The 72,089-nt window shown below is 33.2% G+C and overlaps 2 protein-coding genes across 2 annotated transcripts; one reads left to right on the top strand and one right to left on the bottom strand.

The window, feature by feature from the left end:
• The first annotated feature begins 24,928 nt into the window (after nucleotides 1–24,928).
• LOC139901632 (uncharacterized mitochondrial protein AtMg00820-like) lies at nucleotides 24,929–25,312 on the top strand. The gene has a single exon (XM_071884323.1). The coding sequence runs from the start codon at nucleotides 24,929–24,931 to the stop codon at nucleotides 25,310–25,312; it is 384 nt and encodes a 127-aa protein (XP_071740424.1).
• A 26,403-nt stretch (nucleotides 25,313–51,715) lies between these two features.
• LOC139898080 (uncharacterized) lies at nucleotides 51,716–65,440 on the bottom strand. The gene is made up of 2 exons (XM_071880789.1): nucleotides 64,826–65,440; nucleotides 51,716–51,877 (listed from the first exon to the last, which is right to left on the bottom strand). The coding sequence occupies exons 1-2, from the start codon at nucleotides 65,405–65,407 to the stop codon at nucleotides 51,791–51,793; spliced, it is 669 nt and encodes a 222-aa protein (XP_071736890.1). The 5' UTR covers nucleotides 65,408–65,440; the 3' UTR covers nucleotides 51,716–51,790.
• Between the last annotated feature and the right edge of the window lie 6,649 nt (nucleotides 65,441–72,089).

Here is a 72,089-nt window from a genome sequence, read left to right as displayed (position 1 = left end):
TCTCTTGCTTGCTGATGTTTTTATGTTAGAATACATCTACAAATCAAGCATAAGAGTCAAAAATTACCGTATTTGGTAATTTGACCATTTGGGATCAGAAAGTTCATTTCATCCTTTCTCCGTTTTGAACATGTCACAAGATCACAACTAGCTGCCAAGTTAACGGTTCCAACACAGCTTTTCATTTCCATAAATGTTAAAGGGGGTTCCAAAGTGTATTGGAGCCTTACCCTAATATAGAAATAGTTGTTACATGTTTTGTGTATAAAATACTCAGCAAATGTAAACTGCAAATATAATTGTAACAATTAAAGCTTATGAAATAGAAACTGATCATTACAATTACACTTTACATTCTTTAATTCTCTTAGTTAACATGGTATCAGAGCTAACGGTGGAGATCTAGGGATCAATTCAACCGTATTTAGCTTAAATCATGTACCAGAATCAAAATCAAGCTGCCATGTGAATCATTGACGGTAGCTCAATCTTGAAGAAGCAAAAAATTAACTTCATGAATCAAATTGAAGATGCTAATCAAGCTGCCATATCAAATAAAGATGGTAGCAGAGTAACTTACCTGGATGCTTTATGTCAAATACCTGCTCGTATCGAATCAAAGGCTGTCACCACAAACCACCATCGACCATCACAACCACTGAGTTGTGTTTATTGTGGGATACCAGGACGTATAATAATCAACCGTTTTAAGCTCCTTGGGTACCCAATTGGTGGCACAAACAGAAACATGGCAGAGGTATGATGGCAGAGGCAATCAGCAACAACCATGAAGCAACCGGCGGCAACCATACGGTCACCGACAACGACAGCATAAGATCCAACCCTCAAACAGGACGATCAACAAGAGGTACTATAAATTTATTACATGAATTGTACAAATCGACCAAGTGGGTGAAGGTTAAACCTTCAAACCCTAATAAATCTCCACAACCGATCAAAGTAATTAGGGTAAACCCTAATCACTGTAAAGTGACCGGAGTAAAAGTGATGACTCATAATCGGTTTAATTGCTTGCAAGAACTGACGATGTATGAAAGGATGAACCCTAATCTGTCGATTGAAATAGAAAGGGTTGGGATGAATTGCTAAAAGAAACACGCTATCCAAAAAGGTCGGTCAACTGACCTTTCAAGAAAAGAGGGGTCAGAATGTTTTTTAAATAAGAAAAAATGGATAATTAAGAGGGGTCATCAGATTTTTAAGCCCAATTTAAATGGGCTTAATAAGACTAAACAAGATGGGCTTATGAATAAGAATGATTCAGCCCAAAATTCGCATTGTTGTTCTTTTCAGGTCCAGACCCAAAATTATACTATTAGACTGGCCCCAAACTCTAATTTTATAAATAATAAACGTTCGAATAATTACCCGTGTTCTACCGAAAAAGCTAATATTATTTCGAATAACGAAAAGAGTAACGAATGGATTTTTGATTGTGGAGCTACTCACACCATGACCTTTGAAGAATCCGATTTTTGTTCTGAATCTAAACCACGGGTTAAGAAAATTTAAACGGCCAATGGAGGCATTGTACAAGTAGAAGGAGGCGTGGGAATTGAAATTACTCCGACTATGAAATTATCTAATTGCTTATATATTCCAACCCTGTCTCATAAGCTGTTGTCCGTTAGCCACGTTACAAAAGAACTGAATTGTTCTGTTTTATTGCACCCTACCTTTTGTATCCTTCAAGATATTAGGACTGGGGTGATTATTGGGCTTGGTACCGAACGGGGTGGGTTGTACTATGTGAACGAAGTAACCCAACAAGGTACCGTGATGCTTGCTCACGGAACACCTACGAGGGAAGCTTGGTTATGGCATAGGAGGTTAGGTCACCCATCTGCCGGATACTTACACTCTTTATTTCGAAGTCTTTTTCCATCCAATGTTACTTTAAATTGTGAAACTTGTATTTTGGCTAAAAGTCATCGAAATACGTTTAAACCTAGTAACACTAGGAAAGAAGTTCCTTTTGCTTTAATCCATTCTGATGTGTGGGGTCCTGCACCGGTTGTTGGAGGGAAAAATTTCCTGTACTTTGTCTTATTTATTGATGACTATTCACGCATGACCTAGATTTATTTTTTAACTCACAAGTCAGAAGTTTTTGAAAATTTTTCTCTTTTTTTAAAATGATACAAACTCAATTTAACAAAAATATACAAATTTTAAGATCCGATAATGGGGTGAGTTTGTCAATACGTTGTAACATCCCGCATTTTTCCGTTAAATTATTTTAACTCCCGTCTTTTTATTTTAAAAATATCCTTCGTAACTAAATTCGTATCCTCCGTTAGCTAACATTCTTAATATTTTTCCGTTATTGGATTTTAACATCCTCCGTTAATACGCGTTTTAAAATATTCCGTTTAGGTAATTCCCGCACCCGACTACAAACTCGAGGGACTAAAATTGACACGGGGCAAACTAGTTGACTAGGTCAACTAGTCCACCCCAATCACCACCATTCAACCATCCCCCTCTTTCTCTCTTTCTCTCTAGCAAGAACACACACACATTTACCAAATTCATTCAATCATCATCTAAATTCGATCTAGGAGGCTTACAACAAAATAAATTACATATTTGGAATCCTCTCTTCATCCTCTTCGACTTGATACCAATTTCATCTCATTTGGGTAACTTTCTAAAATTACTAAATTTTGTGTTCTTGATGTTTTTGAATTATAAAAGTGTTAATTAGTGTCTATGGCTCGTGTATAACATGAATATATGTTTTGTTTGTTCGATTTGTTGTTTTGAGTAACTAGTTTGAACACTTGAAAATGGGTTTGCTTAATCTTTGATTTTGGAAGATTAAATGTTGTTAAATTGTTAAAGTTCATGTTTTAATTGTGTTACTAGTATCACTAGCTTCATTTTGATGTGTAGGTTGATTTGTAAAACTTCAAAAACATGATTAATGATTTTGTGATTCTTGATTAGGGTTTGATCGTTCTTGAGATGAACTTTTTGATGCTTGAACACCATGAAATGTTAATTGTTAGTGTTTAGTTGTAATGCATGTTTCATTACCTTCAAAACGGCATATCATATGTGTGAATTGGATTCCTGAAACTTAAAATGCATTTTGTGAACTTGAAACTTGAAAATGGACTTTAAATGATCACATGACGAGAAATCGGTCATTGGAAATGATGTTTTTGTTTGATGAAACATGTTTAGTTATGTTCTTTGTCAAAAGAGCTTTCCAACGATATAAGGTGCGAGTTCTAAATGTTTACGGTTTGCATTTTGTGCTAAAACAAATTTTGGATCAAGACTTGAACATTTGAAACTGGCCAGGTACCAGCTCCCGTGTATTGTCGCGGCGCGACAATTATGGGCCGCGGCGCTGCATAAGCCGTGTCCAGGCTCTGACCTCCATGTCCAAAATACGAAAAATGTTTGGCATACTACGGACCTCCGATTCACATGAAACTTGTTCTAACATGCTCATATATGATTAAAAACCTCAGAAAAATAGTTCGGGACCCGACCCGAACATGTTGACTTTTTCGTTGACTTTGACCCGACCAAGTTGACTTTTAATCAAACTTAACCAAATATTTGTGCAATCGTTCTAACATGTTTTTATACTTGTACCTTGCATGAAACATGACAATTTGATTCACATGCTATTATGATCGAGTCTTAACGAGCCATAGGACTAATTGAACATCTTTGACCTATCGTGTTTACCGTTATTGATACAACCTATTGTTTAGGTCAAGATTAGCATTGTTCTTTGCACACGTTTACTTGTTGAAGTACTTTACTACTCGTGCACTCAAGGTGAGATCATAGTCCCACTTTTACTCTTTTTGAACTTACATTTGGGATGAGAAAACATAAACATTTCTTTACTAAGTGAACACAAGTACAAGAAAACAAACATTCTACATACGAGTTTAGAACAAAATCCTCAATTCGATTATCATTAGTTACACTTGCCGGGTGTAAGCGAGAACTTATGTTGTATGGATCCATATGGGTTTGACAAACCCTCATTCAAACGGTTCGCTACCATTTACGAATGAAATATATTTTCGAGAAACAGTGTATGTTCTAGCACTAAGTGATGGGGTTCAATGGAAGGAAATGTTAAGCATTGATAATTGGGTGCTCGTGAAACAAACTTTTGGAATGTATTACTATTAATTCATTGATGCAAATCTTGTGGTTCACTTGTACTTACTTACTTAAACCTATGATTTCACCAACGTTTTCGTTGACAGATTTCTATGTTTTTTCTCAGGTCTTTGAACGCTATGTGAAACATGCTTCCGCTCATTATTTGATACTTGCATTGGATGTCGAGTATACATGCATTTCATGGAGCGTCTTTTGACTTTCTTTAAAACTGTGTCGCATAGGTTTCACATGTAACTATAACTTTGTAACGTAACTTTTGGATGTACAATTCTTGTAAACTTTGAAACAATCTTTATTTTTGAAAGGAATGCGACATATCTTTGGTCAAACGTCACGTTAAAGACCTATGACCACGCAACGGGACCCTAGTAGATGGCGCCGTCAAACATGATTTGGTCGTGTCGCTACAAGTGGTATCAGAGCATTGGTTGTAGGGATTTAGAGTTCATTGGTGTCAACCCCGAGTCATAGGGTACATTAGTGAATCTAGACTACAACCGGCATATAGACATGAAGTAGGAATTACTTGACTATTTGTGCATTTATACTCGAACGTTTCTACTCATAACTAACTCTCGCTTCATCTAAATCTTTCGTTGTTTAATTTGATTGACGCGCCACCTTGACTTTATAGAATAATGTCGAATGCACATATGAATCAGGGTAATATAATTGCCGGGATTATATTACGGTGACTCATATGAACGTTCCGACATTACGACATAAAGAATTTAAGGCGAATCAAGGAAAATTTTCTCTTCATCATTATTCCATATCACGATTAGTATTGTTAAGAATACTAATCAACGATATTCTTGTGTCATGAAGGAACAATGGCTCACCAAGGTCAACACAATACCCTTCCCGAAACTTTAGAACAAGCCCTTCAACGAATAATAGCCACCGCCGTGGGTGAGGCCGTGGCCGATCACTTCTCCAACCACAACAACAATCATGGAGCCGATAATTCAAACGAGGGGTGCTCCTACAAAAACTTCATGGGGTACAAACCTCCCACTTTCGATGGAACCGGGGGACCGATTGCTCTCACCCGATGGTTCGAACAAACGGAAGCCGTTTTTAACATAAGCGGTTGTCAGGACCAAGATAAGGTCAAGTTTTCCACCCTCACTTTCACCGGTGTTGCTCTCTCATGGTGGAACACGTATGTACAATCAGTGGGTATCGATGAGGCCCTTACACTCTCTTGGACCGAATTAAGAGAAAGAATGATCACCGAATACTTCCCGCGCGACGAGACTCGAAGGCTCGAACAGGGTCTAAGGAATTTAAAAACGGTCGGGAATGACCTCGAAGCTTATAATCAACGGTTTAACGAACTAGTCTTAATGTGTCTAAATCTCATGACTCCCGAATCCCTAAGAGTCGAACTTTACATGGATGGCCTCCCGAAGAGCGTTCAACACGGGTTAATGTCATCCAAACCCGCCAACCTGAAATGTCCCGTTCTTATTGATTAAAAACGTTCCATATTAATTGATTTCGTTGCGAGGTTTTGACCTCTATATGAGACGTTTTTCAAAGACTGCATTCATTTTTAAAACAAACCATAACCTTTATTTCATAGATAAAGGTTTTAAAAAGCTTTACGTAGATTATCAAATAATGATAATCTAAAATATCCTGTTTACACACGACCATTACATAATGGTTTACAATACAAATATGTTACAACAAAATAAGTTTCTTGAATGCAGTTTTTACACAACATCATACAAGTATGGACTCCAAATCTCGTCCTTATTTAAGTATGCGACAGCGGAAGCTCTTAGTATTCACCTGAGAATAAACATGCTTTAAACGTCAACAAAAATGTTGGTGAGTTATAGGTTTAACCTATATATATCAAATCGTAACAATAGACCACAAGATTTCATATTTCAATACACATCCCATACATAGAGATAAAAATCATTCATATGGTGAACACCTGGTAACCGACAATAACAAGATGCATATATAAGAATATCCCCATCATTCCGGGACACCCTTCGGATATGATATAAATTTCGAAGTACTAAAGCATCCGGTACTTTGGATGGGGTTTGTTAGGCCCAATAGATCTATCTTTAGGATTCGCGTCAATTAGGGTGTCTGTTCCCTAATTCTTAGATTACCAGACTTAATTAAAAAGGGGCATATTCGATTTCGATAATTCAACCATAGAATGTAGTTTCACGTACTTGTGTCTATTTTGTAAATCATTTATAAAACCTGCATGTATTCTCATCCCAAAAATATTAGATTTTAAAAGTGGGACTATAACTCACTTTCACAGATTTTTACTTCGCCGGGAAGTAAGACTTGGCCACTGGTTGATTCACGAACCTATAACAATATATACATATATATCAAAGTATGTTCAAAATATATTTACAATACTTTTAATATATTTTGATGTTTTAAGTTTATTAAGTCAGCTGTCCTCGTTAGTAACCTACAACTAGTTGTCCACAGTTAGATGTACAGAAAAATAAATTGATAAATATTATCTTGAATCAATCCACGACCCAGTGTATACGTATCTCAGTATTGATCACAACTCAAACTATATATATTTTGGAATCAACCTCAACCCTGTATAGCTAACTCCAACATTCACATATAGAGTGTCTATGGTTGTTCCGAAATATATATAGATGTGTCGACATGATAGGTCGAAACATTGTATACGTGTCTATGGTATCTCAAGATTACATAATATACAATACAAGTTGATTAAGTTATGGTTGGAATAGATTTGTTACCAATTTTCACGTAGCTAAAATGAGAAAAATTATCCAATCTTGTTTTACCCATAACTTCTTCATTTTAAATCCGTTTTGAGTGAATAAAATTGCTATGGTTTCATATTGAACCCTATTTTATTAATATAAATATAAAAAGTATAGGTTTATAGTCGGAAAAATAAGTTACAAGTCGTTTTTGTAAAGGTAGTCATTTCAGTCGAAAGAACGACGTCTAGATGACCATTTTAGAAAACATACTTCCACTTTGAGTTTAACCATAATTTTTGGATATAGTTTCATGTTCATAATAAAAATCATTTTCTCAGAATAACAACTTTTAAATCAAAGTTTATCATAGTTTTTAATTAACTAACCCAAAACAGCCCGCGGTGTTACTACGACGGCGTAAATCCGGTTTTACGGTGTTTTTCGTGTTTCCAGGTTTTAAATCATTAAGTTAGCATATCATATAGATATAGAACATGTGTTTAGTTGATTTTAAAAGTCAAGTTAGAAGGATTAACTTTTGTTTGCGAACAAGTTTAGAATTAACTAAACTATGTTCTAGTGATTACAAGTTTAAACCTTCGAATAAGATAGCTTTATATGTATGAATCGAATGATGTTATGAACATCATTACTACCTTAATTTCCTTGGATAAACCTACTGGAAAAGAGAAAAATGGATCTAGCTTCAATGGATCCTTGGATGGCTCGAAGTTATTGAAGCAGAATCATGACACGAAAACAAGTTCAAGTAAGATCATCACTTGAAATAAGATTGTTATAGTTATAGAAATTGAACCAAAGTTTGAATATGATTATTACCTTGTATTAGAATGATAACCTACTGTAACAAATAAAGATTTCTTGAGGTTGGATGATCACCTTACAAGATTGGAAGTGAGCTAGCAAACTTGAAAGTATTCTTGATTTTATGAAACTAGAACTTTTGGAATTTATGAAGAACACTTAGAACTTGAAGATAGAACTTGAGAGAGTTCAATTAGATGAAGAAAATTGAAGAATGAAAGTGTTTGTAGGTGTTTTTGGTCGTTGGTGTATGGATTAGATATAAAGGATATGTAATTTTGTTTTCATGTAAATAAGTCATGAATGATTACTCATATTTTTGTAATCTTATGAGATATTTCATGCTAGTTGCCAAATGATGGTTCCCACATGTGTTAGGTGACTCACATGGGCTGCTAAGAGCTGATCATTGGAGTGTATATACCAATAGTACATACATCTAAAAGCTGTGTATTGTACGAGTACGAATACGGGTGCATACGAGTAGAATTGTTGATGAAACTGAACGAGAATGTAATTGTAAGCATTTTTGTTAAGTAGAAGTATTTTGATAAGTGTATTGAAGTCTTTCAAAAGTGTATAAATACATATTAAAACACTACATGTATATACATTTTAACTGAGTCGTTAAGTCATCGTTAGTCGTTACATGTAAGTGTTGTTTTGAAACCTTTAGGTTAACGATCTTGTTAAATGTTGTTAACCTAATGTTTATAATATCAAAAGAGATTTTAAATTATTATATTATCATGATATTATGATGTACGAATATCTCTTAATATGATATATATACATTAAATGTCGTTACAACGATAAACGTTACATATATGTCTCGTTTCAAAATCATTAAGTTAGTAGTCTTGTTTTTACATATGTAGTTCATTGTTAATATAATTAATGATATGTTTACTTATCATAATATCATGTTAACTATACATATAACCATATATATGTCATCATATAGTTTTTTTACAAGTTTTAACGTTCGTGAATCACCGGTCAACTTGGGTGGTCAATTGTCTATATGAAACCTATTTCAATTAATCAAGTCTTAACAAGTTTGATTGCTTAACATGTTGGAAATATTTAATCATGTAAATATCAACCTCAATTAATATATATAAACATGGAAAAGTTCGGGTCACTACAGTACCTACCCGTTAAATAAATTTCGTCCCGAAATTTTAAGCTGTTGAAGGTGTTGACGAATCTTCTGGAAATAGATGCGGGTATTTCTTCTTCATCTGATCTTCATGCTCCCAGGTGAACTCGGGTCCTCTACGTGCATTCCATCGAACCTTAACAATTGGTATCTTGTTTTGCTTAAGTCTTTTAACCTCACGATCCATTATTTCGACGGGTTCTTCGATGAATTGGAGTTTTTCGTTGATTTGGATTTCATCTAACGGAATAGTGAGATCTTCTTTAGCAAAACATTTCTTCAAATTCGAGACGTGGAAAGTGTTATGTACAGCCGCGAGTTGTTGAGGTAACTCAAGTCGGTAAGCTACTGGTCCGACACGATCAATAATCTTGAATGGTCCAATATACCTTGGATTTAATTTCCCTCGTTTACCAAATCGAACAACGCCTTTCCAAGGTGAAACTTTAAGCATGACCATCTCTCCAATTTCAAATTCTATATCTTTTCTTTTAATGTCAGCGTAGCTCTTTTGTCGACTTTGGGCGGTTTTCAACCGTTGTTGAATTTGGATGATCTTCTCGGTAGTTTCTTGTATAATCTCCGGACCCGTAATCTGTCTATCCCCCACCTCACTCCAACAAATCGGAGACCTGCACTTTCTACCATAAAGTGCTTCAAACGGCGCCATCTCAATGCTTGAATGGTAGCTGTTGTTGTAGGAAAATTCTACTAACGGTAGATGTCGATCCCAACTGTTTCCGAAATCAATAACACATGCTCGTAGCATGTCTTCAAGCGTTTGTATCGTCCTTTCGCTCTGCCCATCAGTTTGTGGGTGATAGGCAGTACTCATGTCTAGACGAGTTCCTAATGCTTGCTGTAATGTCTGCCAGAATCTTGAAATAAATCTGCCATCCCTATCAGAGATAATAGAGATTGGTATTCCATGTCTGGAGACGACTTCCTTCAAATACAGTCGTGCTAACTTCTCCATCTTGTCATCTTCTCTTATTGGCAGGAAGTGTGCTGATTTGGTGAGACGATCAACTATTACCCAAATAGTATCAAAACCACTTGCAGTCCTTGGCAATTTAGTGATGAAATCCATGGTAATGTTTTCCCATTTCCATTCCGGGATTTCGGGTTGTTGAAGTAGACCTGATGGTTTCTGATGCTCAGCTTTGACCTTAGAACACGTCAAACATTCTCCTACGTATTTAGCAACATCGGCTTTCATACCCGGCCACCAAAAATGTTTCTTGAGATCCTTGTACATCTTCCCCGTTCCAGGATGTATTGAGTATCTGGTTTTATGAGCTTCTCTAAGTACCATTTCTCTCATATCTCCAAATTTTGGTACCCAAATCCTTTCAGCCCTATACCGGGTTCCGTCTTCCCGAATATTAAGATGCTTCTCCGATCCTTTGGGTATTTCATCCTTTAAATTTCCCTCTTTTAAAACTCCTTGTTGCGCCTCCTTTATTTGAGTAGTAATGTTATTATGAATCATTATATTCATAGATTTTACTCGAATGGGTTCTCTATCCTTCCTGCTCAAGGCATCGGCTACCACATTTGCCTTCCCCGGGTGGTAACGAATCTCAAAATCGTAATCATTCAATAATTCAATCCACCTACGCTGCCTCATATTCAGTTGTTTCTGATTAAATATGTGTTGAAGACTTTTATGGTCGGTATATATAATACTTTTGACCCCATATAAGTAGTGCCTCCAAGTCTTTAATACAAAAACAACCGCGCCTAATTCCAAATCATGCGTCGTATAATTTTGTTCGTGAATCTTCAATTGTCTAGACGCATAAGCAATCACCTTCGTTCGTTGCATTAATACACAACCGAGACCTTGCTTTGATGCGTCACAATAAATCACAAAATCATCATTCCCTTCAGGCAATGACAATATAGGTGCCGTAGTTAGCTTTTTCTTCAATAACTGAAACGCTTTCTCTTGTTCATCATTCCATTCAAATTTCTTCCCTTTATGCGTTAATGCAGTCAAGGGTTTTGCTATTCTGGAAAAGTCTTGGATGAACCTTCTGTAGTAACCAGCTAGTCCTAAAAACTGGCGTATGTGTTTCGGAGTTTTCGGGGTTTCCCACTTTTCAACAGTTTCTATCTTTGCCGGATCCACCTTAATACCTTCTTTGTTCACTATGTGACCGAGGAATTGAACTTCTTCCAACCAAAATGCACACTTTGAAAACTTAGCGTACAATTCTTCCTTCCTCAATACTTCTAACACCTTTCTCAAATGTTCACCGTGTTCTTGGTCATTCTTTGAGTAAATAAGTATGTCATCAATGAAAACAATGACAAACTTGTCAAGGTATGGTCCACACACTCGGTTCATAAGGTCCATGAACACAGCTGGTGCATTAGTTAAACCAAACGGCATGACCATAAACTCGTAATGACCGTAACGTGTTCTGAAAGCAGTCTTTGGAATATCATCTTCTTTCACCCGCATTTGATGATACCCGAAACGTAAGTCAATCTTTGAATAAACAGACGAGCCTTGTAGTTGATCAAATAAGTCGTCGATTCTCGGTAGTGGGTAGCGGTTCTTGATGGTAAGTTTGTTCAACTCTCGGTAGTCGATACACAACCTGAATGTACCATCTTTCTTCTTGACAAACAAAACAGGAGCTCCCCACGGTGATGTGCTTGGTCGAATGAAACCACGCTCTAAAAGTTCTTGTAATTGGCTTTGTAGTTCTTTCATCTCGCTGGGTGCGAGTCTGTAAGGAGTACGAGCTATTGGTGCAGCTCCTGGTACAAGATCTATTTGAAATTCAACGGATCGATGTGGGGGTAATCCCGGTAATTCTTTCGGAAATACATCGGGAAATTCTTTTGCAATGGGAACATCATTGATGCTCTTTTCTTCAGTTTGTACTTTCTCGACGTGTGCTAGAACAGCATAGCAACCTTTTCTTATTAGTTTTTGTGCCTTCAAATTACTAATAAGATGTAGCTTCGTGTTGCCCTTTTCTCCGTACACCATTAAGGGTTTTCCTTTTTCTCGTATAATGCGAATTGCATTTTTGTAACAAACGATCTCTGCTTTCACTTCTTTCAACCAGTCCATACCGATTATCACATCAAAACTCCCTAACTCTACTGGTATCAAATCAATCTTAAATGTTTCGCTAACCAGTTTAATTTCTCGATTCCGACATATATTATCTGCTGAAATTAATTTACCATTTGCTAATTCGAGTAAAAATTTACTATCCAAAGGCGTCAATGGACAACTTAATTTAGCACAAAAATCTCTACTCATATAGCTTCTATCCGCACCCGAATCAAATAAAACGTAAGCAGATTTATTGTCAATAAGAAACGTACCCGTAACAAGCTCCGGGTCTTCCTGTGCCTCTACCGCATTAATATTGAAAACTCTTCCACGGCCTTGTCCATTCGTGTTCTCCTGGTTCGGGCAATTTCTAATAATGTGGCCTGGTTTTCCACATTTATAACAAACTACATTGGCATAACTTGCTCCGACACTACTTGCTCCGCCATTACTCGTTCCGACACCATTTGTTCCTTTCGTTCTATTAACCCCTGGTCCGTAGACCTCACACTTCGCCGCGCTATGACCATTTCTTTTACACTTGTTGCAAAATTTGGTGCAGAACCCCGAGTGATTCTTTTCACACCTTTGGCATAGTTGCTTCTGATTGTTGTTGTTGTTGTTGCGGTTATTATTGTTGTTGGGATGATTGTTGTAGTTGCTGTTGTTGTTGTTGTTGTTGTTGTTGTTGGGCCGTTTGTTGTAGTTGCGATTGATGTTGCGATTGTTGGGATAATTGTTGCGATTATTGTTGTAATTGCTGTTGTTGTTGTATTGGTGATTCTTATCACCGTTTTCCTCCCACTTTCTTTTGACTTGCTTCACATTGGCCTCTTCAGCAGTCTGTTCTTTAATTCTTTCTTCAATCTGGTTCACTAGTTTGTGAGCCATTCTACATGCCTGTTGTATGGAGGCGGGCTCGTGTGAACTTATATCTTCTTGGATTCTTTCCGGTAATCCTTTCACAAACGCGTCGATCTTCTCTTCCTCATCTTCGAATGCTCCCGGACACAATAGGCACAATTCTGTGAATCGTCTTTCGTACGTGGTAATATCAAATCCTTGGGTTCGTAACCCTCTAAGTTCTGTCTTGAGCTTATTGACCTCGGTTCTGGGACGGTACTTCTCGTTCATCAAGTGCTTGAATGCTGACCACGGTAGTGCGTACGCATCATCTTGTCCCACTTGCTCTAGATAGGTATTCCACCATGTTAACGCAGAACCTGTGAAGGTATGTGTAGCGTACTTCACTTTGTCCTCTTCAGTACACTTACTTATTGCAAACACCGATTCAACCTTCTCGGTCCACCGTTTCAATCCGATCGGTCCTTCGGTTCCATCAAATTCTAAAGGTTTGCAGGCAGTGAATTCTTTGTAGGTGCATCCTACACGATTTCCTGTACTGCTAGATCCAAGGTTATTGTTGGTATGTAGCGCAGCCTGTACTGCGGCTATGTTTGAAGCTAGAAAAGTACGGAATTCCTCTTCATTCATATTCACGGTGTGTCGAGTAGTCGGTGCCATTTCCTTCAAAATAGTTGAATGGAACAAGTTAATCATACAGAATATTAAGAGTAGTTAATAGTATTTCGTAGCATAATATGAACTCATTTATAAAAGCTTTTTCTTCATATTAGCGTTTTATAAGTTTAAATTCGGGTAGTACCTACCCGTTAAGTTCATACTTAGTAGCTAATATACAATTCAACTACTACAATTCTATATGAAAAACTGATTATAATAATATTTCGCGTTCAAACTTTTATACAATATTTTACAAACTTACAATACCGTTTATTTTACATAAAGCTTGAAATATAGCACACAATAACTTTGATACAAGATAGTTGTGAAGATAATTCTAGCTAGTACACAAGTCGTTCAGCAAAGGCAATAAAGACACGTAATTCATACGTCCAGAAACAAGTCATGCATTCTGGTTTTACTAGGACTACTTCCCATCCTTGGTCTTGTGCAACATAACCGTTATGGCCGTTTATAAGACAGCGTGTTGTAACGTCGTCAAAGGGACGAGGGTTACGTAATGTCCAACAGTCCCGTAATAATCTAAAAACCTCATTTCTTACCCCAATTACCGACTCCGTCACTTGTGGAAACGTTTTGTTTAATAGTTGTAGCCCGATGTTCTTGTTCTCACTTTGGTGAGAAGCGAACATTACTAATCCGTAAGCATAACATGCTTCTTTATGTTGCATGTTAGCCGCTTTTTCTAAATCACGAAGTCCAATATTCGGATATATTGAGTCAAAATAATTTCTTAACCCGTTGCGTAAAATAGCATTTGGGTTCCCCGCAATATATGCGTCAAAGTAAACACATCGTAACTTATGGGTTTCCCAATGTGATATCCCCCATCTTTCAAACGAAAGTCTCTTATAAACCAAGACATTCTTGGAACGTTCTTCGAATATCTTACAAACTGATCTCGCCTTAAATAGTTGTGCCGAAGAATTCTGGCCGACTCTAGACAAGATTTCATCAATCATGTCTCCGGGTAGGTCTCTTAAAATATTGGGTTGTCTATCCATTTTGTGTTTTTAAACTGTAAAATAGACAAGAGTTAGATTCATAAAAAAAATACTTATTAATACAAGCAATTTTTACATATATCATAAAGCATAAGAACACTATATTACATATATTACACCACACGAATACAACTATCTTATTCCGACTCGCTCGTTTCTTCTTCTTCGGTTTTGGTTCGTTTTGCCAAGTTTCTAGGGATATATGATGTTCCCCTAATACGAGCCGTCGTTGTCCACATTGGTTTAGAAAAACCTGGTGGTTTAGAGGTTCCCGGGTCATTGTTACAACTTAAGGACTTCGGGGGTTGACGATACATATAAAGTTCATCGGGGTTGGAATTAGATTTCTCTATTTTTATGCCCTTTCCCTTATTATTTTCTTTTGCCTTTTTAAATTCAGTTGGGGTAATTTCTATAACATCATCGGAATTATCGTCGGAATCCGATTCATCGGAGAATTGGTAATCCTCCCAATATTTTGCTTCCTTGGCGGAAACACCATTGACCATAATTAACTTTGGTCGGTTGGTTGAGGATTTTCTTTTACTTAACCGTTTTATTATTTCCCCCACCGGTTCTATTTCTTCATCCGGTTCCGATTCTTCTTCTGGTTCCGATTCTTCTTCCGGTTCCGACTCTTCTTCCGGTTCCTCTTCGGGAACTTGTGAATCAGTCCACAAATCATTCCAATTTACATTTGACTCTTCATTATTATTAGGTGAGTCAATGGGACTTGTTCTAGAGGTAGACATCTATCACATAATATCAAACACGTTAAGAGATTAATATATCACATAATATTCATATGTTAAAAATATATAGTTTCCAACAAAAATGTTAAGCAATCATTTTTAAAGAAAACACGGTCGAAGTCCAGACTCACTAATGCATCCTAACAAACTCGATAAGACACACTAATGCAAATTTTCTGGTTCTCTAAGACCAACGCTCGGATACCAACTGAAATGTCCCGTTCTTATTGATTAAAAACGTTCCATATTAATGGATTTCGTTGCGAGGTTTTGACCTCTATATGAGACGTTTTTCAAAGACTGCATTCATTTTTAAAACAAACCATAACCTTTATTTCATAGATAAAGGTTTTAAAAAGCTTTACGTAGATTATCAAATAATGATAATCTAAAATATCCTGTTTACACACGACCATTACATAATGGTTTACAATACAAATATGTTACAACAAAATAAGTTTCTTGAATGCAGTTTTTACACAACATCATACAAGTATGGACTCCAAATCTCGTCCTTATTTAAGTATGCGACAGCGGAAGCTCTTAGTATTCACCTGAGAATAAACATGCTTTAAACGTCAACAAAAATGTTGGTGAGTTATAGGTTTAACCTATATATATCAAATCGTAACAATAGACCACAAGATTTCATATTTCAATACACATCCCATACATAGAGATAAAAATCATTCATATGGTGAACACCTGGTAACCGACAATAACAAGATGCATATATAAGAATATCCCCATCATTCCGGGACACCCTTCGGATATGATATAAATTTCGAAGTACTAAAGCATCCGGTACTTTGGATGGGGTTTGTTAGGCCCAATAGATCTATCTTTAGGATTCGCGTCAATTAGGGTGTATGTTCCCTAATTCTTAGATTACCAGACTTAATTAAAAAGGGGCATATTCGATTTCGATAATTCAACCATAGAATGTAGTTTCACGTACTTGTGTCTATTTTGTAAATCATTTATAAAACCTGTATGTATTCTCATCCCAAAAATATTAGATTTTAAAAGTGGGACTATAACTCACTTTCACAGATTTTTACTTTGCCGGGAAGTAAGACTTGGCCACTGGTTGATTCACGAACCTATAACAATATATACATATATATCAAAGTATGTTCAAAATATATTTACAACACTTTTAATATATTTTGATGTTTTAAGTTTATTAAGTCAGCTGTCCTCGTTAGTAACCTACAACTAGTTGTCCACAGTTAGATGTACAGAAAAATAAATTGATAAATATTATCTTGAATCAATCCACGACCCAGTGTATACGTATCTCAGTATTGATCACAACTCAAACTATATATATTTTGGAATCAACCTCAACCCTGTATAGCTAACTCCAACATTCACATATAGAGTGTCTATGGTTGTTCCGAAATATATATAGATGTGTCGACATGATAGGTCGAATCATTGTATACGTGTCTATGGTATCTCAAGATTACATAATATACAATACAAGTTGATTAAGTTATGGTTGGAATAGATTTGTTACCAATTTTCACGTAGCTAAAATGAGAAAAATTATCCAATCTTGTTTTACCCATAACTTCTTCATTTTAAATCCGTTTTGAGTGAATAAAATTGCTATGGTTTCATATTGAACCCTATTTTATTAATATAAATATAAAAAGTATAGGTTTATAGTCGGAAAAATAAGTTACAAGTCGTTTTTGTAAAGGTAGTCATTTCAGTCGAAAGAACGACGTCTAGATGACCATTTTAGAAAACATACTTCCACTTTGAGTTTAACCATAATTTTTGGATATAGTTTCATGTTCATAATAAAAATCATTTTCTCAGAATAACAACTTTTAAATCAAAGTTTATCATAGTTTTTAATTAACTAACCCAAAACAGCCCGCGGTGTTACTACGACGGCGTAAATCCGGTTTTACGGTGTTTTTCGTGTTTCCAGGTTTTAAATCATTAAGTTAGCATATCATATAGATATAGAACATGTGTTTAGTTGATTTTAAAAGTCAAGTTAGAAGGATTAACTTTTGTTTGCGAACAAGTTTAGAATTAACTAAACTATGTTCTAGTGATTACAAGTTTAAACCTTCGAATAAGATAGCTTTATATGTATGAATCGAATGATGTTATGAACATCATTACTACCTTAATTTCCTTGGATAAACCTACTGGAAAAGAGAAAAATGGATCTAGCTTCAATGGATCCTTGGATGGCTCGAAGTTCTTGAAGCAGAATCATGACACGAAAACAAGTTCAAGTAAGATCATCACTTGAAATAAGATTGTTATAGTTATAGAAATTGAACCAAAGTTTGAATATGATTATTACCTTGTATTAGAATGATAACCTACTGTAACAAATAAAGATTTCTTGAGGTTGGATGATCACCTTACAAGATTGGAAGTGAGCTAGCAAACTTGAAAGTATTCTTGATTTTATGAAACTAGAACTTTTGGAATTTATGAAGAACACTTAGAACTTGAAGATAGAACTTGAGAGAGTTCAATTAGATGAAGAAAATTGAAGAATGAAAGTGTTTGTAGGTGTTTTTGGTCGTTGGTGTATGGATTAGATATAAAGGATATGTAATTTTGTTTTCATGTAAATAAGTCATGAATGATTACTCATATTTTTGTAATCTTATGAGATATTTCATGCTAGTTGCCAAATGATGGTTCCTACATGTGTTAGGTGACTCACATGGGCTGCTAAGAGCTGATCATTGGAGTGTATATACCAATAGTACATACATCTAAAAGCTGTGTATTGTACGAGTACGAATACGGGTGCATACGAGTAGAATTGTTGATGAAACTGAACGAGAATGTAATTGTAAGCATTTTTGTTAAGTAGAAGTATTTTGATAAGTGTATTGAAGTCTTTCAAAAGTGTATAAATACATATTAAAACACTACATGCATATACATTTTAACTGAGTCGTTAAGTCATCGTTAGTCGTTACATGTAAGTGTTGTTTTGAAACCTTTAGGTTAACGATCTTGTTAAATGTTGTTAACCTAATGTTTATAATATCAAAAGAGATTTTAAATTATTATATTATCATGATATTATGATGTACGAATATCTCTTAATATGATATATATACATTAAATGTCGTTACAACGATAAACGTTACATATATGTCTCGTTTCAAAATCATTAAGTTAGTAGTCTTGTTTTTACATATGTAGTTCATTGTTAATATAATTAATGATATGTTTACTTATCATAATATCATGTTAACTATACATATAACCATATATATGTCATCATATAGTTTTTTTACAAGTTTTAACGTTCGTGAATCACCGGTCAACTTGGGTGGTCAATTGTCTATATGAAACCTATTTCAATTAATCAAGTCTTAACAAGTTTGATTGCTTAACATGTTGGAAACATTTAATCATGTAAATATCAATCTCAATTAATATATATAAACATGGAAAAGTTCGGGTCACTACACAACCTACAAGAGGCTTTAACGATGGCCCGCCAATCTATAAAAACGGTGAATGAAATTGAAGCGTCGACACCTATGGCCGAGGACCAACCGGGTAAAAACAAAAGAAAATGGGAAGCCTCTCCATCGAGCAACTACAACAACAACTTCACCAAGAAGTCTTTCACCTCCGACGGCAAGAAAGGGTATGCCGGAAACCTGCCCTACTGTAACGAATGTCGCAAACATCATTTGGGTGAATGTGGCAAACCATTTTGCATCAGGTGTCAAAGAAGTGGCCATGTGGCCCATATTTGTAAAAGTACCATTGCCGTCGCTCAAAAGACGCCCAATGCGCCAAGGGCGGTTGTTTGCTTCGAATGTGGCCAACCGGGTCATTATAGGAAGGCGTGCCCAAAGAAGAAAGCCAACCCCAACGCCCGCCGTTGAACTTTCAACATCGACACCTAGGATGCCCGAGACGACGATGGACTAGTCACGGGTACGTTCCTTCACAACAACCCGCATATTTCATACTTATTCGATTCGGTTATCATTAGACGTTTTATAACCAAGACTTTGACTCGTACTCCTTGCACTCCACCACTCCCCCTAGATATTTCTTAGGCCATTCAAGTGACCCACGAAAAACTATTGTGTGCCACCAAATTTATATCGGAGGATGTACGTTAAACTTATTGGGTGAATAATTTGAATTTTGACTTAACACCTATAGAGTTGAGGAGCTCAAAACCTATTCGTTAAGAAGAAATGTTTCCCTATCATCTTGTATAGATTATTGTGAACTAAATAATTTCCGGTTAAGAACCGATATTCTTTTTCCCCGTATCAATGACCTCTTGATCAAGTACGAGGATCTCGTGTGTATACCAAATCGATCTCCATCCTTGTTATCATCAATTGAGGGTTGAGGGAGACGATGTCTCCTAAACCATTTTCTGAACTCGCTACGATAGTTGTAAATCTCTCTTAGTACCGTTCAGTTAATCTAAGGCTCCGTCTGTATTCATAAACCTCCAGAGCCGCGTGTGCAAACTTATTTAGACAAATCGTTACCGTACTTATAATTGATGTTCTAAACCTATTCAAGCGAAGAAGAAAATGAACAATGTCTCCGACTTACGCTCGAACACTTGAGAAAAGAGCAACTCTATACCGAATTCTCCAAGTGAGAATTTTGGTTAAACGAAGTTCAATTTTTAGACCATGTTGTTAGTGGTCACAGTATCTCAATACATCTCGCAATCGGAACCACACGTAATCGGGAAACCCTCACGACTCAGACTTGTATTCGTAAAATCTTAGATCTCGCCGGTTATCACTGAAGATTCATTTCCGACTTTTCTCGTGTTGCACGACCTTTAAACTCGTTAACTCACTGAGGGAAAAATTTAAACCTCTCCGTGTCTGAACTTTGAGCATGATCTTTCACACAAACCTTACTAGCTAAATTCGTTTAGCACACTGGAACTCAAATATGGAAATATTTCTACTTGAACGCCCGAAAGACATACTCTCTCGACCCGAAATCAAGGAAACTGAAATTCGTTAATTTGCTCGATAAATTTGAATACTTAATCATGGACCCAACCTTCTCATCAACACGTGTCACGTTACATAGCCCTGTTATTTCACCATTTTCCGCCTGATATTACTGGAACTTAAGATAACACCCAATCCAAGGATGCTTCACTCTTCTTTGACTTATCATACAACTACGTGTACTATCTCGTTATCCCACCAAGCCTCAACATTCGACCACTAAGTGCGCGACATGGTTACCTCAAGGTGTGAACTCATCCTATTCTAAGTTCTCATTTCACTCCTGTCTTATTGCTCGCATTTCCGTGTAAGGAAACTTTTTATAAAACTTCTCAATGGAGAGAGAAACTCTTCACATTATATTAGTATTCTCCACGATGGTGAATAGTCCTAACAACCACTTTCGGGAACCGATGGATCTTCCGCGGTGCGGACCTCTTGAGAAACGAAACCTGTTCAAACGTGTATTAAAGAAAATTCTAGCTCGGCACGGCGTACCATCTCCATTAAAATTTCAGATCGGGATACTCGTCTCACTTCTAAATTCGGGATGCCTTACAAGGAACTGTAGGGACACGTTTAAACATGAATTCCGTGTATCATCCACAATCAATGGACCAAACAAACGTACGTTTCACATCTTGGAAAGACATGTTACAAACTTGTATTGTTGCCTTTAGTTGTCTCCTCTCACACAGCAGTTACCATTCGTGTATTAACGCCGCACTTCCGAAACCCTATATGACCGCAAATGTCATACCCCTATTCGTTGGATCAAAGCATGTGGCAAGCAAATCACCGAATCCGAACTCATTCAAGAAATAACAGTTGAGATCGTCCAAGTCTGAGAAGGACTCAAGATGACCCGTAGTCGCCCAAAGGACTATACCGATATTCGACGTAAACCTCTCGAATCCCAAGTCAGTAACCGTGTAATATTGAGACCTCGCACCTTGGAAAGGTGAAATCCGTTTCGGGAATCAGGGAAATTTAAACCGCGAAATATTAATCCTTTTGAAACCTTGGGGCGTATTGGAACCGCTCCTACCGTTTAGAACTTCCGACTCAATTAAGTTTCCGTTTACCCTACGTTCCATGCAACAAACTTAGAGACGTGTCCTACGGAACAGGAACGTGCTACTCTCATAGATAAACTTACTATTGATGACAACTCCTCTTCGTAGAAAGACCGGTTGAAATTGTGGATCGTAAAACCAAGCCTTAATACAACATAAAACCCCGACTGTCCAAATTCGTGGGAATGCCCAAGGACGTATCTTCACTTATTCATAGCATTGACAATGCAAGGTCTCAAGGAAGAGACATCGACTATTACTTCCAACTAAATTTCGGGACGAAATTTCTTTTAAGGTGTGGGTAATGTAACATCCCGCATTTTTCCGTTAAATTATTTTAATGCCCGTCTTTTTATTTTAAAAATATCCTTCGTAACTAAATTCGTATCCTCCGTTAGCTAACATTCTTAATATTTTTCTGTTATTGGATTTTAACATCCTCCGTTAATACGCGTTTTAAAATATTCCGTTTAGGTAATTCCCGCACCCGACTACAAACTCGAGGGACTAAAATTGACACGGGGCAAACTAGTTGACTAGGTCAACTAGTCCACCCCAATCACCACCATTCAACCATCCCCCTCTTTCTCTCTTTCTCTCTAGCAAGAATACACACACATTTACCAAATTCATTCAATCATCATCTAAATTCAATCTAGGAGGCTTACAACAAAATAAATTACATATTTGGAATCCTCTCTTCATCCTCTTCGACTTGATACCAATTTCATCTCATTTGGGTAACTTTCTAAAATTACTAGATTTTGTGTTCTTGATGTTTTTGAATTATAAAAGTGTTAATTAGTGTCTATGGCTCGTGTATAACATGAATATATGTTTTGTTTGTTCGATTTGTTATTTTGAGTAACTAGTTTGAACACTTGAAAATGGGTTTGCTTAATCTTTGATTTTGGAAGATTAAATGTTGTTAAATTGTTAAAGTTCATGTTTTAATTGTGTTACTAGTATCACTAGCTTCATTTTGATGTGTAGGTTGATTTGTAAAACTTCAAAAACATGATTAATGATTTTGTGATTCTTGATTAGGGTTTGATCGTTCTTGAGATGAACTTTTTGATGCTTGAACACCATGAAATGTTAATTGTTAGTGTTTAGTTGTAATGCATGTTTCATTACCTTCAAAACGGCATATCATATGTGTGAATTGGATTCCTGAAACTTAAAATGCATTTTGTGAACTTGAAACTTGAAAATGGACTTTAAATGATCACATGACGAGAAATCGGTCATTGGAAATGATATTTTTGTTTGATGAAACATGTTTAGTTATGTTCTTTGTCAAAAGAGCTTTCCAACGATATAAGGTGCGAGTTCTAAATGTTTACGATTTGCATTTTGTGCTAAAACAAATTTTGGATCAAGACTTGAACATTTGAAACTGGCCAGGTACCAGCTCCCGTGTATTGTCGCGGCGCGACAATTATGGGCCGCGGCGCTGCATAAGCCGTGTCCAGGCTCTGACCTCCATGTCCAAAATACGAAAAATGTTTGGCATACTACGGACCTCCGATTCACATGAAACTTGTTCTAACATGCTCATATATGATTAAAAACCTCAGAAAAATAGTTCGGGACCCGACCCGAACATGTTGACTTTTTCGTTGACTTTGACCCGACCAAGTTGACTTTTAATCAAACTTAACCAAATATTTGTGCAATCGTTCTAACATGTTTTTATACTTGTACCTTGCATGAAACATGACAATTTGATTCACATGCTATTATGATCGAGTCTTAACGAGCCATAGGACTAATTGAACATCTTTGACCTATCGTGTTTACCGTTATTGATACAACCTATTGTTTAGGTCAAGATTAGCATTGTTCTTTGCACACGTTTACTTGTTGAAGTACTTTACTACTCGTGCACTCAAGGTGAGATCATAGTCCCACTTTTACTCTTTTTGAACTTACATTTGGGATGAGAAAACATAAACATTTCTTTACTAAGTGAACACAAGTACAAGAAAACAAACATTCTACATACGAGTTTAGAACAAAATCCTCAATTCGATTATCATTAGTTACACTTGCCGGGTGTAAGCGAGAACTTATGTTGTATGGATCCATATGGGTTTGACAAACCCTCATTCAAACGGTTCGCTACCGTTTACGAATGAAATATATTTTCGAGAAACAGTGTATGTTCTAGCACTAAGTGATGGGGTTCAATGGAAGGAAATGTTAAGCATTGATAATTGGGTGCTCGTGAAACAAACTTTTGGAATGTATTACTATTAATTCATTGATGCAAATCTTGTGGTTCACTTGTACTTACTTACTTAAACCTATGATTTCACCAACGTTTTCGTTGACAGATTTCTATGTTTTTCTCAGGTCTTTGAACGCTATGTGAAACATGCTTCCGCTCATTATTTGATACTTGCATTGGATGTCGAGTATACATGCATTTCATGGAGCGTCTTTTGACTTTCTTTAAAACTGTGTCGCATAGGTTTCACATGTAACTATAACTTTGTAACGTAACTTTTGGATGAACAATTCTTGTAAACTTTGAAACAATCTTTATTTTTGAAAGGAATGCGACATATCTTTGGTCAAACGTCACATTAAAGACCTATGACCACGCAACGGGACCCTAGTAGATGGCGCCGTCAAACATGATTTGGTCGGGTCGCTACATACGTCAATGAAACAATTTTGTGAAGATAAAGGGATTATTCGCCAAACATCTTGTGCTCATACTCCCGAAAAAAACGGAGTAGCCGAACGGAAAAATCGACTACTCTTAAAAATGACAAGAGCATTATTAATTGAATCGAAAGTTCCAAAAACCTTTTGGCACGAAGCTCTTGCTTCCGCTACCTACCTTATTATCTGACTACCTAATAAAGTTTTGGGCACGAAAATCCCGAAAGATACTCTCTCTCTCAATTTCATACCCTTCCGACTTCATTTAGCATTGAACCTCGAATATTTGGGTGCACGGTCTTTGTCCACATTCCAAAAAATGAATGTACCAAACTAGATCCATGTGCGGAAAAATGTATCATGGTGGGCTATGGAATTAGCCAAAAGGGGTATCGGTGTTATAGTCCCAAAAGACGTCATGTTTTTACTACAATGAACTATGACTTTGTCGAAATCGAGTATTTTTATGATACCCAACTCACGAGTGAGGGGGAGAAAAAGGATAATGACACTCTCAGTTGGATAACCTGGATACCTCAAACTGGTAACATTCAAACACCAACACCCAATTCCGATAATATTCAAATATCCACACCAAATCCTGATCCCGAATCCTCGAATCTTGATCCCGAATCACCAAACCCTGGTCCCGAATCACCAAAATCCTAATCCTGAATCCTCGAATCTTGATCCTAAATCACCAAACCCTGGTCCCGAAACACCCAACATTGAACCAAATGAAATCTCCTCAAGTAATGAACAAGGAGAACAAAACAGTTCAACTTTCGATGAAACCACACAAAGATATGTTCTATCATAAAGAGTCAACAGAGGAATACTACCAAAAAGATACTCTCCGAATAAAGAAGCTCAAAGGTCAAGGTATCCTATGGCTAATATTGCACAAGGAAACCTATCCAGTGAAGCACAAAAATTCAATTCTGCTTTATATTCTGAAGAAATCCCAGCAAGTGTTGATCAAGCCATGAAATCTGAAAAATGGAAGAAGGCCATGGAAGAAGAAATGGAAGCACTCCAGAAAAGTGACACATGGGAAAAATGTGTTATTCCTCAAGGAAAAAAACCAGTAGGAAATCGATGGGTGTTTACAATAAAATACAAACCAGATGGTACCATTGAAAGATACAAAGCCCGGCTAGTTACCAAGGGATATACTCAAACATATGGAATAGATTATTCCGAGACTTTCTCTCCAGTTGCGAAGATTGATACCATCAGGGTTCTTTTCTCAGTTGCTGCAAATGAAGAATGACCACTTCACCAATTTGATGTGAAGAATGCCTTTCTACATGGCGAACTAAAAGAAGAAGTCGATATGGAAGCTCCTCCAGGATTCTCCGGAAACTTCAAAAATGGGAAAGCTTGTCGACTTAAGAAATCTTTATATGGGTTAAAACAATCCCCACGGGCTTGGTTTGGGAAAAGAAAATTAATTACATGCTTACTCATTTATGTTGATGATATGATAATAACAGGAAATGATAAAGAGGAAATTTCTAACTTAAAAATGAACTTATTTAAAGAATTTGAAATGAAAGACTTGGGCAGACTTAAATATTTTTTGGGGATTGAGGTATTATGTGACGACCCGGAAATTTCCAACCAAATTTAAACTTAACCTTTATATGTTTCTGAAACGATAAGCAGAATTTGTAATGTTGAATCTCAAAAACTTTGGAACTACATTCATGTAATCAATTACCCTTTGACCGTGTTCGACGATTCACGAATAATTATGTGTATATAGATATGTATATATAATATATAATATTAATTGAAAACATTAACAAAGTATTAGATATATGATACTTTACATGAACGTATTTGTTTCGATATATTTATCAACAGAATTAAGAGATAATATCAAATGACTGAATTATCAGATACATTATGATATGATTACGGGTCTATGTTATGAGGTCCACTGTGATTTAAGAAATCTATTCTTTTTGACAACATTCGAAAAATAGTAAAGTGATTTATAAGTAAGAACAAATGTGTCAATTAACGGGAACTAGACAAGGTTTAGTGGAAATTCCTGTTTAATTTCCAAGTCATGTTTTATAATATTTTCTTCGTGACCTTGATAAGATAACTATGTTAACTTTCATTTTATTTAATATGAAAGTAACAACGTGGAGTGTAAATAACTTAGATGTTGGATATCGACAAGTTAAGTAACTCGACATTTTTCATTAAGATGATTTCATACGTTTATTTAACCTTTGGACTTTATCTCATGCTTCACCAACAGACTGTAATTTAAAAACTTGAAACCTATTATGAATATATATAATTCTACTTTTCTAAAACGTTTTATGATATAACGATTTCCATTATTTTAACCTTTTAACAAAATGATTCTTAAATATATTTATTTTTGGAAAACAAAATCATCATATTTATTTGATTTAGTTTCAAACGTACAAAAACGTTTTCAGTTTAAAAAGAACTTTATTATTAAAACGTATATAACTTTTATAAATATCTAGAACCACTTTTGACAACTCATTACTTAACCAGTATGATAAAGATAACGATATTTATATTTTATTTTATTAAATAAATATATCGATTTAAATTAATATTATATATATTTATACGCGTAGTATACGTACATAGTTTTATACTTTTACTATACTTTAACTTTATCTTTACTTTACTTTTACTTTACTTTAACTTTAATAATTCATACTTTAATAATTCACTTTAATAATTCATACTTTAATAATTCACTTTAATAATTCATACTTTAATAATTCACTTTAATAATTTATACTTTAATAATTCACTTTAATAATTCAAAATTCTATTATAAATAGAATTCAATAGGTTTCATTATTTCATAGAAACTTGAAAATTTATTTCTCTAAACTCTCTCAATCGAATTACATATATATATTTACTTAGTATTATTTTAAAATATTATTAGTATACATAAAATACGACGACGGAGATATGTTCAGGCGATTTCAAAATAAGTTTTCAAACGGGATAGAGCTAAGAAAATTATGGGTTATAGCTATGGAGGTTATGGGTATTGTTCGAGGGTATTGCTCGTGAGGTCAACCTAACGTTTATCATTTTCGTTGCGTCTACGTACTTTCCTGCAATATTGAATCACAATATTGATATGTGAGCATTCATACCTTATCTTTTATATATTAATAGTGTATCCCTTACTAGTGCTCGAGTATTTATGATTATGCATGTTTGTATGCTTAGTTTCGTCGTTAAATAGTTTATGATAAATCACAAATTTGATACATATGCTACTGAGATAAGGTATATGATATGCAAGTCGTTGAAAAGCTGACGAAAAATTAATAATTTTCATTTACAAATCGTGTGGTTTCGATGAACGGATTAAAAGATATGGTCAACTGAATTATCATTAATTTTAATATTATTATTAAAACGATTATTATAATTGTTATCAGTTGATGTTATTACTAAAATTATCTTTATTACTAAAAATTAATATTTTTATTGAAACTATCATTTTATTTTTTTTATCATTATTATTATTATCAATATTATTTTATCAAATAAATATGCGTACAAAGATATTTTTACCATACGTAATATAATTACATTAATAATACATACCACTATATATTTATGATATTAAGTTAATTTTATAAATTTTATTACTTGAGATATATAAAAGTATATTTTTATCATATATGAATTTTAATATAAATTTTTATTTATTAATAAATGACTTGTATTATTTAGTATAATAAGATCTGATAAATATATTTAAATATATAAAACGACTATATATAAGTTATATAATAAACATGTATAGATTTTGGAAGCAATTTTGGGTCAAGTTGACTTTTGCATGTCGGTCTCGAGCATTAGGATTGTGATACACTACGACTTGACCTAAATTGTTAGACAGATATTGACCAACATATAAATGTATATACTTAATATAGGTTCGTGAATCCGAGACAAACCCTGCACTTGTTCAGTGCCGTCATATACATAATTGCTACGAAATACAGTATTGTGAGTTTCATTACTCTCTTTTTATATATATTTTTGGGCTGAGAATACATGCGCTGTTTTATAACTGTTTTACGAAATGGACACAAGTACTAAAAACATATTCTACGTTGAGTTGTACCACTTTGCATATTTTTCCCTAATAGCTTGGTAACTAATATTTACATGTTGTAAGAGCATGTAAGCGCGAATCCTATTGATAGATCTATTGGGTTTGACAACCCCAACCGAGCTAGTCGCTCTAGTATCGTAAACGGTTGCATAGTACTTCATTTTTACTACACTTCGTACAGTGTAAGGAGATTTCATAATAAAGGGAATATGCCACATTAATTGTTAAGTATGGTTACCGAAGCGCTCAACAACTTATAGAATACTTTTATACACTTGCGAGTGTACGAATATTTATGGAAACTGAAATCTTGTGGTCTATTACTATTAGGGAAATGATTGATTATGATAAACTAATGAACTCACCAACCTTTTGGTTGACACTTTAAAGCATGTTTATTCTCAGGTATTAAAGAAATCTTCCGCTGTGCATTAGCTCATTTTAAGGATATTACTTGGAGTCATTCATGACATACTTTGAAAGACGTTGCATTCGAGTCATTGAGTTCATCAAGATTAATATTAAGTCAATTATAGTTGGATGTAATATGAAATGGTATGCATGCCATCAATTTTTGATGTAAAGAAAGTTTGTCTTTTAAAAACGAATGCAATGTTTGTAAAATGTATCATATAGAGGTCAAATACCTCGTGATGTAATCAACTATTGTGAATCGTTTATAATGTATATGAACGGGTCCTTTCAGTTGGTATCAGAGTGGTGGTCTTAGCGAACCTGGTCTGCATTAGTGTGTCTAACTGATAGTCGTTAGGATGCATTAGTGAGTCTGGACTTCGACCGTCTCTGCATGTCAAAAGTTTTGCTTATCATTTTTATCGGAAATCACCTACTTATCATTCTTAGTCTAGACACATATTATTGCATTGATTGCATGAATAGTGTATAGACAAAATTCATATCTTAGCGTATCTGTTACTGTAAACTTTGCCTGACATATTCCGTAAATTCCTCCGTAATCTACGAAACCTTTTGCTCTATATATATAGATACTCTATGTAATTAGAATACTACCCGATAGCCGGAAAATCATTTCATATCGAAAAACCCTTTATTCAATCGTACGAAATGGAATTCGTCATTAGTTCATGTCCCTCGGATTCCGAAATGGAATCCCAATCAAGCTCCGAAAGCAGTGTGACTGGAATGGATCAACCAATCAGCCATCATCTATTCTGGATAAATTGGGGATGGGTTCGTAGCCTCCTTAATCATTGGAGACAAGAAGAAGGCGATCCTTTCCATCCACCACATTGCCTTCTTGGCGAAGAACCTGAAGCACTTACCGGCGAACCTGCCCGAAACACCATTTTCTCTCTCATTTCCAGAGTATCTCGTCACAATTATATACTATAACAAATTCTAGATTTTATTTATCCGCTCGTCCGAACCGACAATCACTCCGGTGTAATAGAAGAAGTCAACGAGCTTCGCGCTCGGGTAGTGGCTTTGGAGATTATGGTGAAAAGGTTACAAACACCAGTAGCAGCACCAGCAGCATAACCAGTACCACCATCATCATCGCCAACAGTACCATTACCACTCCAACTACAACCACGTCATAAACCTCAACTTTACAATCTGTCCCACGAGCATCGACGTCATACGCCCTGTAGATACCAAGGAATACCACAACGATGAAGTATTGATTCATAACTTCATTGGAGAAACATTCTACGGCGATTATGTAATTTCTAAAGTTTAGAAATTATCTATCCTAGCCTTAACCATAAATCAAATGAGTTTAATTTAATATTAACTCATTAAATCTATATTACATCTGAAGAAATATACACATATATATTTCCATAAAGACTGTAATAAAATTCTTTTGTACAAAATATTAATTGTGAATTTTTTTTAACGGGTAGGTAATACCCGAGAGATATATAAATTTACAATTAATATGTTACATTCTTCAAATCTGATTCAGCAAATCATCCATTATACTCCCTACTTTCACAACAATATACATTCTTTTATAGAAATCGAAATAACCATACTCATTCAAATTCAATTACATATTCCGATTTTGAAATCTCAAAATTCAACTCGAGATGTAACCAAAAATCATCACTCTTAGATTCTTACATCCTTCAAATCTATACTTTGACTTCAAAACTATGTTAGAACATCATTTGTATATTAACGACTACAATCTGTGTTCAAACCCTCCAAAATTCCTGAAGACACTTCAAATAATGGACAATCGAGATGATAATTCAACCACATATTACCCACAGTCTTGTACCTGAAAAACCCTCTAAACCAAAGTCATAGTTTAACACGTATCCGTGTCAGACCCTTTGGCATTTATTAGCTAAAATAACTTTTCAATTTCGGTTCAAAATAGACAGTTTTGTCACAGCTCCAGCAAGTCAACTTCGACTTCTCAGTCAAAACAGTCTTATTATAACCTCGATATATACGTTGCCCTTTCGCCAACGTTACCGGGACACCGTTTATGTCCACCACATTAGCAATAAACTTATCCACAACTTCATTGATCTTTGACCTTCCGATGAATCATTATATTTATCAAAACTCCATCATTTACTCATCCGCACCTTATAACAAGAATTGCCATACCAAATATTGAGAATCAGCAATCAGTATTTTGAAATCTCGCAGCATATCTATGCCAACAATTATATGTGTATGTCTACCTCCAAGACTTACAGACTGCGAATGTGAAGTTTCTGAAAAACACCCTAAACTGCGAACCAGTTCTCCGAATTTTGGAAAAATACTGATGAAGCAGCAAAAACTATAAACGACCTTAACAGTTAAAAGTTTGATGATAAAGAATAGTGTGTTGGCAAAACTCAGAAAAAGAGAAGGTTTGGACCTGGAAAACGGATTGAGCAAAGTATGAAGGAGGCTGTGGACAAATCCCAAAGATGAAATCTACCTTCAAAGAATCCAAATGATTTAGTAGCTACTGAAGTCATTATCGAATACCTTGCTCCTGACTCTAAACCCTTGCGGACAATATTCTTCATCATCCTCTGATATTAGAAATTTTATGATATCATCGTATCTTTCATTATAAATATCCTTCATATTTCTGAAGATGTTTTTATAACTATTCTTAACTGAAATCTTTTATCTCTCCGCGATATCAGTATTACATCAGAAAGGAAACTGTTTTAGTTTCTAAATTCTGAAACCTTCGAGTGTAAAATATGAATGTTTTTGAAGTAGTGTTGGGAACTGAAGCATGAGTTAGTATAATATAATGACACTTGATCAACGTGATTATATTACAGTAAGTCATGCTGAGTTTCTAAATGGAACGTGATGATTCACAGATCATAACGTCATCATGTGCCATGTTACACGACTCTCGTATTCTATTTAACCTCTAAAAATATCAAGAAAATATTTCTTGATGATTCGGTCTTTTCCGAGGTATTCTGGTAATTTGACAAATCAAGATCGTGCCATCACAATTTTCTTCTTAGAACATTAACTATGTTCATTCTGAAATTCATATCTACGAATTCTGGACCATTATATACGGTGCTTAATCGCAAGAAGAGGAAACGAAAGAATGAAGCTCCGAAATAGAAATGGTAGTATAAATCGCAGTAAATAGAATGGAGCATTAACTGTAGATGACAATGATTATAGAAGTCAGAAGCAGGGACTTGGAAATATAAGGGAAGATATAAAGTCCAATGACAACCCAGAAATTATAAACCATATATATCGATGCATATAGCAACATAAAGACACGGGAGAACTAAAAACACTATAAAACCAAGAGTATAGTAGAAGTAAATAGATTCTTCCGGCAGCAGATGGAACAGAAGAACGACATATATGAAAGTGAGGAGTATATCAAGAATCAGCACTGGATGGAGCATATTGACAAATACTTTAAAATATGAGTTGAGGGAGAAAGAATAGAAGGTGTGAGTTGTAAGGAAACGAAGAGGGTGGATTTATAGTGAAGTACCAGACAGAACAATCAGGATAGATATTCGCTTTTAACCAAAGAGGATTCTAATTTCCTTAATTATCGAAGAACCAAATCTTATGACGAAGATTTCCTCTAAATTCCTTAAAATCCGGAAATCAACCGTGACTACGTCACTGGTTAAAACAAATCTGCATTTATTCATTTCACTCTTTTGGGATAGCTTCACTTATACTCTTCGCGTAATCAAATTGTTTTATCTATATTACTCAATGATTATAAAACTCTATTTATCAACTCATATTCGTCATGAAAACATTTTTATGGTTAGCCATGACGACCTCGATCAAATTTTGGGACGAGATTCCTTTAACGGGTAGGTACTGTGACGACCCGAAAATTTTTGACCAAATTTAAACTTAACCTTTATATGCTTCCGACACGATAAGCAGAATTTGTAATGTTGAATCTCAAAAACTTTGGAACTACATTCATGTAATCAATTACCCTTTGACCGTGTTCGACGATTCACGAATAATTATGTGTATATAGATATGTATATATAATATATAATATTAGTTGAAAACATTAACAAAGTATTAGATATATGATACTTTACATGAACGTATTTGTTTCGATATATTTATCAACATAATTAAGAGATAATATCAAATGACTGAATTATCAGATACACTATGATATGATTACGGGTCTATGTTATGAGGTCCACTATGATTTAAGAAATCTATTTTTTTTACAACATTTGAAAAATAGTAAAGTGATTTATAAGTAAGAACAAATGTGTCAATTAACGGGAACTAGACAAGGTTTAGTGGAAATTCCTGTTTAATTTCCAAGTCATGTTTTATAATATTTTCCTCGTGACCTTGATAAGATAACTATGTTAACTTTCATTTTATTTAATATAAAAGTAAGAACGTGGAGTGTAAATAACTTAGATGTTGGATATCGACAAGTTAAGTAACTCGACATTTTTCATTAAGATGATTTCATACGTTTATTTAACCTTTGAACTTTATCTCATGCTTCACCAACAGACTGTAATTTAAAAACTTGAAACCTATTATAAATATATATAATTCTACTTTTCTAAAATGTTTTATGATATAACGATTTCCATTATTTTAACCTTTTAACAAAATGATTCTTAAATATATTTAGTTTTGGAAAACAAAATCATCATATTTATTTGATTTAGTTTCAAACGTACAAAAACGTTTTCAGTTTAAAAAGAACTTTATTATTAAAACGTATATAACTTTTATAAATATCTAGAACCACTTTTGACAACTCATTACTTAACCAGTATGATAAAGATAACGATATTTATATTTTATTTTATTAAATAAATATAACGATTTAAATTAATATTATATATATATTTATACGCGTAGTATACGTACATAGTTTTATACTTTTATTATACTTTAACTTTACCTTTACTTTACTTTAACTTTAATAATTCATACTTTAATAATTCACTTTAATAATTCACTTTAATAATTCATACTTTAATAATTCACTTTAATAATTCATACTTTAATAATTCACTTTAATAATCCATACTTTAATAATTCACTTTAATAATTCATACTTTAATAATTCAAAAATCTATTATAAATAGAATTCAATAGGTTTCATTATTTTATAGAAACTTGAAAATTTATTTCTCTAAACTCTCTCAATCAAATTACATATATATATATATATATATATATATATTTACTTAGTATTATTTCAAAATATTATTAGTATACATAAAATACTACGAAGGAGATATGTTCAGGCGATTTCAAAATAAGTTTTCAAACGGGATAGAGCTAAGGAAATTATGGGTTATAGCTATGGAGGTTATGGGTATTGTTCGAGGGTATTGCTCGTGAGGTCAACCTAACGTTTATCATTTTCGTTGTGTCTACGTACTTTCCTGCAATATTGAATCATAATATTGATACGTGAGCATTCATATCTTATCTTTTATATATTAATAGTGTGTCCCTGACTAGTGCTCGAGTATTTATGATTATGCATGTTTGTATGCTTAGTTTCGTCGTTAAATAGTTTATGATAAATCACAAATTTGATACATATGCTACTGAGATAAGGTATATGATATGCATGTTGTTGAAAAGCTGACGAAAAATTAATAACTTTTCATTTAGAAATCGTGTGGTTTCGATGAACGGATTAAAAGATATGGTCAACTGAATTATCATTAATTTTAATATTATTATTAAAACGATTATTATAATTGTTATCAGTTGATGTTATTACTAAAATTATCTTTATTACTAAAAATTAATATTTTTATTGAAACTATCATTTTATTTTTTTATCATTATTATTATTATCAATATTATTTTATCAAATAAATATGCGTACAAAGATATTTTTACCACACGTAATATAATTACATTAATAATACATACCACTATATTTTTATGATATTAAGTGAATTTTATAAATTTTATTACTTGAGATACATAAAAGTATATTTTATCATATATGAATTTTAATATAAATTTTTATTTATTAATAAATGACTTGTATTATTTAGTATAATAAGATCTGATAAATATATTTAAATATATAAAACGACTATATATAAGTTATATAATAAACATGTATAGATTTTGGAAGCCATTTTGGGTCAAGTTGACTTTTGCATGTCGGTCTCGAGCATTAGGATTGTGATACACTACGACTTGACCTAAATTGTTAGACAGATATTGACCAACATATAAATATATATACTTAATATATGTTCGTGAATCCGAGACAAACCCTGCACTTGTTCAGTGCCGTCATATACATAATTGCTACGAAATACAGTATTGTGAGTTTCATTACTCCCTTTTTATATATATTTTTGGGCTGAGAATACATGCGCTGTTTTATAACTGTTTTACGAAATGGACACAAGTACTAAAAACATATTCTACGTTGAGTTGTACCACTTTGCATATTTTTCCCTAATAGCTTGGTAACTAATATTTACATGTTGTAAGAGCATGTAAGCGCGAATCCTATTGATAGATCTATCGGGTTTGACAACCCCAACCGGGCTAGTCGCTCTAGTATCGTAAACGGTTGCATAGTACTTCGTTTTTACTACACTTGGTACAGTGTAGGGAGATTTCATAATAAAGGGAATATGCCACATTAATTGTTAAGTATGGTTACCGAAGCGCTCAACAACTTATAGAATACTTTTATACACTTGCGAGTGTAAGGATATTTATGAAAATAGAAATCTTGTGGTCTATTACTATTACGGAAATGATTGATTATGATAAACTAATGAACTCACCAACCTTTTGGTTGACACTTTAAAGCATATTTATTCTCAGGTATCAAAGAAATCTTCCGCTGTGCATTAGCTCATTTTAAGGATATTACTTGGAGTCATTCATGACATACTTTGAAAGACATTGCATTCGAGTCATTGAGTTCATCAAGATTAATATTAAGTCAATTATAGTTGGATGTAATATGAAATGGTATGCATGCCGTCAATTTTTGATGTAAAGAAAGTTTGTCTTTTAAAAACGAATGCAATGTTTGTAAAATGTATCATATATAGGTCAAATACCTCACGATGTAATCAACTATTGTGAATCATTTATAATGTATATGAACGGGTCCTTTCATATTACAATCCCAACATGGAATATTTATCTGTCAAAAGAAGTATGTTCTTGATTTTCTTGCAGAAACAGGTATGATTGATTGCAAACCAGCTGATACTCCAATGATTCCAAACCAGAAGCTATATATGGAAGATGAAGCTGATCTTGCTGATAAAGGGCAATTCCAAAGGATGGTTGGAAAACTAATATATCTTGCTCACACCCGACCTGATATAGCACATGCAGTTAGAGTTGTGAGTCAATTCATGCATCAACCACAGGTTCACCATATGAAAGCTGTAATTAGAATTTTCAGATATTTGATGAAAACAACGGATCATGGAGTTATTTTTAAGAGACATGGACACCTAAAAAATCGAATATATACAGATGCAAGCTGGGCCGGAGAAAAAGGGGATTGAAAATCTACGTCTGGATTCTTCACACTTGTCGGGGGTAATTTAGTTGCATGGAGAAGTAAGAAACAAAAGGTTGTCTCCCTTTCAAGTGCCGAATCAGAATTCAGAGGAATAGCCAAAGGAGTAGTCGAGGCATTGTGGATCAAGAAGCTCCTGACTGAGATTGGTTTTTCACCACAAGAAGCAATTCAAATCCTGTGCGACAATGAAATAGCAATTGCCATCTCAGAAAATCCCGTTCAACATGACCGCACTAAACACGTGGAAATAGATAGACATTTCATCAAAGAAAAATTAGACGGTGAAATTATTTCTCTTCCATCTATCAAATCAGAAGACCAATTAGCTGATATCCTAGCCAAGTCAGTCAACGGGAGATTATTCAGTGAAATTCTTGGCAAGTTGAACATTGGAAACCCCACTGTTCAACTTGAGGGGGAGTGTTAAAATACATCTGCAAATCAAGCATAAGAGTCAAATTACCGTTTTTGGTAATTTGACCTTTTGGGATCAGAAAGTTCATTTCACCCTTTCCCGTTTTGAACATGTCACAAGATCACAACTAGCTGCCAAGTTAACGGTTCCAACACAGCTTTCCATTTCCATAAATGTTAAAGGGGGTTCCAAAGTGTATTGGAGCCTTACCCTAATATAGAAATAGCTGTTACATGTTGTGTGTATAAAATACTCAGCAAATGTAAACTGCAAATATAATTGTAACAATTCAAGCTTATGAAATAGAAACTGATCATTACAATTACAGTTTACATTCTTTAATTCTCTTAGTTAACATTTTCATTTTTAATTCCTTCATTTTCTGCTTATGAATGAATGATTTATTCCCTTCCCACTTACACGGGTTCTTCTAGGTTCTAGTTAGAGTCCAAACAGAACAACAAAAGCGAGGATGTTGTGGAACTGAAACATAAAGGATCTAAAATGGAACACATCAAGATACTGACGTTGATCCATAGTTGTGTAGAAATGTTGGATAATGATAGAGCTACAGTGTACACTTTTCATTTTTCTTAATTCTATAGAAATTAAAATAGTACCATAGACTGGGAATTTGTAGCCCTATCACAAGCCAACATTGCACGCCACTGTAGATCAATATCAACTCTTGCTATGGTGTTTCATCTTTAGATCCTTCGTGTTCCGATTCTGAATGAATGATTCAATCTCATATCACTCACACAGGTCCTTATAGGTTCTAGTTCGGGTCAGAACAAAAGTGAGGATGTTGCAGAACTGGAACATAGAGGATCTAAAATGAAACACATCAAGAGATGGATTGTGATCCTTAATTATGTGCAATGTTAGATTGTGACAGAGCTACGAAGTCCAAACCTGAGGTACACTTTTCATTTTGCTTCATTCCACAAAAATTAAAACTATACCATAGACTGAGACCCCGTAGCACTGTCACAAACATTGCACACCACTCTAGATCAACATCCATTTTGCTGATGTGTTTCATCTTTATATCCTTCTGTGATGATCCGGAAAATTTCGACTTATTTAAACCAATTCACTATATGATTTAATATTTTCGTCATGATAAGCAATGCATTTTGACAAGTTTTAAAACTTTTGTAAATGAGTTTTATATAACGGTTGACCACCTTGTTTGTCCGATGATTCACGAACGTCATAACTTGTGATAATTATATAATTGTGTGTATATATATATATATATATATATATACGTAAACATGCGAATAATATTTATATATGAAATGATAAAAGTTTACTATTGAATGACGCAATTTTCAAATTAAAAATTTTACGTATTTAATCGTTTTATTTTTATGATGTAATCTTTCTTAATTTATAAGAAAAATGCAATTAAATCAAAGATGTACAATCTCTAAAGCACAACGTACAACAATGTAACTTAAATAGTTAAATCAAAATTAATTCATTTACTATTCATATGAATAGTAAATGAAAGAAATCAATTAATTTACTATTCACATGAAAGTGACTTGATAGAAATAAGTTACATAATATACCCCTAATGTATTTGATAAATACAACTTTTTAAAACATTTACGATTCTTTGAATTTAAAATTTATTATTATATTATTATATTTTATTTCAATATTATTATAATATTATATTTATTATATTATTATATTTAAATTAATATTATATTATATATCTTTGTCTAGTCAAAAACTAGAAAAACACATATTACGTGTACAAACTTTATAAACGAACCTTTTTACAACTAATTTTATAAAGCTTAAGACCAAAACAGATATATATATATATATATATATATATATATATATATATATATATATATATATTCAAGTATAAAAAGTAGAATTTTTATCCATATTTTTACCCGTCAATTATTAGCAACAGAGTACGAAATACCGATATGTGAAAACTGTCGGTAGAAATTGACAAAATGAATTCACACGTCTTTTTAAATTATTATTATATTATTACTTTATTATATTATTATATTATATTTATATTATTATATTTTATTTCAAAATTATTATATTATTATTTTATTAATCCATATTTATGAATGATCGAACACACATATCTACTTTTTTTATATACACTCCGTAAGATTCTATTATTATTATTATTATTATTATTATTATTATTATTATTATTATTATTATTATTATTATTATTATTGTTATTATTATTAGTATTATTATTAAGTAGTATTAGTATTATGACTACATAAAATACTACGACAGAGGTATGCTCGGGTGATTTTCAAATTGGGTTAAAGCTAAGAAATTCATGGGTATTAAATAAGGAGTTTATGGGTATTGATCGGGGTTATTGGTCGTGAATCAAAGGTCAACCTTGCATTAATCATTTTCATTGCGTCTGCATACTTTTCCTACAATATGGAACCACAATATTGATATGTGAGTTTATAGATCCCTTTTTAATTGCTTTTGCAATCTATATTTTTGGGCTGAGAATACATGCACTTTATTTTAAACGCAATGGATACAAGTACATACTAAATTCTACACTAAGTTTGAAACGAAAATCCCTTAGTTTTGGTAACTAGTAACTGTCAGTTATAAGAACTGGTGAGCGTGAATAGTTGTATATGGATACATAGGGCTTGACATCCCCGTCCGTTCCAGGTATAGAGACCCTAGCCTGAACTATAAAGCGGACGTATGCTATTTGAGTTTAGTACACGCTGGTTTGCGTGTATTGTACATGTTGGTTGCATGTATGTTAAAACAGGGGTACTTATTATATATACGTTAAGTTTAGTTACCAGGGTGCTCAATCTTGTAGAATATTTTGATAAACGTTTCTGGATGAAACAACTGAAATCTTGTGATCCACCTTTATATATAGATTATGCGCAACATTAAAACTATGAACTCACCAACCTTTGTGTTGACACTTTTAATCATGTTTATTCTCAGGTTCCTAGAAGTCTTCCGATGTTTGCTTATACGTTATACAAGCTATGTGCATGGAGTCATACATGCTTTATTCGAGAAAACTTTGCATATGCTTTATTCGAGAAAACTTTGCATATGCTTTATTCGAGAAAACTTTGCATTCACAAAATCATCACCATGTAACTTATTTTGACTGTATTGTCAACGGATGTAGTATTGTAAACTATTGTTTACGGTGATTATCTATACGTAGAAATTATCAGATGTCGAAAACCTTGGATTTATATATTCATTTATAGTGTGCCTTTTCAAAAGAATGCAATGTTTACAAAACGTATCATATAGAGGTCAAAACCTCACTATGAAATCAATGAATAACGTACCGTGTCAATAGCGATTTTGACAGGTCGTTACAGTTGGTATCCGAGCTTGAGGTCATAGGGAACCAGAATTTGCATTAGTGTGTTTAACTGGTAATTGTTAGGATGCATTAGTGAGTCTGGACTATGACCGTATATGTTTTTACCGAGTTTTGCTTATCATTTCTTGTCAGAAATTACTTGCTTATCATTCTTAAGTCTAGACATGTTTTCCTGCATTTATTGCATAGATAGTGTACAGACAAATATCTTAGCATATCTGTTACTGTAAACTTTGCCTGACATCTTCCGAAGATTCCTCCGTGATTTATGAAATTTTGGTATTATATATATACACATGTAAATTATGTATTGAAGAATACCAATCTAAATCCTATAATCTATTTCATATCAAAAATCATTTCCCTGATTACAAAAGATGGATCCCGTATCTAGTTCAAATTCCTTAGATTCCGACAGCTATTCCGATATGGATTTCCACTCGAGCTCCGAAAGCAGTGTAACCGGAATGGATCAACCAATCAGCCATCATCAATTCTGGATGAATTGGGGATGGGTTCGTAGTCTATTAAATCATTGGAGACAAGAAGAAGGTGATCCCTTCCATCTACCACATTGCCCTCTTGGCGAAGAACCAGAAGCACTTACCGGCGAACCAGTCCGAAACACCATTTTCTCTCTCATTTTCAGAGTATCTCATCACGATTATATACTATCTCAAATTCTAGATCTTATTCATCCGCTCGTCCGAACCGCCAATCATCCCGGTGTAATAGAAGAAGTCAACGAGCTTCGTGCTCGAGTAGTGGATTTGGAGAAAATGATGCACAACTTGCAGGCATCACAAGCACCAACCGCATCAACAGTACCGTTAGCATCACCAACACGTCGGTACCGTCAGCATCGTCAGCACCAGCAGTACCTATAACATCACAAGCTCCGCTAGTTCCATAATCACCAACATCATCACAAATCAACAACGCGTATATTATATCAACGAGTTATGAAGTATTAACTCATTTTCTCTGAAGAAATTATATGTATATTTTATATATATATGAATTTTGAAATCAAAATAAATCTTTACGTACTAAGCTATTACTTGTGAATTCTCAAGGGTGGATACTACTCGGTTAATCCTTTTAACTAATATGCTATGATGTACATCTTTCGTTAATGACTTAACAATCGTTAACTATAATCAAGTGTATTATTCAAATATATGTTTGATTTTACACTTTCATCTTCGATGTACTCAAAACTTTCTAGACAACATCATTCGTATCTTGCGAAACTCACAAGAATTCCATGAACACCAACATCATTCACCGAGAAAATATCAATAAAAGTGAATAATGAAGTATTAATTCATAATAATCCGCGAAGATTACGTAATTTCTAAAGTTTTAGAGATTATTCATTTCTAGTTTCAGCCGAAAATCAAATGAGCTTAATATGATATTAACTCATTAAATCTGTATTACATCTGAAGAAAATATACATACATATATTTTCATAAAGACTGTAATGAAAATCTTGGTACACAATATTATTTGTGAAATTTTTAACGGGTAGGTAATACTCGGGAGATATATAAGTTCACAATTAATATGTTACACTGTACATTCTTCAATTATTTAATAATCGATATCTATACTCACTACTTTCACAACGAAACACTTTCATAGAAATCAAAACAACCATTCTCATCCAAATTTGATTACATATTCTGACTTTGACAAATCAGAATCCAAGTCAAGATTTAACAGAAAACATCACTTTTAGATCCCTACATCTTTCAAAGCTATATACTTTGACTTCAAAACTGTGCTAGAACATCACTTCTATTCATAGAACCCAGAAAAATATCTGTATCATTCAAAATTCTAGAACATCATATGCATATTGACGATTACAATCTGCGTTCAAACCCTTCATGATTCTTGAAAACACCTCAATTAAGAAACAACCAAGAGGATGATCCAACAACACGTTATCTACGAAAAGAAGAACTTATGCATATAATCATGCACCTGAAAAACTCTTGAAATTTGAGTAGAAGTTTAACACGAATCAATGATCCATTGGCATTGTTATTACCGAAAAATAATTATACAATCCCTCTCCAAGGTAGCCAATTTTGTCACACCTCCAGCAAAATCAATTTCGACTTTTCATTCGGATTAGCCTTATTATAACCTTGATATATACGTTGACCTGTATGTCATTGTTACTGGGGAACCGTTTATATCCCACCACATTAGCAGTAAACTTACCAACAACTTTGCTGATCTTTGACATTCCGAAAAAAAATCATTATATTTATCGAAACTCCATCATGTGTTCATCCGCATCTTATAATGAGATTTGCCATATCAATTACTGAGAATCAGCAATCAGTATTTTGAATCTCGTAGCGTTTCTACATCAACAGTTATATGTATACATATAACATTTATCTCTTAGAATTATGATCTTCCATTCTGAAATTCTGAAAAGCACCCCAAACTACGAATTAGTTCTCCGAATTTTTGGAAAATGCTGATGAAGCAGCAAAAACTGTAAATGACCTTAACAGTCAAAAGTTTGATGATAAAGAATAATGTGTTGGAAAAGCTCAGAAAAAGAGAAGGTTTGGAACTGGAAAACGGATTGAGCAAACCAGGAAGGAGGCTGTGGACAAATCACAAAGACTAAACCTGCCTTCAAAGAATCCAAATGATTCAGTATCTGCTGAAGTCATTAACAAATACCTTGCTTCTAACTCTAAACCCTTACGGACAAATCTTCTTCATCATCCATCGATGTTAGAAATTATAAGATATCATCATATCTTACATTACAAATATCCTTGATATTTCTTAAAATATTTTCATAACTATTATTATCTGAAATCATTTATTTCCTCGCAATATCAGTGTTACATCATAAAGGAAACTATTTTAGTTTCTAAATTCTAAAAAATTCGAATTTAAAATATGAATGTTTTTGAAGTAGTGTTAGGAATTGAAGCATGATTAGTATAATATAATGACTCTTGATCAACGTGATTATATTACAGTAAGTCATGCTGAGTTTCTAATGGAACATGACGATTCACAGACCATACCGTCATCATGTGCCATGTTACACGACTCTTTCATTTTACCTAATCTCTAAACATATCAAGAACATATTTTCTTGATAGTTCTATCTTTTCCGTAACTTATGGTAATTTAACCAATCAAGATCGTGTTATTACAATTTCTTTCTTAGAACATTAGTTATGTTCATTCGAAACTCCATACATACGAATTCTGGACCATTAGTTGCTGTGCTTAAAGTCGAGAAGAGAAAACAAAAGTATAGAGCTTCGAAATATATATAGGAGTATAAATCGCAGCAAATAGGAGAGATCATTAACCGTGGATGTCAATAAATATGGAAAGACAGATGCAAGGAAGGATTATAAAAACCACCACCCCAAGAGTGAAGTAGAAGTAAACAGATTCCTCCGGTGGGAGTTGGAAAAGAAGGATGATTGTTGCAATAGTCAGAAACATATCAAGGGTCAGGACTGGATTGAGCATATTGACGAATGTTTTGGAAGTATGAATTAAGGAAGAAAGTATATAAGATGGGAGGTGTAGAAATAAGGAAACGAAGGAGGTTGATTTATAGTAAAATATCAGACAGAGCAATCGAGACAGATTTTCGCATTTAATCAAAGAGGATCATAATTTCCTTAATTACCGAAGAATCAAATCTTATTATGAAGATCTTCTTTAAATCCCTTGAATTTCGGAAATCAATCGTTACTACGTTGAAAGATAAGACGAATCCTTATTTTCTTCATTCCACTCTTTTGCAATAGCTTCACTCGTACTCTTCACATAATTAAATTGTTTTATGTGACGACCCTGAAATTTTTGACCAAATTTAAACTTAATCTTTATATGATTTCGACACGATAAGCAAAGTCTGTAAGGTTGAGTCTCAAAAATTTTGAACTATGTTATGAATTCATTTGACCTTCGACTATTCCCGACGATTCACGAACCACTATCTGTAAATAAATACATATATATTTAAATATATATATAAATTTGAAATAGAAACTTATATGATTTAATTCGTTTGTGTAAATAAAATAATATATGATATATATATATATATATATATATATATATATATATATATATATATATATATATATATATATATATATATATATATATATATATATATATATATATATATATATATATGATTTAGAATTTATTTAATAAATGCTCGTAGCGTTCGTTTGTCATTTTGATAGTTATTAATCAGGTTAGAAACGGACTATTGTAATTTTAAAATAAACGGTGATACGAAAATGAGTTCTATAAATTTTAGGCTTACTAAAATTATATTTAGGACATAGTTATTAAATTTCAACACTTTTTATTTTTCACCCATAAATGAGAGGGACAGATGATGTAATTTTTAATTAACAAATTAAGGATCGAATTTTATACCATAATGACCAAAATAAATAAATATATTTAATTTAAAAATTTGGGAACTTTTTGGAAGATTTTTATGTATTAACTGTTTAGCAATGGACCACGATATGATAACCGTGTTAAGGTGTCGGCAGACTAAATAGTAAATTAATCCGTGATATTTCAAACCCAATTATTTACTGCCACTAGCTCACTATGTTTGATTATTTTATCAACAAACTTATGCATATGTGATATATATGTATATGTATGTCTTCCTTTCACCTCCAACATCGAGCTCCACCCAACGCTACCTCTTTCACCATGAACCGCCACGGCAACCATCACCATGAAACCTCACACCATCATAAACCACCTCTCAAACCCACTTCACCTTCGTAATACCGTCACCACTCTAGACCACCTCCTACAACACCATATCACCGCCACCTCTCACCACCTCTCAACTATCAAACAATCACTTAAGATGCTGCTATATTTCTATCCAATAATCACGCGTAACTATCTTATGTTACTGTTTTTCTCTACGCCTGTTACAGTCGTGCAACCCACCTCCCAAACTCCACGACAATAAGAACTTCTACAGGCTGTCTTTTTTTTTCTTCTTCTTTCTTCCCGTTTCTTTCAATTTGCAGCCGCTGTAAACATCACTGCCACTATAAGGTTACTGCTGCTCGAACCACTGCTATTATCCAGTTTCTGTTTCATTCAAAGATGTATGAAGATAGGAGGTGATAATCGTGAAAATAATGGGTGATGGAAGTAATATTGAACGTAATGATATGGTCATGGTAATGATTCTGTGATATTATGAGTCGATAAGATTCACAATTATATTAAGCTGATAAGTGATGAGGAAGATGATACGATGAAGATCATGATTGATGGACCGAAGCTTTTTGTTAACTACTGCTATCGCTATTTTTTTTTTTTTTTAAAACTGTGAAGATTGATGATGATGATGATATTATTTAGATGATGATAATGGGGATGTTATGATCATAATAATAATCCGTACGATTAGGATAGATATAGGATGATGTTGATGATAATAAATAGTTCTGGGTTTTGTTTTAGTGATGAAGAAAGGGAAAAAGAAAACGTGTTATAATAATTAGAAAAACAATCGCAGAGGAGTGGTTAGGTAGTGGGTCGTTGAGCTAGAGGTCATGGGTTCGAAACTAGGCAAAAGCAATTATTTTTTTTATATATAGAAGATGTTGTGAGTTGGGCTGAGACATGGCCTTTTGCTGTGGGCCGTAAATTTGTTTTGTTCTTGGGCCGAGTTTTATTTGTTCTTGGGCCGAATTCTGGTATAATTGGGCCGAGATGTTTGTTAATGAAGATGATTATTATTTTGGTCGCAGAAAGAAAAGGGTTATATAGATTTAGGATATGAAGTTAGACAGAAAAGCTAAGATGGAGAAATGGTTAGAGAGTTGTGTGTTTAAGCGGGAGGTCACGGGTTCGAGTCTCGTATGGAGCAAAATTTTTTTTAGAAAAGGCTTCAAGAGGGGTATACACTCTAAATTTCATTCCTATTATCATTATTATTAGTAATTAGTAATTATTATGATTATTATTATTATTAATGTAATTATTATTATAGATTTTGTCATCTAAAAGTATTAGTTAACATTATTATTATTATTATTATGATTATTTATAATTAAGAATATTATTAGTATTATTACTATTATTATTATTATCATTATTATTAATCTTATAAGTATTAGTAATGTATTTATTATTGTTAAGATTATCACTTAAGTATTATCATTGTAGTTATCTTTAACAATGTTAATAAAAGTAATATTATTTAGTATTATTGTTATTATCACTAATATTAACATCATTATCATTACTAGCACTAGCATTATCACTAAATATTATTATTAGTATGATTATTATTAATATAAGTATTACTATTGTTATTATGATTAGGATTACGAATTGATGTTATAGAAGCTCTAGTTATTAGTTTAGAAATTTAACATGGAGATTTTGATTATGATTAACAAAGGTATTGTTATCAATATTATCACGAATAATGAAATTGCTATAATAATAATTATTATTAAGTATTATGTATTACTTTAAAAATTATTATTTTCATTATCATTATTAATAAACTTTTCATTTTTATTAAAAATTACTGTTATTATCGTTATTATAAGATGTATTATTAAAACTAACATTAATATTATTATTAATAGAATCATTAATATTATTATCACTATTATTATTTTAATCATTAATAATATTATTTTGGTATTAGTATAAATACTATTTTAACAAACAAATGGAATATATATATATATATATATATATATATATATATATATATATATATATATATATATATATATATAATATTTAATACATATAACGTAACAAAATTTATATTTTTTATATATATATATAAAAATGAACATATATTAATAACGAAATATATAAGTTACTAATATAAAAATTATATCAGTAATAATATATATATATATATATATATATATATACACACATATAATTGTTCGACTACAAGGATATGTATTAATATATATACAAATAATATAGGTTCGTGAATCTAAGGCCTACCCTACACTTGTTCAATGTCGTCATATGTATTTTACTACAAAATACAATGTTGTGAGTTCTATTTGCTCCATTTTACTCTTTATATTTTTGGGACTGAGAATATATGCACTATTTTTATAACTGCTTTATTAAATGCTTTTGAAATATATTTTGAACTGCGAATACATGAAATGCTTTTATAAATGTTTGACGAGATAGACATAAGCAAAACATTCCTCGAATGAATTATTATGCAGACAGAAGTTCTGTGGATTATTATTGAATTAGTTGGACGTGATAATTGCCACTAATTGTTGTGAATATATTTTGCCCTGATTATTATTGCTTGGTAACCTAAGAATTAGAATTGGGTATGGCCCTAATTCACGCGAATCCTAAAGGTAGCTACCGGGTTTAACACCCCCACCCAGAATGTTCACTAGACGGAAGAGCTAGTGGGCGTGGTGTTTAGTACTTCGAAGTTTATATGAATATTATACAGATGAGATGTTCTGTTTTGGGGATATTATTGATGCGCATTATATGTTAAGGTCGGTTACCATGTTGAGCAATAAAATCGAAATGAATGTTATGTATCGAGAGAATGATTTTTATACACAGGTTATGTGTATTGGTTTTGTGCATGAGATATGTGCACGATTATTTTAAAAATTGCGAGGCAACCTACGGGGGAGAAAAGGATACGAACCTACTCTGCTAAGCATTATGAAAATGGTTTCGTACACGAGATAGGTGTACTGTATTTGAATCTTGTGGTCTATCAAAATGATGAATTTTACTGTTTATGATAAACCTATGAACTCACCAACCTTTTGGTTGACACTTTAAAGCATGTTTATTCTCAGGTATGAAAGAAATCTTCCGCTATGCATTTGCTCATATTAGAGATATTACTTGGAGTCATTCATGACGTATTTCAAAAGACGTTGCATTCGAGTCGTCGAGTTCATCAAGATTATTATTAAGTCAATTATAGTTGGATATATTATGAAATGTTATGCATGCCGTCAACTTTCGATGTAAAGAAAGTTTGTCTTTTAAAAAAAGAATGCAATGTTTGTAAAATGTATCATATAGAGGTCAAGTACCTCGCGATATAACCAAATGTAATGTATTCGTCCAGATGAATTAGGACGGGTCGTCTCATTTTATCCATATTAATCACCAATGATAAAACTCTATTTTTTTTTTCAACTCATATTCTTCATGAAAATATTCTTGTTGTCAACCATGACGATCTCTGTCAAATTTCGGGACGAAATTTCTTTTAACGGGTAGGTACTGTGATGACCCGAAAAATTTTGACTTATTTAAACCAATTCTCTATATGATTTAATATTTTCGTCATGATAAGCAATGCATTTTGACAAGTTTTAAAACTTTTGTAAATGAGTTTTATATAACGGTTGACCACCTTGTTTGTCCGACGATTCACGAACGTCATAACTTGTGATAGTTATATAATTGTGTGTGTATATATATATTATATATACGTAAACATGTGAATAATATTTTTATATGAAATGATAAAAATTTACTATTGAAGATGCAATTTTCAAATTAAAATTTTTACGTATTTAATCGTTTTATTTTTATGATGTAATTTTTCTTAATTTATAAGAAAAATGCAATTAAATCAAAGATGTACAATCTGTAAAGCACAGCGTACAACAATGTAACTTAAATAGTTAAATCAAAATGAATTCATTTAATATTCATATAAATAGTAAATGAAAGAAATTAATTAATTTACTATTCACATGAAAGCGACTTGATAGAAATAAGTTACATAATATACTCCTAATGTATTTGATAAATACAACTTTTTAAAACATTTACGATTCTTTGAAATCAAAATTTATTATTATATTATTATATTTTAAATTAATATTATATTATATATCTTTGTCCAGTCAAAAACTAGAAAAACACATATTACGTGTACAAACTTTATAAACGAACCTTTTTACAACTAATTTTATAAAGCTTAAGACCAAAACATATATATATATATATATATATATTCAAGTATAAAAAGTAGTATTTTTATCCATATTTTTACCCGTCAATTATTAGCAACAGAGTACGAAATACCGGTCCATGAAAACTGTCGGTAGAAATTGACAAAATGAATTCACACGTTTTTTAAATTATTATTATATTATTACTTTATTATATTATTATATTATTATATTTTATTTATATTATTATATTTTATTTCAAAATTATTATATTATTATTTTATTAATCTATATATATATGAATGATCGAACACACATATCAATTTTTTTTCATATATACACTCCGTAAGATTCTATTATTATTATTATTATTATTATTATTATTATTATTATTATTATTATTATTATTATTATTATTATTATTATTATTATTATTATTAATATTATTATTATTATTATTATTATTATTATTATTATTATTATTAAGTAGTATTAGTATTATTACTCCATAAAATACTACGACGGAGTTATGCTCGGGTGATTTTCAAAACGGGTTAAAGCTAAGGAATTCAAGGGTATTAAATAAGGAGTTTATGGGTATTGATCGGGGTTATTGTTCGTGAATCAAAGGTCAACCTTGCATTAATTATTTCCGTTGCGTCTACATACTTTTCCTACAATATTGAACAACAATATTGATATGTGAGTTTATAGATCCCTTTTTAATTGCTTTTGCAATCTATATTTTTGGGCTGAGAATACATGCACTTTATTTTAAACGCAATGGATACAAGTACATACTAAATTCTACACTGAGTTTGAACCGAAAATCCCTTAGCTTTGGTAACTAGTAATTGCCAGTTATAAGAACTGGTGGGCGTGAATAGTTGTATATGGATCCATAGGGCTTGACATCCCCGTCCGTTCTAGGTATAGAGACCCTAGCTTGAACTATAAAGCGGACGTATGCTATTTGAGTTTAGTACACGCTGGTTTACGTGTATTGTACATGTTGGTTGCATGTATGTTAAAACAGGGGTACTTATTATATATACGTTAAGTTTAGTTACCAGGGTGCTCAATCTTGTAGAATATTTTGATAAACATTTCTGGATGAAATAACTGAAATCTTGTAATCCACCTTTATATACAGATTATGCGCAACATTAAAACTATGAACTCACCAACCTTTGTGTTGACACTTTTAAGCATGTTTATTCTCAGGTTTCTAGAAGTCTTCCGTTGTTTGCTGATATGTTATACAAGCTATGTGCATGGAGTCATACATGCTTTATTCGAGAAAACTTTGCATATGCTTTATTCGAGAAAACTTTGCATATGATTTATTCGAGAAAACTTTGCATTCACAAAATCATCAACATGTAACTTATTTTAACTGTATTATCAACGGATGTAGTATTGTAAACTATTGTTTACGGTGATTATCTATACGTAGAAATTATCAGATGTCGAAAACCTTGGATTTATATATTCATTTATGGTGTGCCTTTTCAAAAGAATGCAATGTTTACAAAACGTATCATATAGAGGTCAAAACCTCACTATGAAATCAATGAATAACATACCGCGTCAATAGCGATTTTGACGTGTCGTTACACCTTCATGTTTCGGTTTTGACTGAATGATTCAATCCATTAGCACACACACGGGTTTAACGTTCCGATGGGCCACACTGATTCTCTTAGGAATCTGGATAACGACACTGTAGATGGTTTGATGAATCGCCTAATCGACTCTGATAACTGTCTGAGTTCGTACATTATGTCGATGCTACTACCAGTGTCCATTTGTAGGCGCTTTATACTGTATCTAGGTTCAGGCAAGCAACCTTGCACCATGATGGGCGCGCATGCAATGTTAACAGTTTGGATAGTCGGGAAAGAGATTGTAGATGTTTCCCATCCATTGATTCGACTGGCCTTGCGCTTCGTGCATTTCTGTTAATGATAGCTTGATATGCTCCACTTGCTTTCTGTGGTCTCTTAGCATGAGTGCGTGAGTATGTGTGTAACTTGTAAGAACGTTGTGTGTACATGATGATTGTAATGAGGGTTTGGTGTCATATTTATACCCATACATCCTTGTCCTTTAGTGCTACGTAATAGGACAAAATGAACATGTCCTTTTTAAGTCGTACTATTTGGTCGGTTAAAGCTGAAAAGGTACAAGTGGTCCCAGCATTGTCTGCTAGATTTTTGTGATAGATGTTGTGTGGGTTACAATATCTTTCGATTAATCGTATAATGTTTGGATCGTGCCAACATTCTGTGATGTCTCTTGTTGGTTTGTGCACTACTTGTAAAGATGTGCGCTTTAGTTCTTTGTTCAACTTTTGGTGATGCTAAAAATGTCAGTTCGGGTTGTGGGCCTTCTTACAGCGCTAACGAGTTATGGGCGTGCCTTACGAGCAGCACATTTAAGCATGTACAACGTGTGATGTGTTTATAAGGAGCATGCGAGTATCCGAATCATTAGACGTATACATTAGATGAGAAGATTAGAATTTGATATAGATTAAAGAATTAAACATACATAGAAAACTCCTCGACTTTTTAGGACTAAAATAAATAAGAGATCAAAAGAAAACAACCTTCTTTGTACATTTTTTGATTGATATTAAGAAATTAACAAAGAGAGTATTACAAAACTTTTAATTTTGTTTTATCTTTTTCTAGTAAGTACACTCTGTAAGATAGATTATAGTATTTGTAAGATCGATGTGGAATTGAGTTTGGGACGGGTCTGGTCATACTTGCAGACCATCGAATCCACATTGCTTGGAAACAAGAGATTGCTTACTTGGGCTTATCACTAATGAACAATCAATCAATACCTGCAAATACAATACATATAAATTAAGCTTATAATTATAAATATGTAATATGTATATGTATATATATGTGTATGTACATCTATATGTATATGGATACATGTGTGTGTGTCTGTGTGTATATATATATATATATATATATATATATATATATATATATATATATATATATATATATAGTCAAAAGTTCAAATGAGAACCACAAAAAAGGCGAGAACTTTTAATTTACAAAATTTTTCACATATGCGTATATTGAATCACCCATAAATATTGATGAAAAGTAAGAATGAACATAAAATAGTTAAAATCTTATATTTTACATATATAATCAAATAATTAGCTTCTCGTTCACATGTGAATATTTGTCTGTGAACATATGGACAAATTCATATAATTAACAATTTAACATATAATTTGTGGTAATGAACATATGTTTGTTAATAATATAAACATTGATTAACATTTGCATTTTATTTGTTGCAATTAAATCCATAAAAAATATGAAATTAAGAAGTTCTCGCAGTACTCGCTATTTTTGTGGTTCTCGTTTGAACATGCCCATATATATATATATATATATATATATATATATATATATATATATATATATATATATATATATATATATATATATATATATATATATATATATATATATATATATATATATATATATATATATATATATATATGTGATGACCCGGAAATTTCTGACCAAATTTAAACTTAATCTTTAACGTTTCCGACACGATAAGCAAAGTCTATGAAGTTGAATCTCAAAATTTTAAACTATTCAAATACCCTTCGATTTTTCTCAACGATTCGCGAACAATTATATGTAAATAGATACATATATATACTATAACTTGAAAACGTAACAAAGTGTTATGAAAATGATAATGTGCATTAACCTTATTGGTTTGATTATCTGATTGATATTTAGATAAGTTAACTAAAATGTTTAAGATGAACCAGTAAAACACTAATTTGCGACAGTATTTTCGAATTGCTACAGTACCCGAAAAGCTACAGTGTTTTTGAAAATTACTATTTGCTACAGTAAAAAAACTTTACTGCAGTAACTTTGCTACAGTAAAACACTATTTTAAAATGAAAATGTATATATGTATATGTATATAACGAGACAATGATTTATAGAAGTAAATGACCAAAATACTCGAAAGTTTAAGATATACTTCGAGTGATATAATTTAGGGATAATTTAAGGCTATATTTTGACAAAGGTACGTGACACGAAACGTAAAATGCAAGTTTTCTAAGCGTACGAAAATGCGTTCGAGAAACTGGAACCGGGACATAAGTCGAGTGATGACGTACGACTTATCGGAACTAAAATTATTAATCAACTATGCACATGAATTTAATATAATATATAATTAATTATTTAAATTAAATATATTATATATATTATATAAAAACATGTCGACAAGCAAAAAGTTAAGAAAATGTGAGCTGGAATCCTAGGCCATGCGATCGCATGGCCATTACACACAAAAACCATGCGATTGCATGGGGTCTGAAATCTGGCCACATCAATAAATTCGCACGAGTTCGTTTCAGTTTTTCATTTCTTTCCTATCTATCTCTGTATTATTATTATTATTATTATTATTATTATTATTATTATTATTATTATTATTATTATTATTATTATTATTATTATTATTATTATTATTATTATTATTATTATTATTATTATTATTATTATTATTATTATTAATCTTATTATTATTAGTATTATCAGATATCGTTACCGTTATTTTTAGTAATATTACATAAAATACTACGACGAGGTTATGAGCGTGTCACTTTTAAAATGGGTTTTCGAGCGGGATAGAGCTAAGGAAATTATGGGTTATAGCTATGGAGGTTATGGGTAATGTACGTTGGGTATTATTGGCAAATCAAACCTAGTGTTTATCATCTCTGTTGCGTCTACGTACTTCCCTGCTATATTGAATCACAATATTGATACGTGAGCATTCATATCTTATCTTTTATATATTAATTGTGTATCCATGTCTAGTGCTCGAGTATATATGTTTATGCATGCTAGTATGCTAAATTTCGTCGTTAAACAGTTTATGATGAATCACAAATTAAATACATATATTACTGGTAAAAGGTATATGATATGCATGTTTTTGGAAAGCTGGCGAAAAATCAATAACTTTTCATTTAGAAATCACGTAATTTCGATGAACGAATCAAAAGATATGGTCAACTGAATTATGATTGACGTTAATTGAAATTGCTTTTGAATCTGCAATTAAGATTTAAACAACTTGTTTACGAGATTGATAAAATGAATTTTTGAATATTACCAACCGAGTAAATGACTCCTTATATAAGGTATGTCTCGTTTTGTTGAACTATTGTCAAAATTAACTTTTTTAAAACGACTTTGGATAACTTTTGTATGTCGATCTCGAGCATTAGGATTGTGATACACTATAACCAGACCTAGCTTGATAGACATTTATTGACCAACATATGTTCTCTAGGTTGAGATCTACGGTTATTTGGTAATCCGAGTTTCAGTCACATTTTGGTGAACGACTTTATATGCTGCTAAGGTGAGTTTCATTTGCTCCCCTTTTAAATGCTTTTGCAATATATATTTTTGGGCTGAGAATACATGCACTTTATTTTAAACAATGGACACAAGTACATATTAAATTCTATACTGAGTTTGAACCGAAAATCCCTTAGTTTTGGTAACTAGTAACTGCCGGTTATAAGAACTGGTGGGCGCGAGTAGTAGTATATGGATCCATAGGGCTTGATATCCCCGTCCGAGCTAGAGCACTAGCCTTTTAACAGACGTATGCTATTTGAGAAGCGTACACGTTGGTTTGCGTGTATTATTAAGATGATTATACAAAGGGTACAAATTATATATACGTTAAGTTTAGTTACCAGGGTGCTCAATCTTGTAGAATATTTTGATAAACGTTTCTGGATGAAACAACTGAAATCTTGTGGTCTACCTTTATATACAGATTATGCGAAACACTAAAACTATGAACTCACCAACCTTTGTGTTGACACTTGTTAGCATGTTTATTCTCAGGTTTCTAGAAGTCTTCCGCTGTTTGCTTATATGTTAGACAAGCTACGTGCATGGAGTCTTACATGGCATATTTTTCAAGGAAACGTTGCATTCACCAAATCATCACCATCTATCTTCTTTTGACTGCATTGTCAACGGAAGTACTACTGTAAACTATTATTTACGGTGATTGTCTATATGTAGAAATAATCAGATGTCGAAAACATTTGATTTAAATATTCATTTATGGTGTGTCTTTTCAAAAGAAGGCAATGTTTACAAAACGTATCATATAGAGGTCAAATACCTCGCAATGAAATCGATGAATGACGTGTTCGTCCATATGGATTTGGAGCGATCGTCACAATATATATATATATATATATATATATATATATATATATATATATATATATATATATATATATATATATATATATATATATATATATATATAGTCAAAAGTTCAAACGAGAACCACAAAATAGGCGAGAACTGCAAGAACTTTTAATTTACAAAGATTTTCACATATGAGTAATTTGAATCACTCATAAATGTTGATGGAGAGTAAGAATGAATATAAAATAGTTTAAAAAATTTTATATGTTACATGTATAATCAAATATATAGTTTCTCGTTCACATGTGCATATTTGTTTGTGAACATGTGGACAAATTCATATAATTAACAATTTAACATGTAATTTGTGTTAATAAACATATGTTTGTTTATGATATGAACATTAATCAACATTTGCTTGTAATTTATTGCATTTAAATGCACAAAAAACTATAAAATTAAAAACTTCTCGCAGTTCTCGCTTTTTTTGTGGTTCTCGTTTGAACCTGCCTATATATATATATATATATATATATATATATATATATATATATATATATATATATATATATATATATATATATATATATATTAAATTTGTTTTATGTCTATACAAAATGTGAAATTGATTAATAAAAGTCCAACCTATTTTTTTATTATTATTATTCATTATTTATTATTATTATTATTATTATTATTATTATTATTATTATTATTATTATTATTATTATTATTATTATTATTATTATTTTGTAGTATTTACAATTAGAGTTATATTTACATAGAGGGTGTTTTTAAAGATACGTTTAAATACTATTTTAATATTTGTAAACACGCTTTATAAACGTGTACTATATTAATAATAACCAAGGTTGCAAAATTCGCTATTCGGGAATCAATCGATCGGAACTTTGAAAGGATTAATCGTCAATTCGGAGATAAATCGAGGATTAATCGGATTGTACTTTATACATTAAAACTAGTGAAATGGCCCGTGGAACCACGGATTTGTTTAAACGGAACATTTTAATGATATGTTTTAGGTATTAAGTGAATGCAAATGCTAAAGTTATTTAGTTTAATGACCCGTGGAACCACATAGCCCGACTAAGAAACTCGTCAGCTGAACATTTCATCCAACACCTAAAATGCATATTAAACAATTCACATCCAATCATAAGAGATAATATTGGTTGTCATTTTATTTTAAAAGTGTAAATTAAAATATAAATTTAGAATTGGTTTCCTTCTGCCTAGCTTTTATACCTTCTCGTACTCAATTCAAAATAATTAATTAAAATAATTCAAGATTATTTAATTTTAATAATTAAAATAATTATTAATAAGATTTAATAATAATAATTAATTAATAAGATTTAATTTTAATACAAAATTATTTAAATTAATGACATCACCCACCATGCTTATATTTTTTTCTTTTTCTTTTTGATTTTTTGTTAACAGAGGAATTAGCCTAATAATAACATCATCATTATAGGATTTTAATATTAACTATAGATATTAAATTTCAAAAATCATATGTGTAAATATAGAAGAAAACCATAAGCATAAACATAACCTTTATTTTGTTCAAAAATTCTAAAGTTCTAGTTTAAATTATTGTTAATATGTTGACAATTTTTTAACTTGAACAACTCTGATTACCAAATTTAATTTTGACCCATCAATCAAAGTTGACCGATTAATTAAACGAATTTTGGAAAATTGGAACGGATTACCCTTAAAAATGAGTAATTAGATATTAATCGGCGAGTCAATTTTAATCGTGTGTATTACATGTTAAAGGATGTTAACGACAATTTTAATGATCGTAATCATAATGCTACGTATCTTTTAAATAAATTAAAGATTTTGATAACATATATTATTACGATTAGGATACATATTAAAGTGTAACTAATGAAACTTAATTATTTTAAATATGTATCCTAAAAATATATGTAATCAAAGTCAGGCGTTATCATCCAAGAATGTCGGGCCTAAAGATCTTAATGGTTGTAGAGCTAAATATGTGAGTAAATTCAAGATCACGACAAGATCTATCGACTCTTTTTGTTTGCAAAGCAATGATCTCGACCTCAACTTCGACTTAGGGGAGATGATTCAAAACCTTTTTAACTATGCTCCGATAAATGATATTGTTGGCGAAATGGAGGTACAGAGGGTTTAGTTTAATCGGCCAAGTCTTTTCCAAAGGTTTGCTCGAGTAAACGCTAGGTTTATTCGTCTAGAGATTTAGCAACGTCAAGTTTAGGTGTGACCGAGGATCCGTCAAAAGAAGATGTTGACCAAGAATAAACAAAAAAAAGGCGGCCAAAGAAGAAGTATTTATTTTAACAACAGTTCGGGATCAGTCGGGAGATCAAACTATTATAATATATAAATATATTAGGATTGGTCCAGTCCGATTGTATAGTGGGCTCGGTCCATTAAGATTCGTTAGGGTTTAGCTTGTATCTTTGTAGTCTATAAATATCGAATAATGTAATACATAATCCTTACGGGGTTTTCTATTGTTCTAAATGGTATCACATGCTTAGGTTTCTTCCGCTCTCTTTTTTCCGCCACCACTAAAAACGGTTGGCCGCACCCTTTCTTATCATCTTTTTCTTCGCGTTCCCACGAACTACAGTTATATTAGTAAATTTTCTTTAACCTTTTTCATTCTTAATCCCATCTTCTTCCAATTCTGTTTCTCAATTAAAAGAAAAAAAAAAAAAAAAAGGTCTCGTTGATGACAATTCCATCTTCAACTTCAATCGACCGTATAATTCTTAAATATTTCTTATTCCTCTTAGTTCATACGGAGTACTATATTCCAATTATTTTCTTAGTTTCTTTCTTTCTTAGAATCATAAACATAAGAAAAGAAAAAATGAATCAAGTCACGAGGTTAAACTCCAAGATCAAGCATGAAGACTTTGGTGTTTTTTACTACGTTCGTAATGTTAACGTATATAATGTATTTATATATTTACGTTCCAGTCTGAGCGTCTGTAATTTCCTTCCGCTCAAACTGCGAGTGAGTATTAAAATATATAAATATATTAGGATTTATTTGGCTCGGTCCATTAAGATTCGTTAGGGTTTAGCTTGTATTTTTGAAGTCTATAAATATCGAATAATATAATACATAATCCTTACGGGGTTTCTATTATAATTATGGACCGAGCCCATCATATACAATAGGACTGGACCAATCCTAATATACTTATATATCATAATACAAATAACCCACGCGTTCATCTTCCACAGTTACATAACCTGCTCCCAATTGATGCCCAGGAGGAAACCCGACCCAATCTGAGAGCATGGGCGGTAAAAGCCCCTTCCCCACTGCCCCGCAACGCGATGAGCGGAATGTTAGAAAATAAAACAAAGGATATTCAAAAGAGGAATAGTGACTACTTGAATCCGAAAGATTCCTTTCAATCTTACCATTTATGGTGACTCACAAGCAAGATGACTTTAAAAGATGGTTCTTACTTTTTTTTTTTCCATTAAGCTCTATATGAATATAGATGACAGTATGGATAAGGATGACTATATATAGATAGGCAGTGAATGATTGATATTGTTTACTTTTTGTGCTGAATAAAAAATCTGAATGATACAATTAACTATTTTACCCTTAAATTATAAAAATAATAAAGGAAATTTCTAGCATTATGTTTTACCCCTAAAAAAAACTTAAATAACCCATTAAAATGAAATTCACGAACTATCTAGAAACAGTCAATGGATACATATACCTATCTTTATATTCACTCACTTAATTGAGTGGAGCAACCACAAGAGTTAAAATAATCTAATCATATATCGATTGAAAGAGGTGAGGCACTGAGGCATCAACCAATTATTACTGAGATCCAGTTCATGAACAAAAGATCAAGTTCTATCTTCTTCAAATCAAGAACATATTGACAAAATAATTTTTGTTTTGCCACCTCCGATCAAATTTGCCACCTGTTTCAAATACCGATTTGGTTGCTCCATAATTTTTGTTTTGTTACTTTCGATCAAATCTGCCACTTCCGGTAAAATTCCGGTATGAACCTGCAACTTCCGGTAAAAAATAAAGGTAGATATGTGAAGTTATCAAGAAAGGTAGATCCGTGGAGAAACTGAATCACGTGGCACTAACGATGGTGAACGCACGGTGGCAGCGAGGGTGTAGAAACGACAAAGAATATGATGAAGGTATGAAGACACGAGGGCAACAATGATGCAGGGATAAATAATGATGAAGGTACGAAGAAGCGGTCATGTAGGGATGAGGTAGTGGTGGGTAGTTTAGGAAAGATGATGCAATTTAAGTGTCATATGGGGAGGACACTACTTTTTAGGGGGTCCCAGTATGGTGACTGAAAAAGTCAAGTAAACAAGAAAAAAAATGACCGAATAATCTCTTCAAACAATTAAGTCCATTAAGTCACAAGTAAACATGCCCTAACAATACAATACTCCAATGTTAACAATGGAGTCACTCAGAATATGAATGATTCTTTTTTGTAGTATTCTCATATAAAGCTCTTTCCTAAAGTAGAATTAGCCATTGTTTCTTAAGAAACTAATCGATTCACAATGTAGTCTTTTAGTCTTTTGTTCTCTCTTTTATCTTTTCATTTTATCAACTTAGATCCGTTTATTTTAAGTCCAAGATCAATAAATAATCAAACATATTCCGCATATCAATTGTTAGCATGGTATCAGAGCAACGGTATCGATCCTTTGATCAAGATACTCGTTTTTTTTACTCTATCCTCTACAAAAACACAAACCACAGCAGTAGTAACAATATTACTGTTAAAAAAAGAAGAAAAAAAACTTTCAAAGAATGGTGCCGATTCCCAATCCCAATCCGAGAAATCAAATCAATTAACTGAAAAAAAATCAGAAAGAGAGAAACAGAGGGTTTTATCGAAGTCACTCACTACCAGAATAAGGTCGTGGGGTTATTGTATGGCTGAAAAAGGAAGAAAAGTGGCAGCGAGGTATCTCAGATTGAGTTGCATCTGATAAACCTTCAGTCTTTTTATCACTCGAGCTTTCTTCTATCACCTGAATTATCTTCAATTTGGGAAGATATTTTTTGTTGAATCCTTTTGGTTTTAGTCTGTAACGGAAACCAAGCAGCATTCAGAAAATGATAAACAAGCTGTGTAATGGGAGCCTGTGGCGGTGAACCGAGTCGTATGCTCTACTACAACTGAGACAGGAATAGAGTGTGGTGTTGATGAGAAAGGAGTAGAGTTTGTCTTACGTAGAAACCAAGATCTGGCCCATCTGCTGATGTGGGAGTGATTTGTTTACTGAACCGTTGACGCCACCTGGACGTCGGAAAAGGCACGGTGGTAATGGTGGTGATAATCCTAATGGGTTCTTTATTTGGATCTGGTGTGTGTTTCCTTGCCGGAAAGAAGAGAAAATGGTGGCGGCCGAAGATAGTGTCCGTCAAGGATCCGGTGGTTAGTGGCGGTGCAAGATGGAAAGGGTGGTGGTGAAAGAGACATTGAATTGGTTGTTGGAGAAGAAGAAGAAGATGATACTAGTTTGTGAGAAAAACAAGAAGACATGTGTGTTCAAAAAAAAAGAGAAGAAATAAAATGCTTTAATGACTTAATGAGATGTAGATCTGACCCGTGAGAATTGAAGCTTTAACTAATAAATCTTGGAAATAATTGTGCTGTTGGTACTCCATTTTACCCCAAAAAGCTAACAGCGTCTTTCAAGTTTTTTTTTGTTGCTTTCAGCGTCCCTCTATTATTACGCGTCCCTCCGTCAACTTTCTGTTAAAAAAGTCCGTTAAATCATGCCATGTGCCTTGCATGTGTAGGTAAATTCGTCTTTTTACTCTTTTCTTCACTAAAATCGAGGGACCACCTGTGCAAAAATTCTTATAATTTATATATTTTTAATTATGAATTCTTAAAAATTATATCTCATCTCCTTCATCTGAACAAAACTTTTTCTCCCCCAAATTTACAAACCCTAATTTTTTTACAAAATATAACTAAAAACTAAACCTAAATCAACACAAAATGAATTTATCCCTAACTACACCTAAACCAAAACCCGATCTACCAAATCTACAAAATCTCAAAACACTTTCATATTCAACATCAGCTCCAAAATAACAAACCCTAATTTAAAAAAAAAAAACCAAAAACTAAATTAAAAAACAAGTTTATAAACAAAAAGTTCTAATCAATTGCGATTGTAAGATATAATGACCTGAGAAAAATTAACAAGCCTTGATTCACATACGGATAAAAGTTCAAAACTTTGAACCTGCGGAAGCTGTTTGTTTATGAAAGCTTGAAAGTGAGTCGAAGTCAAACGGGCGGGTTAGAATGTCGGACCAAAAATTCCATTATATTGATGCTTGACTCACCCGAACTTTCCATAGTTGCTCTTATAAGTCATGTACTCACCTAAAAAGATCCGGTAACACAACCACCAACCAGATGTACTCATCGGAAAACTAAAAATATCCGGTAACACCACCACCAACGTTGCAATCAGGATTGTTAATTTGTTCTACAAATCCACAATTGCAATCGGGACAAATCCACTGTTGCAATCGGGACAAAATAACGACGAATCTTGAACTTCAATTTGAACCCTAATGGATCGGTTGCAACTGTAGCACCAGTACGATGATGATAAAGACCCAATTGATGACATCATGATAAAAAAAATGATGATAAAGACCCAATTGTAATATCAATTTAAGTATTATGTATTATGTATCAATTTATAGGAGGCAAAGTTTAGAGTTTATATGCAAATTGATACTGATATGGATTATGGAGTGGTATGTTTAGAAACAAAAGGAGCGATTTAAAAGCCTTTTTTTTAGTTCGTGAAATACAGAAACGTGAATGGAAGGATATGTTCAAAGCTTTTTTATTTTTATAAATTATAAATTAAAATTAAAATTATATATATAAATTATAAGATTTTTCATTTTTTGCATCGATAGTCCATCGTTTTTGTGAAGAAAAGAGTAAAAAGACGAATTTACCCTCATATGCAAGGCACATGACATGACTTAACAGACATTTTTAACAGAAAGTTGACGGAGGGACGCGTAATCAAAAAAAGTGATAATAGAGGGACGCTGAAAGCCAAAAAAAACTTAAGGGACGCTGTTAGTTTTTTGGGGTAAAATGGAGGAACCAACGTCAAGGATCCGGTGGTTAGTGGCAACGTCAAGGATCCGGTGGTTAGTGGCGGTGCAAGATGGAAAGGGTGGTGGTGAAAGAGACATTGAATTGGTTGTAGGAGATGAAGAAGAAGATGATACTAGTTTGTGAGAAAAACAAGAAGACATGTGTGTTCCAAAATAAAAAAAAAAAAAAAAAAGAGAGAAGAAATAAAATGCTTTATTGAAAAAGAAGAAAATGCGTTGTTGTTAATGAGATGTAGATCTGACCCGTGAGAGTTGAAGCTTTAACTAATAAATCTTGGGATGTGTAAACTTTTTTATGAAAGGTTTCTGAAAGGGTGATAATATTTCCAAACCCCTTTTCGATAGATTTATAAATCTTTTACTACTATTACCTAAAATGCCCTATATATAATTTCTCACCTCATCTAATTATTTTACACATTCAGGTTATTTTAGGAATTGAAGTAAAAAAATTGTGGATCTATCAAAATGATGTTTGGAAGTATCATTTCCTTTGTTAAACTTTTCATAAGTGTGAAAACAAACCAATGATACAAAATGAAGGGTGGTCCCATCTTGGTTGCTGGCCACGAAAAAGATAAAAGGAAAAGGAATGAGTTGGGCCAACTGGACTTGTTGTGGTCAACTAGTGTAGAAGAAAAAAGGTAGTCCAATAGATTTATGCTTTTGGGCTAAAAGAAATCTTGTTAAATATGGATCTGATGGTACTTTGATTAAACAAGGAACACCAACTCACTGGTGAGGGGGTGATTGATTCCACCGACACCGTGAGTTTGATTGGAACTCTGAAGAAGTCAATCAAAGTACCGGGTCATCTAACGGAATAAAGCAAAACACTTCGATGTGTGACGAACCAAAAAGGTTCAAGTCGGGAAACTTAAACAATTTATCTCAGGCGAACCAAACAAGGTTCAAAATTGAGCTGGGTTCATATCGAAAAACTAAATAATCCAAGCGAACCAAACAAGGTTTAAGAATGAACTGGGTTCATGTTTGGAATTTGAATATTCCTAGGCGAACCAATAAAGGTCCAAGTTGGATTAGGTTCATGTCTAGATATTGAATACTCCACGGCAAACCACTAAAAGGTTCAAGATGAATTGGGTTCATGTCGGGAGGAAAATCAAAGAAGTTCAAGTCGGGAATCGACTGAACAAAAGTGAAGACTAGCTCGTGATTGACTAGTCAACGGAAAACTCCTCAACGATGTATTATGCAAGTTGAATTGTGAAAATCTCACTATTCAACTTGAGGGGGAGTGTTAGAAAATAAAACAAAGGATATTTAAAAGAGGAATATTGACTACTTGAATCCGAAAGATTCCTTTCAATCTTACCATTTATGGTGACTCACAAGCAAGATGACTTTAAAAGATGGTTCTAACAATACAATACTCCAATATTAACAATGGAGTCACTCAGTCACCAATATAGAATGATTCTTTTTTGTAGTATTCTCATATAAAGCTCTTTTCCTAAAGTAGAATTAGCCGTTGTTTTTTAAGCTCAATAAATAGAGCTCTTATCAATGTATTAAGAAACTAATCAATTCACAATGTAGTCGTTTAGTCTTTTGTTCTCTCTTTTATCTTTTCATTTTATCAACTTAGATCAGTTTATTTTCAGTCCAAGATCAATAAATAATCAAACATATTCCGCATATCAATTGTTAACACGGAAGGCACCCTTGAGTGGAATTCAAGAAGTTAAAGAGCATGATTCAGTCAACAACGATTATGGTTTTTTTTGAAGATTTGATGAAGCTTCATCAACTTCATCCTTCGTCAGCAAAAGTTATTAGAAGCGGCTCGTCAAATGTGATCTCTTACTCGTTTAAGATCAGTCGCGACAAAGTTGATGGTAAAGTGGTCAAGCTGGATTCTAGGTAGAGCTCCTTAGTTAAATTATTTGGCTTCCTTTTTTTGTTTGTGATGCCCTTGTTTTGTTGGTTGTATTGCTTTCTCGGAATGGTTTCTGTTTTCATCTCGGTTAAGGTAGGCTTGACGACAAATAGCAGTAGTTTATGATTTTCTTAGTTTCAAGGCTAGTCGTTTCGTGATTTTTGTATTTATGTTTGACGTCTTTCACCTTTTGATAAAAGTGCCTTAATTTTTTTGCTAAAAAAATCAAATATATTAATTACTACAAGCATAAAAAACAACATATTGATTAAGATAATACTCCGTATTAGTAATACTTAAATATAAATTTTATATTTTTCTAAAAAAAAATCGAGTTACTTAATACGGAGTACGTTTTTACGCATATGACGATTAATGCATGTATCAAGCTTTTTAAAACTAGAGCTTAAATAATAAGCTAACCTGCACATTGGGCGAAGTAATCCCAATAATCCGGATCTTAGCACTAACATCACCCATAACCCGAAGTGCAACCCGATCATTAACCGAAACATCATTAACTAAATCAACGGCATCCGCTTGCAACAAATTAACCCGATCAATCGAGACCGTTGTTTTCACTTTTTTCAAACTATGTGCCGCTTGATAAAAACCCTGTACAGTTCCACGTCCTAACGGAACACCGCGGTACATGATAGTAAACCTGGAATCGCGGTACTTGATCCCAGCTACATTATCATTTTTAGCAGTGAACAACATTTGAATCACGAGTGATACCGATTCTGATGGCGGTGAATCGATCGTATTCGTTGCGACGAAGTTTATGTATTGAATGTTTACTTGTTGAAGATCGAATTTCGGTTTTTTAGGTTTGATTGCGAGGACTATTATGAGGATGATGGCGAGTGAGAGTAACGCGAGGAATGAGAATAGAAGGCCGATGCAGCAACAGCAGCCTTTGATTGATGTGGCGGAGGATGAACGGTAGGGGTTGCCGGAAGTCATGGTGGTTCTCCGGCGAAGAGGTGGTGATGAGGGAGGCATGTTGTAACTTTTGTAAGATATGAAGGACCACAGTTTTTTATTAGGATAAGTGGAGTGAGAGTGAGGCTATTTTGACTTTTATTTATTTATTTTTTTAACATATGTTGGGGATCACAGAGGAAATTAAATCACCCGAGCGCAGGGTCGGTCCTGAGAATATGAATGCCCTGCTCGAGATGGTCAAAAATAGGTCCCTAAAAAAATTAAATGGCACAACACAAGGATTGAACACCTGGTCATGCTAGTCGACTCATCTCTACACCAATTTTTATTGTATAAATAATAAGTAATGAAATCAACTTACTACATATGAATCACCTAAATTGATGTCTATGTACATATTTTGATGCAAAAAATTCAATTATATAATTATTAATCATAATCAACATTAGATAAAGAAAACTATCTTCAATACTTAAAATTGTTAATCGGTTTAACCGTTCTTGACTCAATACTTCGTAAACAAGAATTTAATAACTTCAATTTTGAAAAACTATGTTCAACAAATATTCTATTGTTTTGGTTTTGGTTTTCATGTCATCACCATATTTTAAATAACATTATTCTCAACACCATTTAAAGATTACATTTATATAAACAAATTACAGTTTAATTGGAAATCGTTCAAACAAACAAATGAATAAGATAAAGACTAATTAGATCAATTAATTATATAAACAAAGATAAGACAAGATGGTGATTCAGTGGATTCGTAAAAGAAGAATAAAAATACCCACATCGATGGCAAAATGATAAGTCAGTGGCAAAATGATAAGATGATCAATTATTTATACATCCCACATCGGTGGGTTACTTAACAAAAATACACTATATATTTACCGCTTTGAATTGCAATCTAAAAAGATGACGAGTTGGGCCTTGATTTCTCATTGAACTTTTAAAAGGGTTGGGCTAGTGGGCTGATAAATTTTTTTGTATATACAAAAATATATGGGCCCCTATAATTGTTGGGCCCTGTGCAATCTTGCACACCCTTTGGGCTGGGTTGCTCGAGCGTTTATCTTTTTCAGTTGCATAAGAAACATGGTCCAATCCAAATATGTGGGCGGTAAAACCCTCACTCCTCAGCTAACACAACGCGATGTGCGAAAGACACCCGTGAGTATAATATAACTGCTAACACAAATATGTGGGCGGTGGGCTCATAAATTTTAGTGTATATACAAAAATATATGGGCCCCTATAATTGTTGGGCCCTGTGCAATCTTGCACACCCTTTGGGCTGGGTTTCCCGAGCGTTTATCTTTTTCAGTTACATAATTCGTTTTCAACTGCTGTCTAAAAAGAAACATGGTCCAATCCAAATATGTGGGCGGTAAAACCCTCACTCCTCAGCTAACACAACGCGATGTGCGAAAGACACCCGTGAGTATAATACAACTGCTAACACAACGCGATGTGCGAAAGACACCCGTGAGTATAATACAAGGGAAGTGCAACCTTGTGGGAGTCAACATGATCTACAAGTTTGATTTTTATTTAATTTTATGCATATAAAATAAACTTTGTTATTGTTTTTGTATTGCAAATTTTTGTTAGTTTTATATTTTTTACTATATCCATCTTGAGTTAGAAACAAGTTATGACTCCACACCTAACTTAATAAACATTGTTTGTGGATTGTTTGTGAGTACATGATGCAAAGTTGTATTCTATTTCTATTTTCTTATCAATACGCAAAGGTTCGTCGGACATCTAAAATAAAGATATATGCTACTTTAGGAGCACCGCATATTTCTGTTAAGGACATCATCTGGTATGTAACTCATGGTGGAGGGTAGTCAAAACATAATATATATATATATATATATATATATATATATATATATATATATATATATATATATATATATATATATCATCAAAGAGGAAGTTACTTTTTTAAAGGATGAGTATTTCGATTAAATTAAATAATTAACTAAGCATGAAAGAATATTGAATTTACTTCTATTTATTACTCAAAAATAACTGTGTACCTTACTATTTTGATTTATCTCAAAAATATTGTTCCTTAGTCAAAATAATAATAAAAATCTCTTAAAATTGTAATTATATGACAAATAAAACAATTCATTCAGACTGATCCCAACACAGCGTTAGTCAGCCCATTTGGCTATTTTTGACGCCCTTGACGCCCCTAACGCGGCGTCAAAATTTGACGCCCGGGGCGTCAGTCGAAAAGTTGACGGTGGTGTCAAATATATTTCAGCCAATCAGATTTCAGCACATATTTTTATATATTATTAATTAATAAATTATACACCCAACTACCAATATTTTTGTATCACATCACCCATTTACAAATTTAACCCTCAAAATTGAGACTTTCTTTATTTAACTTCATCTCTTGACCTTGCCACATCACCAAAAAGTACATAACTTTCATTTGACATCACCGCCACGGTTTGAAACAGTCTCATATCCATATCTTAAATCCAAACAAAAGTCAAACACAACAACTTTTTGTTGATATCTCGTTAGAATCAAACTCCCAAAATTAAAAATCCAAAACCCTAACTGGTAATGAACTCGTAAGGTGGGAATATAATTAGGGGTTAGTTCATCTGACCATTAAACCTTTTGCTTTTGTAGAATTGATTTTTTCATTTTTGTTTCTTGATCTAGTGTTCATTTCATGAGTTTTGTTTACCGAGATAAATAGTTGCAGAGAGTAAAAAGATGTGGATTGAGAGGGAGGGTAACAATGACAAAAAGAAGCCATATGAGGACAACAGTACAATTTAAAATGACCGAAACAGCTCTCCATATAGAATTTTCTATTCATTAATGTCTAAAGAAACGCATACTTATATTAACTAATAATCTCTCCATTTAGCCTATTAAGCCATAAGTAAACAGACCCCAACTGTTAATAATAATAAACATTATGATTTTTTAGTGTAATATGTTCTATTTATGAATATAAATACTAGTTACTCCGTAATATTCGTTAGTTGAATAAATTAAGTTTTGCTCGAAAAAAATAATCGATGGAGAAAAAAAAATACTCTTTCAGCTTATTAGAGATGACAAGTAGTCAACAAGGGGGTCATATTTCTAAAAGGTGACAACATTTCTAAAATCTAGTAGTAATAAATTGTCTGTAATATATAGCTTCACTATATATATATATATATATATATATATATATATATATATATATATATATATATATATATTGGTAGGATCAAAAGAGAAGTAATCAATCGGAGGGAAGCGGGGGAACCAAATTATTATTATTATTATTATTATTTTTTTAAAAAAACTTTGTTTACGAACATTATAGATTGGATGAAAATATGAACATTTAATAAAGAAACTTTGTGATAAATGTTTTTATTTTGGCGGAAAAACACTCGAAGAACTAATATATAACAATTATCGTGTTTTTCGAGCGTATGTTGAGGTTTTAGATATTAGGGTTTATAGTGTTTAGATATTAGGGTTTAGAAATTTAGGGTTTAGGGTTTAGATTTAGGGTTTAGATTTAGGATTTAGATTGAGTTTTTAACACGAACGGTTTAGAGTTTAGGGTTTAGGGTTTAGGGTTTGGTGTTTTGGGTTTATGGAATAAACCCAAAACACCAAACCCTAAACCCTAAACCTTAAACTCTAAATCGGGCTAAATTTTACTTCACAAAACATGGAGAGAAAAAACGTTAACATTCTTCACGAACAATATTATCTTGAATGTTATTTTTGTCGATCGTTTTCCAGCCTAAATAATAACAATCATCACGAAGTGTCTTTTCTAAATGTTCATATGTAACATCCCGTTTTTCCCGTACATATTAAAAGGTACAAACTTAATTTTTAGTACGCTTATAACTTGTGCATTTATATGATTAAAAGACCTAAGTGTTAGTAATTGTGTAATTATATAAATATATATACGAATATGTATGTATATATATATGTGTTTAGAATATATGCATGTATAGTTATATGCATGAGTCTTTGTTGATGTTAAGGCTTGTGAGACTAAAGATGAGGTTTAGACGTGCATAGGAAGCGTGAACGAAGTGTACAAGTTGGATAAATCGTTAAGTTGTGTAAAGTTGTCGAATGGCTCAGTTGAAGGCCATTGCCGCGCCGCGAAATCCTTTGTCGCGCTGCGACATTGAACTCAAACCAGAGTCAGGAGGCATGTTAAGAAGGGTCGAGTTTCCCTTTATATGTCGCGCCGCGGAGAAGAGGGTCGCGCCGCGACAAATAACTAGAATCTGAGTCAGGAATGATTTAAGAAAGCTCGTAAAGTACGTTAAACGCCGCGCCGCGACAATTGGGGCCGCGCCGCGACCCACTGGGTGAACTGGTTCCGGATTTTGTTTTTAAAATAAGTGGTTCAAGGGTAAAATCGTCATTTTACGTCTAGATCTGATTGGAGCACTAACCATCCACCACTCATCCATTTTGTTCATTTTCATTTCCCTTTTCTTTCTCCATTTACTCTCAAAACTTAAAAACCCATTTGATTTCAAGTGAGATTTGAGAGTGGAGATTTGTGAATCAAACTTTGGAGCGAGAATTAAAGTTGTTCTCCTTGTTCATAGCTACAAGAGGATAGTGTTGGTAAGTCCTAACTCCATGTTTTGAGTTTTAATTAGTTTATGCTAGGTTTTGGTTCATTTGAAACTTGTAAGACCCATTTGGGGGTAATATGGGTGGATTTGGGTTAGGTGATAAAAGAAAACCCTAAATAGCCATAATCTAGGGTTTGGTCTTATGATTTGGGGTTGTAAGTGTTAAATGGTGTTGTTAATCATTAATACACCTTTAAATTTATGAAAGAAGTGTTAATGGGTAAGTTTGACTCGATTGTGAGTCTAAGTATTTAAAATGGGTCAAATGAGTACTAGTTGACCTAATTGGGTGAAGTGGGTATGTGTAACACCCCGTTTTTCCCCGTACATGATTTATAGGTGTATTGTGTATGTACGACAGGCGTATGAAGGGTTCGATACATGTTTGGGTGTTAAAGTCTTGTATGCGAGAAAATGTGTCAGGCCACGTTGGGTGTCGCGGCGCGACAAAGGGAGCTGCGGCACGGCGTTTCGAATAAATCCAGATCAGAAAGCTTGTTAACAAAGTCACCAGTTCGAGGCAATCGTCGCGGCGCGACGAATTAGGCCGCGGCGCGGCAAATGGTGCGAACTGGCACCAGATTCTTGTAAATTTAAATGAAGTTCAAGGGCAATTTGGTCTTTTCGCGTTTGAGCCAGATTTGAGGATTTAACCTCATCCATTCATTTCATTTCTTATTTTTCTTTTCCTTTTTCTTTCATTTTCTCCCAAGAAACTCAAATACCCCAAGTGATTCAAGTGGGATTTTGGAAAGGAAGAAGCGGGTTTTGATCTTTGGCGTAGTTGACAAGTGTGTTCTCCTCGTTCTTAGCTACACGGTGATACTAGTGGTAAGCTCTAACTCCGAAATTCATTTTCGTGTTCATCATTCAAGTTTAGGGCTTTTGATTGTATGATTCATAGGTGAAACCCATTTAGTTGTTAATTGAAGGTTAACACCAAGATTCGGGTTTATTGTTGTTAATGTCGGGTTTTGGGTTTGGTGTGCAAGTTCATGCTTGTAAGACTTGTAAATGGTGTATAATCACTAGTATTAGTGATTATTGAGGTTTTGGGGACATTTAGGGTTCTTGGAGTTGACTAATTTTGACTAGAGCCAAAATTAGGGTTTGGTGATGATTTTGACCCGATTGTTGATTTATTAAGGTTTATAAACTTAAAATGGATTAAGTTGAAGTATTAAACCGAGTTAAATGTGTTTTGGTGTCAAGACTTGTAAACGGTGAGATTTTGACTTAATGGGTCAAAATTAGGGTTTTGGTGTCAAAATGGGTGAGACATGTGTTTAACACTTGTGTTTGGGTTTACTTGGCATATTAGGACCATTTTCACCCGTGTTAGTAATTATTGGTTAGTTTGGGCGCGGTTTGTACTTGGAATTACATTTGGGTCGAATTTGCACTAAGTGTCAAATTGGGTTGGTTTGTAAATCCAATCTAAGTGTGTTGTTGAATTTGTGATAATGGAATAGGTACTTTTCATTGACGAGTTGCGGATTACTTGGTTGCATTCATCAAGGCTTAAGGTGAGTGTTAATATCCTATATGCATATGTATGTGTAGGATGGGTGCGGGTCGGGTGAAGTGGTTCTCGGTTATAGAGCTCACTTAACATATAGGTGGATTGATGGACTTGTGTGTAGGTCCAATTGACACGGTTGTGCGTTTTGGTTGACCATCTTTGACGAGGTGCACACCTTGCGTGTACTCTATCACATGGGCGTGTGATGTGGATTATATAACCCCAATGGCGAAGGGTTAATATTGTGAGTGGAATAATTATGCGTGTACGTATATAATGTATTTATTTGTGTAGTATGAATGTGGTATTGTCGCGGTGTTCAAGACACCACATTCTAAGTAACGAGTAGTAGTGTCGCGGTGTTTAAGACACTACTCATTATTTGATTGGCATGTGGTATTGTCGCGGTGGTTAAGACACCACATTGTCATGGGAGTGGAATTGTCGCGGTGTTCAAGACACCACTCATTATTTTGATTGACGTGTGGATTCGTCGCGGTGTTTAAGACGCCACATTGTCATGGGGGTGAATTAGTCGCGGTGTTTAAGACATCCC

Source organism: Rutidosis leptorrhynchoides, chromosome 3, assembly GCF_046630445.1.
Source record: "Rutidosis leptorrhynchoides isolate AG116_Rl617_1_P2 chromosome 3, CSIRO_AGI_Rlap_v1, whole genome shotgun sequence".
Lineage (NCBI taxonomy): Eukaryota > Viridiplantae > Streptophyta > Magnoliopsida > Asterales > Asteraceae > Rutidosis > Rutidosis leptorrhynchoides.
The sequence above is the reverse complement of the archived record's forward strand: the minus strand, read 5'-3'. Positions and strand labels throughout refer to the sequence as shown.

What these genes read in the sequence shown, in the direction of transcription:
- LOC139901632 (XM_071884323.1), top strand. Translation starts at nt 24,929, where the DNA reads ATGGCTAATATTGCACAAGGAAACCTATCCAGTGAAGCACAAAAATTC.
- LOC139898080 (XM_071880789.1), bottom strand. Translation starts at nt 65,407, where the DNA reads ATGCCTCCCTCATCACCACCTCTTCGCCGGAGAACCACCATGACTTCC. An exon ending in TTACTTCGCCCAATGTGCAG is followed by an intron (nt 51,878 to 64,825) that starts GTTAGCTTATTA and finishes TTGTATTTGCAG; the next exon opens with GTATTGATTGATTGTTCATT.